General features: G+C 32.2%; 1 long non-coding RNA gene across 1 annotated transcript; it reads right to left on the bottom strand.

Moving 5' to 3' along the window:
• Window positions 1-1,895: 1,895 nt before the first annotated feature.
• LOC143204941 (uncharacterized) lies at window positions 1,896-30,840 on the bottom strand. Its single transcript, XR_013007705.1, has 3 exons — window positions 30,727-30,840; window positions 28,555-28,703; window positions 1,896-2,333 (listed from the first exon to the last, which is right to left on the bottom strand). It is a non-coding gene; the product is annotated as an uncharacterized LOC143204941 (long non-coding RNA).
• Between the last annotated feature and the right edge of the window lie 30,108 nt (window positions 30,841-60,948).

Genomic DNA, 60,948 nt, shown 5'->3' with positions numbered 1-60,948 from the left:
GCATATATTTATCCACAATAAAAATTACACAACACAATCGTTAACGAGAAACTGAGCTTAACGTCACATAACCAAGATGGCGCGCAATCAAAAGTAGCCGGAGTTTTGCCCCACTTGTTATAACATCATTAAAGTCACAGAGAATGTTTTCAGGTATAATAACGATGGGGGAAACGTAACTTCAGTTCTTCCTAATAATATTTTTCCATAAGGGTACACTATGGAACTAAATATCGATTAATAATCAGTTCTGGGCAATTTACAGAAGACTTAAAACCAAACGAAACTTGATATTTGACGTTCCAATGAATTAAAAGTAAAAAATTCAATAGACCCAGTTTTCATTTGTAAATTGTTGCAAAAATGTAACGAAATAAATTAATTCTGTGAAGTTCTGCACACTGTAGTAACATCTTCGAACCTCTCCTGAATCTACTCTATACTGCTATATATCAACAACAAAATAAACAGTACTTGAAACATTTACCAATGACAGAGTCATTGTGGCAAAAACCTATATCTGCCTAGATCTATAGAAAACGTAATACTAAAGCAAATATTGGAAAATACAGCAATATCGCAATAGATTAAAGTATATCAATGTCCTAATGATAAGTAAAATCAGCAAAATATTTCGATATTTATCTCAATCCAGATCAGATCAAAATCAAAGAACTGAACTAGTTAATCGGAAGATACTCAAAACTTCACCTAAAACCAAAGAGATTCATTTAGCAGTTAATTATAATGCATATTTGGACTTATGAGGAAAATATAGAGCTGCTAGTCATTCCCTTAACTAACAATGCTAATCGGTACATAACCAACGAAGAACTGCACGGTGACCAAAGGGTTTACTCTTAACTTCGGCTTAAGTAACCTAATTTAATTTTAATTTGGGAAATACATACTGATGTAAATTGATAAGTATAATAGAAATAGAAGATTGTATTAAGGATGTTCAAGGTAAGAAAAAAATTCTTGACGTAAACGATTACATTCCATAAAAAACTGAGGTTAAATCTCAAATAAACTTCCTAATGTAATGCTTGGGAAAATAAAAAGGAAAAGCGAATCAGCAAAAATTGAGATAAATCCTACTGCCTTGTAATCTAGTGATGAAATTATGGTTTACCACCTTAATTTTCCAAATATATAGCAAGACCACGAAAATCACATTTCATCGCATGAAACATATTTATATTTACATGTCAGCAAAAACTCAAGTAATATTTTTTCTGATCTTGGATCATTTGGAATGGGAATATCATCATCGCCAAGAAGAATTAAAATAACTAAGGCAACCAGTATACCTTGAAATTTGTAAATGAAGTTTCTGTCTATGCATAATAAAAAGCCTTTAACTTTATATTTATATTTAGGATGAATAATATAATAACGCAAAAGTTTGTATATTTTGTATACAAACGTATGTTTGTATCAACTTTGAATTATAGAAAAATATCCATGTTAAGAGCAATACCCACTTCTTTAATGACTCGTCAAAAATTGCATCTTACAGACCAGTCATAGTACCCTCCGACTGTCGCTTCTTCCTTATATCTACAGAATACTCTCGACAGAATTAAGTTTCCTCCGAAAACAAAACGAAACACCAATTAAATCAGTCAAAGACAACAAAAATTCTTCACAAAAGAAACTCATAATAGAATATATTTGAAATTAATATAATTATAATTTTTCACGTACTATAAGACACTCAATTGATTTTTATTTTAACAAAAGGCTACGAAATAGTTTAGACTTTTGTATTGATGGTAAAAATGTTTATAATTAAAAAAAACTTAATATAAACTATTACTGTGTATTTACTGTTCACATGTGTATTTATCACTCATTAATTTTACTCAGTCAATTTCAACTTAATAGCTAATTAAACATAAAAAATACAATAAAAATTAAAATCATTATTAATTAATAAAAATATATAATTAGGAGCAATTAAGGATTTATTTGTTTTTCGTATGTTGTGATAACTGGTTTATATTATGTTTGTAAAACAGTTAAAATTATTCCAGTTGACACTCACATAATGGATGGTATTCCTATTTCTTTTTCCCCAACCTTATGTTTAAACTCTTAGCTTTTATTTCTACTAGGTATTCTTTAATTTAAAAGCTAAAATATAAAATCCAAACTAAATATGCTTAATAGTCACACAATTTTAGCGTATATAATTAAAGTATATTAATTAAATAAACCTAATTCCTCAGTACGTTAATTCGTTCCATATTGTTTCTATTTTTTTATTATTCTTCATATGTATCCGATGGAATTCTGTCCTCGCCTTCCGTTAGTGTTGTTGCTGTGTACTGAAAATTAAAAATAATAATTACTATATATTATAAACTATAACTGAAAAGTAAATTAAGAATAAATACATGATATAGTATATATAGTATATGACATTTATCCTAACTCTAATTATTAGACAATATCAGGACTAAAATCTAATTAACAAGCACTTTAAAAGAGCAAGAAATTGGGAGTTGGAAATGATTGCTTTTATTTTCTTTTACCTACATTTTTTGGTAATCAAATCATGAGATCAAAAATTATAATAACAAAAGGAACAATTGTTATATATTACGGTATAACGTGACAATCGTTAAGACAGCATGTTATTGAAATATAAAATATCAGATTGCTAGCGTGCACAAAATATGCATATAGTTTATTCAAGCCTATCAAAGTCGTCCAATTCTCAAACGTATGCAAAATTCTTGAAAGTATAGTGATAGTGATAAGAGACTGAAACTCTAACCTATAAACTACTGTGGCTCTATAATTAACTGTAGTTTTTAGGTGTACTATAATGTTAAAATAAATGATATTTGATAACATTTTTGTTCAATTATTTTATTCAGATTAGAATTTTGTTTTATGTCAAATCCAAACTGAACTGAGTTGATGCGGCAACATTGTCGATGTCGTCACAAATTTCGATGGCGCATATTCAAATAAACTTATAGACTATTAACGAATAGACTATAAATAGTTCAATTATACATTACTTGTTATTTATTATTATTATACATTATATTATTATTATACATTATATAATAATTATTATTATACATTATTATAATATATAGTTATAATATATAATAAATAGTTATTAATTATTATTATACATTATATAATAAAAGACTCAGCCAGTGAAATATAATTATTTATCAATTATTTAAATATATGTAGTTAGTTGAATTGTAAATATATGTGGAGAGAAACAGTGGAAGTATATGTGCAATTTAATTGATGATCAACGTCTTCAATGGTGATGATCACTGGTAAAATCATAGTTTAAAAAACAACTCAACCTCAACCAACAAACCACCTTTCCAATCTAAGCAAACACCTTCTTTATAGAACTTTTCCTCACCTGTATCTTTTCACTTTTGAGTGTTGATTCACGTAAACCCCAAATATAAAACGTTTCTAGATATTCAGTATTATATAAAAGCATCAAAACTAATTTATGGTTGATGGAGGTCCCACGAGATGAAATATGTTGCTCTATCTCAAAATTTTTATCGACTTTTTAACGTTTGACATGCCAAGTTGAAAGAAATCAAAATATATCGAAAATTACCTTTTGGAATCTTCATTTTCAGAGCTCAAAAAATGGTTCCATTTAATAATTATTACCTAAGCTAACCTTATATTATTAGAGTAAAATTTCTAGATGCCAGAACCCTAATTCACATTGTCCCAAAACCTACAATGGTAATAAAAATTAATAATTAATTAAAATACTGCTAATTTACAATTAGTTCTAAAAAATAAAATTGAAATACGAAATATCTAAATGGATATGTCCACATTACCGAGTGTGGTACTGGTACAGGTCTTACACGAAGGAATCTTAATTACTATTTTATTTATTTACGGCGAATAGGTTTCGCCATATTTTATTACCAAATTGCGACGATTTAGCGACGATTAAAATCGATTTGAATTGTTTCTGTGGTCGGAAATTGAGACGAGGTTATTTTTATGGCTCGGAATTACCCCTATTTTTTAAAGACCGTCCCATCAAAATTCTGAATGTTCGCAGGAACAGCGACAGCGCGCCATTAACGCCGCCAATGTCGTGTCGCGCTCGATCTTTCGCAAGAAATCAGTTCCATTATTATATTCGAACTTATACAATAGAACTGCATTTATTTAATGGCGGTTAGCGTTGTTGGATTTATTGCTGTGAGGTATTTTGAGTAAATTATATTTGATAACATTTTTGTTCAATTATTTCATTTAGATTAGAATTTCATTGCATAACAAAACCAAACTGAACTAAAACTTAAAGTTGATGCGGCAACATTGCAACGTTTTGACGTAACAAATTTCGATGACGCATATACAAATAAACTTTGAATGGACTAAATAGTTCAATTATACATTAATTATATAATAATACACTATCAGCCAGTGAGAAATAATTATTTATCAATTACTTTAACTGGGTTGAACTGTAAATATATGTGAAGAGCAACAGTGGAAGTATATGTGCAATTTCATCGATGATCAATGTCTTCACTGGTTATGATTACTGGTAAATCCATAGTTTCAAAATATCTCACCTCCTTTCCAATCCACACAGGCACCTTCTTTATCGAACTTTTCATCACCTATCTGTACGCTTCGAGTGTTGATTCACGTAAACTCCCAATATAAATCTTCTATAGATATTCAATGTTATATAAAAGCATCAAAAATTATTTGTGGTTGATAGAGATCCCACGAGATGAATTATGTTGATCTATCTCAAAATTCGTATCTACTTGTTACCGAAAATGTTATCAAATATAATTTATTTTAATTTCCTCTATTCGAATATAACAGATTTTTTAGGATAGAGATCAACAAAATATTTTTCAAGATCAGACTCACACATTTTCAATAAAGTACTATTTTTGAAGAACCTGTTACCACTCAAATAGCGAAACTTTATACGCACATGATATCAAAATAATGCGTATGTGAATAGTACTGCAATTACTCCAACGTTTATTATAAACGATTTCTTTATTGTGTCACATTCTAAAAGCAATACGAACCGTGTTCTTAATAAAAACCAAGCAAAACCATAATCGTTATACTTAATTTTTATTATACATGTCGGTATTCCATCTAGGAGCTTTACATAAATATAAATAGCTGACATAAACCACTAATAAACTATTGTAATGGTTTCATTGATTCAGAGAAAAAAAACACGAAATCAAAGCAGGGTGTTTCCAGTTTCTTTCGTCGTATCTCGCGTTTTCATACATATTCATGTAAACTAAGTTTACGTCTTTCACTAGAAGTAAGTTTCGAATAGGCGTTGCCGTGAAATATCGTTTTTATTATTAAAATGTATTGCATCATTAATATAGTTTTAAAACTTCCTGTTACTATAGTCTATTCATTGTTATTTTGTACACACATCATCTAAATTTGTGACATCAAAACGTCGCAGTGTTGCCGCATCAACTATGAGTTTCAGTTCAGTGTAGCTTTGCGTTTGCAATATAATGTTCATCAAATATAATTTATTTTAACACTGTAGTACATATAAACATTACAGTTAATTATGCAGCCACAATAGTTTATAGGTTAGAGTTATAACCTCTTACAACTATTGTTTTCAAGAATTTTGCATACGTCTGACAACAGAACGACTTTGACAGGCTCACTCGTTTACGTGTTCAAACTACTCAGATAACACTGTGACTCTTTTTAACTAGAATACAATTTATTATACATGTCGGTATTCCATCTAGGAGCTTTATTTAAATATAAATAGCTGACATAAACCACTAATAAACTATTGTAATGGTTTCATTGATTCAGAGAAAAAATAACACGAAATCAAAGCAGGGTGTTTCCAGTTTCTTTTGTTGTATCTCGCATTTTCATACATATTCATGTAAACTAAGTTTACGTCTTTCACTAGAAGTAAGTTTCGAATAGGCGTTGCCATGAAATATCGTTTTTATTATTAAAATGTATTGCATCATTAATATAGTTTTAAAACTTCCTGGTACTATAGTCTATTCAATGTTATTTTGTACACACATCATCTAAATTTGTGACATCAAAACGTAGCAGTGTTGCCGCATCAACTATGAGTTTCAGTTCAGTGTGGCTTTGCGTTTGCAATATAATGTTCATCAAATATAATTTATTTTAACACTGTAGTACATCTAAATACTACAGTTAATTATGCAGCCACAATAGCTTATAGAGTTATAACCTTTTATAACTATTGTTTTCAAGAATTTTGCTTACGTCTGACAACAGGACGACTTTGACAGGCTCATTCGTTTACGTGATCGAACTAATCAGACAAAGCTGTGACTCTTTTTAACTAGAATACAATGAGAACACAATATACAATATAACAAAGGAAAATATTGTCTTATTCTAAAACGAATTTACAAAGTCGAGCAGGCAATACATTAAACATCTTGATAACGTATCTACAAAAAAACTTTGAATAGACTATACATGTATTTTATTAAATTACTGTTACATATCTGTTAAATTCGTTTTTTTTTACATTTATTTAACATTATTATTTATTCAATGTATAAAGACACTAAACATGGAACGCTCAAAATTATATTTCCTAGATTAATTATTTTAGTTGTTTGTTTGCTTTAGATACCTAATCTTTCCTAATTGTCGGTTTAATTTTGAACGATTTAAACGCGGTAATATTGATGTTAATGACAAAGGACGTTTAGGCGGGTAAAGAAAGGTCCAATATAATGAATTATAAGACTAATTAATCGATTATTTACAGACAATTATACGCGACGAGAAAGATATAAAAGAAACTACCATAGGGATTTACTGAAAATGCCATTTCCACCCGATTTTACATCGCAGTTTCACCGTAGCATATTGTGACTGGTAATGAAAAATGAATCAACTATTATAATCCTAAGCCCAAGATATCATGGGTAAATCCAAGAGATCCATCTACATCAATACATAACTGTGTAGTGTATTATGAGGTGTTAAAACCGAAAGAAACCGATACATATAGTTGCAAGAAAGACTCACAAGTCTCTTGGAAGACAATACTCGGCCACATGTTCCGCACCCAACGTACGCACTGGACTTAGCGCCTTCTGAACAAGGAATAGTTGAGATTAATATAACATCGCCCGACTAGCACATGGGTTCGAAATTCTCGAATTTTGTAGGGCAATTAGTTCTAGTTGCTTTGAATGATAATAATATTGAATGCTTTTAAGTATGCACAATGAATATAAAGAATTGTTCTCCATATGTAGAAGTTCTGGCTGTACATATTACCGTTAAAACAGAAATAACAATAATTAAAAAAAAACTCACGAAGTCAGGAACTTGGTTGGTTGGTTACTGATGCTTACTGAACAAAAATATTGGCATGAGATGGCCTTTGCCGTATCAGAGAAAACTAGTTAACCCTATAGAAAGTCGCTTAAAAAGAAAAATGTTTAAATATAAAACTATTTCGCACCGCGGGTAAATATTTTAGATGATACCATTCACTTTAAAAGAGCATTTATTGAGAAAAATTGGTACAGTATATATTAGCCTAAATATTTTCCTGTATTTCTGGCAACATGTTTTAAAACATGGAACCATATTTTAAGTTCGTTTAGTGGCGATTCCAATATTAGTCTTCTTTTACACTTCTTCAGCACTTCGAAATCACCGCGAAGATATGCTGCAACGATCGGAACAAGTGGTAAACAGAAGTCGCTATATGTAGGAATAAGCTGAGTAAGCCAGAACTTCCCATTCGAGCTGCAAGTAGCAGTCAACAAGATCTAAAAATGGACTAGAAGCCATGTCCATGTTAAACCTCCAAATCCATGTTATTTCTGCGTTGCGGTGAAATTACAAAAAAAAAATTATGTCACTTGACGGATGCCCGATCCCTCACTCGAAAACATGATGCTAGACAAAAATCAGAATAGATTGGACTCAAGATCAAGCCACTGTACTGGTTAGTCGGAAGATACTCTCAACTTGACCTAAAATCAATGAGATTGGTTTATCAGTCAATCATAAATCCAATTTGGACCTATGGGGTACAAATGTGGGACTGCACTAAAACATCAAATCAACTAGTAATTCAACGCACCCAAAAAAAAGTCCTACGACTAACTACCAATGATTATCACTATGTAACCAATGAAGAGTTGCAAGATGACCTCGAAATCACACGGATACACGAAGTGATCCAAGATTTCGCCTTAAAACATGAAATAAGGTTGCTAAATCACAGCGACGTGGAAGTAATACAACTACACATACATATACACTTAGTAGTAACACGATAGTAACGATATACTGAAAATACCGCCGTATTATATAGGAATACTAGCGACCCGCCCCGGCTTCGCACGGGTGCAATGCTGATACTAAATTAAATACACTACAGAAAAAATATGAACGTTGTATATAAAAACATAGCGGCCCGCTCCGACTTTGCACGGGCATAAAATATATATGCCTATGTCACTCAATGAAAACAGGATTAAAATCGATCCAGTATTTTTGGTTCATTCATTACTGCCCTTGGCCTGCACGCATTAAATTTGGAGTAAAACAATTCCTCTTCCCCTATACTTACTATGAAGATTTCCTGCTATCTTTGGAATATCTAAATTCATACAATTTTTATATACATTACACATTTTTAAACGCAAATTTTAAATTTGTAATATCTCCGAAAATATTTGTTTAATTTACATGCTGTAAGGAACCATATTGATCTATATTAATTGCACACTGTATTTAAGGTACTTAATTCGATAAGGATTAATGCAGTATTGCTTAAAATAGCTTCGTAAATAAGCCATTTTCTCACGTAAAAAGTAAACAATAAAAATGGTTAATGTGGGTTATCCCTAAAAGATAAACATATACCATCGTGGACTTTTTTGTAGACCTTTTTATGGTGTACAATACTGTAGTACATTAATTTGATCTAACTCGTGGGGTTAGGCAGCGTTTTTGCTAATTGCTAAATAAGCCTAAAAAATAGGTTAATTTACGACATCACGTTAGAAACCTCTAAAATTAGCAATGTTGCCTTAGTATATTATGCATGTATTATACTTATAAACCTTCCTCTTGAATCACTCTATCTATTGAAAAAAACCGCATCAAAATCCGTTGCGTAGTTTTAAAGATTTAAGCGCACATAGGGATATAGGGACAGAAAAGGCCACTTTGTTTTATACTATGTAGTGATAATAAATTTCTTATATGTTAACCAATTAATTCACCAAATTGTTTTATTAGTTTGAAAAAAAAATACTATTTATAGACGTTCTTTTATTATGACCAAGGTCAAGAACGCGTCACCATTGATTGAGAAAATGAATAGCAATAATAAGCGGTCTGTTACGTTTCCTATTGTTCGACCAAAGAAAAAACGAAGACTGTTAGTTTTTCCATAAAAGCTCATGTAGTGTTTGGTTCAATGTCGTGAATTAGATTGCCGAGTGACATTTATTGCTACCGTTTTCAGTGAACGCGCAGAACGTTGCCTGAGTTATTTTCAGGCATTAGCTTTCTCTGGGCGTTTTTTACTGTTTTGCATAATAGGTCTCGCAGAGATTTTTTGCTCTCCAGTTTTTTTTCTAAGAATCGTATGTTTCATTAAGTTTAATTAAAAATCGTATATTGATATGTCTATTTTTTAACCGACTTCAAAAAAGGAGGAGGTTTTATGTTCGACTGTATATATTTTATGTACGTTCACCGATTTCTCCGTCAATTGTCGACCGATATTCAAAATTCTTTTTTTTTATTCGAAAGAGTGCAGTTCCGTGGTGGTCCCATTGGAATCAAGTCGAGATCTGATGGTATAATCCGGGGAAATTGAGGGGAACCCTCAAATTTCACAGGCACGTACAATATTTTCACATATGTTTTTATCTAAAATAATCATGTGTTTGTCTATAATGTTATTGCTGAGCTGATGTGAAGGACACAAAAAACTCCTCAATAGTTAGCAGTTAAAGGATATTTCTTTAAATATTATGGTGACGTACAGACAACTAATTGTATATATTGAAGCTATTTAGGCAAGCTCATGATGGAAGCAGGGACCGGACCGTTATAACCTTCAAGGGTTTTTGAGGAGTTTTTAGTAAGGGCTTGCTTACTAAATTCAATCAGTGCAAAAGCCATTCAGTTTGCTGTTTAAGTATTAACCACATCATATGAGAAGCCGTAGAAAAATTGCAAGCAACTGTCTATGATGTCGTTCTTAGGGTGTTTAACTGACACGCAGAGGTCGCCGGTTCGATTCCCGGCGGAGGCAACGACTTTTCTTGTTCTAGTTTGTTTAAAGTATTTATTAAATCACCTAAACTAGATAGCGATCTCCGGGACCTGAAGCGTTCCTTATTTTCAAACTTTGTTACTTTATTCCGACTTTCTTATACGTACTGCACCTTTACTTGGCCTACATATCAAGTAATAAAGTACTTGATAAAATTACAGCATAATCTATTGAGTAAATATATAACATTAAAAAGGGAAATAGAGAATATGAAAAAATTAAATCACTTAATAAATTAATGAGGAACGCACTAAAAATTTAAAAATAATCAAAATTAGAATTTTAACAAAAAAAATTAATATAAAATATATATATAATAATCGTTGCAACAAAATAAATTAGACTTGTTCGTAATTTAGCTTTGTGTATATGACACAACGTTATATTATTATTTTTTATTGTTTGGAATCGGCACTTACTTCTAACTGGTCAGTTAGAAGTAGTTAAAATAATATTGTAAATAGATAAATAGGTTTTATAAATAGATTATTAAGCTAAATTGTGTATATAGTAGAATATAAATTAAGTATATCGACTGAATTGACTATCAACTATTTACTAATAGACTACTTTTTACTATCCACTATTTCAATCGCTATTTTTGGTTCGACTTATTTTACTACTTTTTACCAGTGATTGTTTCAGTCGATTGCTTTCAGTTGCTATTTTCAATCCGACTGATTTTGTACCTATTTACTGTCGACTGTTTCAGTCATACTTTTAGTTTCTATTTTTGGTTCAACTTATTTCATTCGACTGCTTTGTAACGTCCCGACTCTGTCGTCCTAGCCGCGACCTTGACAAAAATATACCCAATTTATGCTTACATAGGTTTATATGTAATATATGTTATGTAGTTTTATGATTTTTTTGGTAGTTTACTTGTAAATAACAATATATTGTATATTAATATTATAGCATTTTCGTACGATATTTTCAGGATTGTTAGTGTAATGGGTAAAAATATTAAAATTGGGAATGATATATAGTAAAATATTTTGACTGTCTTTCTGGCAATAATATATAATATTTGGATAACTCTCTCGATTTTTGTTAAAAAATATTTCTGTTCAATAATAAAACATTTGTATCTTTTCATTCAAATCATTTTTAATGATGTCATGGATTAGGTTCTTTTAATATGATTAGGTATGGATGGTTATTGTACATTTTTAGTTTTTAGGTTTTAGGAAAAATTCCATTTCTTTTTACAGGTCCACAGAACATTCAATTATAAAAGTAATTCTACTTTGTTTAAAATTAAATTATAAATTGCATGTTTTGTATTATTATTATAATAGTATTCAGTAATTATTTTTATCCTTTTCTTTTTTGAAGTTAGTTCGTGGAAGAATTCATATATCTCCGTCTCGCTTATACTACCGTTGGAAAATATAACCACATACGAAATTAACTGCCCCAAGCAATTATATCCGTCCTTTCCTCTCTCATAATTTGTACAGGAAAGAGTTCGTACATCTTCGTCTGACACATTTTCAGTCTCTAGTTTTTTGACTATCGACTGTTTCGACTGTTTTCGGTCAATAGTTCCCAACGCTAATTGACATCAAAATCGGCACTTTTAATTCGTTGATATTTAAACCGATATGGGACTATAAGCATTTTACGAGCTTCAGCAGCAGTTTTATACAAATCAAATAACTAAAGTAATGAATGTAGAAAATCCAGTTTTGGTCATTTCTTGATTAACGTTTAACAATTGTTGAGTGTTCAGCATTAATACTTCGAATGTTCGCCAATAGATATCGCTGATCAAGCAGATACATGCAGGCACCTAATATATATTTTATCGGTAATTATTTTTTTCGTATCACGTGTATTATTACATCATATCGATTATGCTCAACAATCCTATCCCTACCGTCGAGGCTTTCAATGACGGTATCGTAAAAATCAAACTTGACGAATAGATATCTCACGGAAAAAATTCTCCAACAGTCGCTTCGTTAATTAATCGTAGATGGCTCAATTGATTTTATCGGTTTATTTCTTTATATTCAGCTCATCTATCTTACAGTTATTTTTCGGATAATTTATGGTGAGAAACAATACGATATACGGTAAACAATGTTCATAACAGCCCGTCAGTAAAACAGAATCCACAACTTGTAAAAAGTCCACAAGACAAATTAATCACGTCTAACTGGTACCCGGCGAAGCCAGGCTTATGGATCGATGGATAACAGTAACACTTCCGACAATCATTAGCAATTATTTCTGCAAACTAAGTTTTAATTGATACGGAGATGAGAGAGGAAAAAAGACGCTATCGTCACAACGGCTACATTTTGAATTTCAAACGAAAACATCTCGGGACTCCTTAACGTAATTTACGATATATATATTGATCGGCAAGGCGAAATTCTTGTCGATGTTAATTGTCCATAATGAACACTTAACAGCTATGCTTTATAGTTATGTCTGTTTCTTGCTTTTTCCTCTCGGCTTTCCATCCACTGGCCTGACCGTTTGATATTTTTATGTGCATATCTTAAATCTATTTGGTTTTATATGCGTTTGTGTTGGTTTTTCTCCGACTTGAAATATATACGTGTTACTTTCTAGTTTTTTCGCTCGGTGATTTAATATTCCGCTAGGTGAGTCGTTGATGTTGGACTGTTAGAATACGCCGGGTAAAAGATGGAGAAAGAATCCTCATTACCATGTTCACTATTTGTGTTAGTTTTTTAACGAACGTATGACAGTGTGAATTCATCTCTTATCTTTTACATAAGCGAATTTATTAGTAGGTATTGTCCTTCCAGTAAAACAGCCAATGTACGTCATAGATGACGTCGAATATACTTTTTTTTATAACATCTTTATTAGATACGCTTAGTACAATCTTAATTTACAATTAATTTATTACTACTTTTCCTATGTACTTGGATTAATTAACAAGCAAGACAAGTGCGAGAAAATACATCAATATGTATTCCTCAATTATAAAATTATAATTATTTATTAATTATTAACTTCTAGCTATAGTTTACACTAATAGTACACACTAAATGTTCACACAAGTTCGTATGGTTTTGTTCGTTTCAATCTCCTGACATCCTGCGCGCTGTCCAGCAGTTGTATTGCTTCCACGTTAGTATGATTTAGTAAACTTCTTTCGTGTTTCAAGGCGAAATCCTGCACAACTTCGCAAATCCATTTAATTTCCAGGTCATCGTGCAGTTCTTCATTTATTACATAGCGATAGCGCTGTATGACTAACTGATTTGAATTTTTAGTGCAACCCCATATTTGCACCCCATAGGTGCAAATTGGCTTTATACTTGTATTATAAATCAACCTCTTTGATTTTAGATCAAGTTGAGAGTATCTTCCGACTAACCAATATAGTTGTTTTATTTTGGTTCTAATGTGTTTTGCTTTTTGTCTAAAGTTATGCTTCCAATTTAATCTACCGTCAAGATGGATTCCAAGGTATTTTACTGATTCTGCCTTGAGGAATCGGGCATGCATTGAGTGATATAATTAAGTTTTTATTATTTCGCCTTAAGGCAAAATTAACGTGGACAGATTTGGAGCTATTAAGTTGAATTTTCTAATATTTCGTCCATTTGTAGATTTTGTTGACTGCCAATTGCACTTTTTCTATTGCCCTAGGCACAGATATATCTTTTGCCATAATAACTGTGTCGTCAGCAAAGGTTCCAAGAAGTGTTTCTTTTGTTGTTGGAATGTCAGCAGTGTAGAGCAGATACAGGAGAGGTCCTAAGACGCTACCTTGTAGAACTCCAGCCGAGATATTTTTAAATGTCGAGAACGCCATTTCGTGCGATACTCTAAATTTTCTTCCGAACAAATATGACTCCAGCAATTGACAATAGTTACGCGGTAACAATTTGCTCATCTTACAAATTAATCCCAAATGCCAAACTGGATCGAAAGCTTGTAAGACATCCAGGAATATTACAGGGCAGTATTTATTTTCTTCAAACGCTCTTTCAATAGCCGTAGTTACTCTGTGCACTTAATCGATTGTTGAATGGTGATTTCGAAAACCAAACTGGAAATCTGGTATTGTTACCAAATGCTTAACGCGTTTAAATACCAGTTTCTCAAATAGCTTTGATATTGCAGGTAGTAGCGAAGTGTGTTGGTAAGATTAGGCTTTTTTGCTTTTCTTGGGATTGTCGCGCCCAGTGTTAACAATACTGGAGTGTGATCAGATGTTAGATCGCACAAGTTTTCTGTACTAATTTGATTTAATGAGATGCCTTTTGTAATGTAGAAATCCAGCAGGTCTGGGACTTTATTACTGTCTGTGGGCCCGTCGAATATACTGCCAAATGCAATTGTTGTCAAATGTGTAGAAAATTCTTCAAAACATCAGTCTCAATATTATAAATAACCAACAAACGTTGTAGATGAAAAGTCCAATTGATTGATGCTTTAACCTCGCGACCTTTAGGCGCCTTAATCTTTTAATGATATGATATGATGTATAATATACGATTGATTATTTCTGGAAACGCGCGTTTCGATAATCTTAAGATGATTATATTTATTTTTGGTAGTTTCATGGTCGATCATTTTCACATTATCAAAGTTTAATCCTTTAAGAAAATGCCATCAAAGGATTTTACAAAATTTGAATTATTTCCGAAAATATAGTTATTTTAGTGACGTAGGCACTGACACCGCGGCATCTAAAAACGAAATTTTAAGCGCGATTTCCTAGAAACCATTATTTTCAAAAAGGTTGACATCCGGTGTTACGCAGCCTGGTTACTGGCGTGACTTGGATCAGTTTCCTTGACAGATCATATACTCTTACCTTTTGGACAATAACAAACATAAATTTACGACCGTGTCCAGGCAGGGTTCGAACCCCCGGCTATCGCAAGAGCAGGTAGAAAGTCCTGTCGCCTTTACCACTGCGCCAATCAAGCCGGATTTAAGTTATTTAGTAAAGAACGAACGTATATTATTGTTGTACGTTTGATAATATTTTAAATTGATTTTTTCGACTTTCAGTTCCAATTGCCCTAAATTATGAATAATTGTAATTGCATTGTAATTAAATGTATATAATATAGTTAATATAGTTAATGTTATTCATTTTATTTAAGTACAAAATAGCTCGTATATCATAATATAGCATAAGTGCATCTACTTTGTTTTCCTATAGTTTTTTAACTCAAATGTTTGAAAGCAAAATGGAGCACCACAGGAGATAAGAATGTATTACAAAAAGTTTTCAAGTGAGAAAATGAAAATTCAAAAATTCATAATTTATTCAAGTAATCGATAACAATAACTCACCGTTCAACAACAAGGCATTCAAAGATTAATATTAAACAATGCATTAGAGAGTTGGTCACAATCCAAAAGTCTTAATTCGGTATAATGGAATAAGAATCGCCATAAGAATTCTATCCATTTCATAAATTTTCAGAAGCACTCTATACATACACATATTCACCAAATTTTTTTATATTTACCAAATATCATACACAATTACAAAGTTTAATTGATACTATAACTGAAGCCATATAAAGCGAGGACTCTGATGATTACATTAACAATCGAATTTGTAAAGCTAACCCACGAAGAGGTCTAATGGTACTTCCAGACATTGCTTACAAAAGAAAATAATTTTTAAACGCACATAAAGAAATCACGAAATATTTCTCATTTAATTTGTGTATTTCGATGAGACGTAGTTATTTCAAAATGGGACATTGGGTCACTCATGGAAAAATGATAATAAAAATAATATAAAGATAACAAAAGTTGATGGAAAACGATTAACATTGAAATAATAACTGAATAGATTGACTGACTGATTTGTAAGTGTTAACATTTACTAATAATTCATTGCAGATATATTGTTCTTCATGCTGGAAAGTTTAATGATTTTATTCCTGGCTGAGAATTAGTATTTTCTTCCAAGTCCAAGGTGACTATTATGGAGAAATGAACCATAACATAATTCTACAGTGGTTTGAAAATTAGCTCTTAAAAAATTTGGAGGGACCATCAGTTATATGCATACATTATCATTGTTATAGATATTACACCATATCATAGTACACAGTTGGAGAAGATCCCAAAAAGGGAATCGACAGAGGAATAAGCATAATTAAGGAATCGCTGGAAATAATTTAAAAGAAATTTTTAGAAATAAATCTGAGAAAAGATACAGGATAGATCAGATGGCTGAACAATATCGCCACAAAGTGTTATGTCTTCCTCCCTATCATTGCATATTCAATCCAATCCAATGTCATATCAAACGAGTGGCAAGGAATTATTAATATAGATGTGCAGGTCTAGATGGATATACAAGCAAGAACTGTCTGGATATGTGGAAGGAGCATTGTCTACAATAAAACCTTCGGTTTCGATGAACTCGACCAAAACACGCTGTAAAAGAAATTGACAAATGGTGGAATCGTGAACAAATATTAGATAGATTGAAAATAACAAGTTAGTTATTCACTTGAATAGGGATTCCGAAAGTGGCAGTGATTTGACAATTACGATGAGTATATAATTAACAGAGGACTATTGTAGAAAATCGTATTGTAACGTACCGTACCGTAATTGTTAACATGTGGTTAAAATGTATAGAGAAAGAATACTAACTGTTTTGCAAATATATCTGTAGGAACGTTCGTCCGATCGGTCGGTCGGAATGAATGGCTGTCGACTCGATCGGTTGTCCGAACACTCACTACTATTTTTGGAAGGAATTTGCTCGAGAACTAAAAACACTGGTTGAATCAAACTTGTTTATTTTAACTTATAATTTATACATGTGGTCGACGTTAGAATTGACAGGATATTAGGTTAGGTAGAGGAAGTACGGTAGCGTTGTGGAAGTGGTACTGTTACAAGGGGATGCAGAAAAGAAAAGAGGGCGAGACGTCGTCGTGATGGTCTTTTATAGCCTGGAACCGCATGGTATCAATCCACCGGCATTGCCAACCTTTGAACTTGTTGTTGGTGAATGCGTGGTGGCCTAAAGGGTTAGTTTTTTAAAGGAAGATGTATAGAGGTGAACTCTAATTCATAGGTGGTGTGCCAAAGAGTTCAATGTAAATATAATAAAACACAGCCCTAAACTACAAACTATATAATTATTATAATCTTTGAATAATTACCAATACTTATAGTTATGTAATCAATGAAGAATTGTACCATGACCTTTTAAATATTATGGATATAAAGATAACATCAGTTTATATCTATAGTCTATGACCTATTGCTGACCTATGGTTTATGCAATCTTAAATTTGGATACTCTTAAAGCTAACCATTAGTAAATCACAAAAAATAACTTTTCCCCAACATAATATATATAACATTATTACTTATCAATTAATTGTATTTATAACAAAATATTCATAAGCTACATTTGTCATTTTCGAAGACAACTCTACGTACACTTGTTCTCGTCTGTGGTTCCCACGTTTTAGCGAACCAGTTTCTGCCGTCATATCTCGACAGCATATTCATTCATAAAATTTTACGACCATTTTAGATCCTGCATGGTCTGCTAAGTAGCTTGTTTAGAACGTTAAACGTTCGAGAATATTATCTCGCGTTATCTTCGATCTGTTCGGACGTACCTTATGTAAAACCGACTCAAACTCGACGAAAAAAAAAAACGCGAGAACATCAGTAAAGAACAAATAAAAGCGGTAGCCCGGTAGATGTATGGCGTAGATATTATTGTGTGGTTATGTTTTTATTTAATCTTCGTAATTATTTCGAAACCGTTTTGTTTCTGTTGCTAGATAAGTTTATTATAAATTATGTGCTAATGTAACCATGATGTTTTTATTAGCAATTATCGTGATAATCATCTGAATATTGATTTGTTGGTTTTTAAACGTTCGTGCTCACAGAGATCGACAAACGCTTCCGCGTTTTATCGATTGTCATCGGCTTCTGAGAAGTTTCACTGATCATGTCGAGTTATTGTCTTGCAACTTTGTAATCCTACATATTTTATTCAACAATAATAGTTTTGATTTGCTGATTAGCTGCTTCTAATCTCAGATAATGCAACAGGTCAACAATGTTGGCAATATTATTTTATTATACAGTATTTATTATTCAGCATAATGGTTTCATTAAGTTTTAGCAGTTCATAGTATAACACAATAAGCTGATCCCACCAAACACAAAGCATTATCTTGGAACCCATGATATCCGGCTTTGCTGTTGATATTGATGCATAACACATGGGCTGAGGAGGGACTCCACTAGCCACTTTTTCAGTTGGTACTAACCTTCAAAGAAAACTGTTAAAATTTCATGATATTCTACTCATAAGTTTATGAGTAATTGCGCTAAGAGTAACACTACTTTTGTTGTTTTCAAAACAATGGATCAAAAAGAATTTCGTGTTTTAATTTTACACTGGTTCTTGATGGCAAAAAATACCGTTCAAGCAAATTAATGGTTTGAAAAGAGTTATAAAAACTTCGCTCTATCAGAAACAACAATTAAACGTTAGTTTGCTGACTTGAAACTTGTTCGTAGTGGACGTCCAAATGAAGTGGTAACACCAGAAAACATCAAATAAATCCATAAAATCGTTTTGAATGATCGAAAAGTGAAGTTGCGTAAGTTAGCTAACATCGTAAAGATATCAAAAGTACGTGTTGGTTTTATATTGCGTGAGCATTTGATTATGAGAAAGCTCTGTTCAAAGTGGGTGTCGCGTTTGGTTAGTGTTGACCAAAAACAAAAACGTGTTGATGATTCGGAGCAGTGTTTAAAAATGATCAAGCGTAATAATGAGTTTTTGCGTCAATATGTAACAATGGATGAATGGCTCATCATGGCTCCAACATTTCACTCCGAAGTCCAATCGACAGTCATCCTAGTGGACTGCACACGATGAACCCGCTCCAAAGCGTGTGAAAACGCAACAGTCGGCTGGCAAGGTTATGGCGTCTGTATTTTGGGATGAGCATGGGATAATTTTCATTGACTACCTTGAACAAGGAGGGACCATCAACAGCGACTATTACATTACACGACATACATTGGACTGTTTGAAGGATGAAATCTCCGAAAAACGATCGCATTTGAAGAACGAGAAAGTGCTGCTTCACCAAGACAATGCACCTTGTCACAAGTCAGTAAAAACGATGGCAAAAATCAATGAATTGGGCTCCGTATTGCTACCTCATCCACCGTATTCTCCAGATCTGACACCCAGTGTCTATCCTGTTCTCAGATCTCAAAAGAATGCTCGCTAGGAAGAAATTTTCGTCGAATGAAGAGGTGATCGCCGAAATTGAGGTCTATTTTGAAGTAAAGGACAAATCACGCTACAAAAATGGTATCGAGAAGTTGTAGGGTCGCTATAATCAGTGTATCACCCTTGAAGGGAATTATGTTGAATAAAAAAACAAATTTTGCTAAACTAATTTTTGCTAAGCTATCATATTATAGATTAAGGATTTCAAGGAATCTAAAGAGTTTAGGTAGGTTTTCTATGGTGAGCATGAACTAGGGAAGTTAAATTCGGTTTTCAATGTGGTCAAAGAATTACATTCTAATATTATATCCCCCATTTGGAGAACTATAGCGAAGGCATTGTGGAGAGGGTCCCAGCATAAGTAATTTAACGATACCTTGGCAGGCTATGGATTGCGATAGTAGAAGAAATCGTGATTTATTGGCTATAACTTGTGCCTATTATGTCCCAGCTCAGTTAAGACATGTCGTATAATTTTGATTCAATATAAGGGAATATATCTTTATATTATATGATGTTTGTTTCTCTTATCTCCCTTATGGCTGGAAATCCTGGCAATAGGAAGTTTCTTGCATAGTGTCGTAAGCTCTTGGAAGCGTGTTGATAATTAATGAATTATCACATGAGCGTGATTCAAATGCATTCAGAGCACTAGAGAAATATGTGTAAATCAGCCATTTGCCAGGGTCTGCTTTCAGTAGCCATTTAAGTGATTTCGAAATGTCAAACTGTTCTATAGTGGAAACTGTGTTGTGTTTCTGAACACAGAAAGGTGAGAATATCAGTAGGGAAAAGATTTTTCAATGTGTTAAGGGTGTAGTACAAATTGTAAAGTTACTAGATAAAGAGGAAAATAACAGTTCTTGCATCGGTTTTTAACATTATTCAGTAGTACTAAATGGAAAACTATTATTTTATATAGAGAAATGTTAAGATCATCGAATTAGTTCAATAGATAACGAAAGAATGTAGGTTAAAATATATTGTGTTGTATTTTATACGTGGTTTACGTATTCAGCAGAATATCGGGATAGCCCATCATTAATTATCATACCTGCACGATTCTCATTTCAGCAGATCCGTCCTATTCTCATTAATTCAGTCTCTCCCGATAATCCTCTTTTCCATTGCTGGCGAGGCGGACGGCTTTGTTTTCAACGGCGATATTATTAATATCTTCTAAGATGTCTAGCTGGGCCGAAAATCCCGGAAAACCCGCTATGATATACAGCCTTCGTTTCCCATTCAGGGAATACGCACACAACGTCGATGGCGTCCTTCCTGCTCGTCTCGGTCCTGATTTACGACCGCACAGGATTACCGCAGGACCAAGGCTATTGTTTTATTTCGACGCAGTCGACCTCAGTTTCCTTCGAACCGTTTATATACGATTTTTAATTTGGTTATGGTGCTCCGTGGACGTTTCACTCGATAGTCGTTTTCTGCGCTCTTTTATTGATGTCTTACGATTTATTATTTATGATAGATTGTTGCTGGGCAAAACTTAATATATGTTTATTAATGTATTTAACAATTCTCAGGATCCATCCTAATAATTTTCAGATATAACAAGTCAATTGAAAAGTTCTCGGCCTGACACATAGATGGCACTACTAGAATTAAATTCATATGATTTTCATATGAAAACATTTAAAAAATCCACAAAATGATTCTGAATGACCGTAAATTGAAATTGAATGAAATAGCAGACACTCTAAAGATATCAACTGAACATTAATATCATACCATTCACGAATATTTGGGTATGAGAAAGTTGGAGCAGTGTTTGAAGATGATCAAGCGTATTAAACCCGAGTTTTAGGATCGTTATGTGACAACGGATGAATCATAGCTCCATCATTTCAATCCGAAGTCTAATCGACAGTCATCCGAGTGGATTGTACACGATGAACCTGCTCCAAAGCGTGGGAAAACGCAACAGTCGGCTGGCAAGTTTATAGCGTCTATATTTTGGGATGCGCATGGAATAACTTTCATTGACTACCTTGAACAAGGAAGGACCATCAACAGCGACTATTACGTAGCATTATTGAACCGATTGAAGGACAAAATCGCCGAAAAACGACCGCATTTGAAGAAAAAGAATGTACTATTTCACTCAGATCTCAAAAGAATATTCACTTGGAAGAAAGGTTCGTCGAATGAAGAGGTTATCGCCGAAACTGAGGCCTATTTTGAAGCAAAGGACAAATCAAAAAAATGGCATCGGAAAGTTGGAGGGTCGCTATAATCAGTATATCACCCTTAAAGGGAATTATGTTGAATAAAAAAACGAATTTATCCAAAAAATATGTATTACTATGGTAGACCCGCTCTTTTCCACTGACCTGTCATTTAACAATTCTAATGATCCATACTAATAATTTTCTGGTAATACCCGAACTTCTGAGATGTCAGGAAGAACAGAACGAAATGATTTTCAAAAAACTCTTTTGAAGTCAGATATACATCGTCAACATTATTTTCAGCTATATGGTGGTCCCAATATCTATCCAGCTCGAAGGACCAAAAATGTTAATAAACACTAGTTCTCACTTAGTCATCGGAGAACTTCTTCGATAGCTCTCATAGCGAACTCCTATTTGTTTATTGTTGCTAATTCACTTTGAACCCTGGTTGGTCATAGCCGACGAGTTCTTTGAGTTCTTGATGACTTTCTTGCGAATTAATGAAACACTTTTACTTTGCGCTACTTACTGTATTAGTTATAATACCTTATTTTATGTTCAATGATGTAGTAACTTAACCGTATACTAAAACTACTACCTTATAATTTAACCTATACTTTGTTGATTATAGCAACTTAATGGAAATTAGATTTAATTAAATGCAATTTAAAAAAGATTAGTGAGTGTTAGTTCTTGAGATAGTTATTTTAATATATAAACTGTTAATAATCACATTATATTGAAAATACTGTGAAAACAAGCTTTAGAAACATATCATTTTTAGATTATTCCCTTTATACTATTATGAGATAAATATGATTAACTTAACAAATTGTGGTGAAATTTAGATTTGAGAGTGCTCAATAGTAATAATATTATATATATAACAGTTGAATTGAAAAGTCCCCGGCCTACCATAGTAAAACACATTTTTTGGCAATTTTTTTTTATTCAACATAATTCCCTTCAAGGGAGAAACACTGATTATAGCGACCCTCCAACTTGTCGATACCATTTTTGTAGTACGACTTGAACTTTGCTTCAAAATAGGCCTCAGTTTCGGCGATCACCTTTTCATTCACGAAAGTTTCTTCCCAGCAAGCATTCTTTTGAGATCTGAGAACAGGGAATAGTCACTGTGGGCCAGATCTGGAGAATACGGTGGATGAGGAGGCATTTCGAAGCCCAATTCATGGATTTTTGCCATCGTTTTCACTGACTTGTGACACGGTGCATCGTCTTGGTAAAGTAGCACTTTCTTTTTCTTCAAATGCGGCCATTTTTCGGCGATTTCGTCCTTCAAACGGTCCAATATCGTGTAATAGTCGGTGTTGATGATCCTTCCTTTTTCAATGTAGTCAATGAAAATTATTCTATGCGCATCCTAAAATACAGACACCATAACCTTGCCAGCCGACTGTTGTTTTCACTGTTTTCCCATGCTGTGGAGCGGTTTTATCGTGTTCAGTCCACTCGGATGACTACCGATTGGACGTTATAGATATCGATGTTTCATCCATTGTCACATATCGACGCAAAAATTCGGGTTTATTAGGCCAGTTTGCATAGAGCTTTCTCATACCCAAATATCCGTGAATGATATGATATGCACATTCAGTTGATATCTTTAGAGTGTCTGCTTTTCATTCAGTTTCAATTTACGGTCATTCAAAATCATTTTGTAGAATTTTTTCATGTTTTTGTCTTTACCAACCTCTTTTGGGCGTCCACTGTGTTCTCTATCTTCGGTGCTCATTTCACCACGTCTAAACCTAGCATATCAATACTTGATGGTTGATTTTCCTGGGGCAGTGTCCAGAAACTCGGCATCATGCCAAGTTTTTGCTTCAACCGTATTTTTTCCCTTCAAAAAGCAATATTTTATCAACACGCGAAATTCCTTTTTATCCTTTTTTTTCACAATAACAAAAGTTGCTTCACTCAAAATGCTATAATCCGACAGCTGTCAAACTTATACACGGATCTCTTGAGGGTTAGGGCTAACTAAAAAACATATGGATTTAATTCTAGTAGCGCCATCTATGTGTCAGGTCGGGGACTTTTCAATTGACCTGTAATATACATATATTTAAGGCTCTGAAGTTACTTCAGTTCTGAATATTATTTTGTTCGTGATTCTTTTGTTGTAATGTTCAGTGATACAGTAATTTAAAATTATTAATACTTTGTTTATTATTAAAAGTTAATGGAAATTAAATTTAGTTAAATGCCATTTAAAAAGTTTGAGAGTTATTTCTTGAGATTGTTTGCATGTATTTTATTATAGATATTTTTTACTGTAATTGATGTTATATATTAAATATATTTCTGATCTTATATTAAAAATACTGTAAGAGCAAATTTTAGTAATATTAACATATTATTTTTAAACTATACTCAGAAACATGACTAACTTTATAAATTATTGTCGAACTAGCGACCCGCCCCGGCTTCGCACGGGTGCAATGCTGATACTAAATTAAATACACTACAGAAAAAATATGAACGTTGTATATAAAAACATAGCGGCCCGCTCCGACTTTGCACGGGCATAAAATATATATGCCTATGTCACTCAATGAAAACATGATTAAAATCGATCCAGTATTTTTGGTTCATTCATTACTGCCCTTGGCCTGCGCGCATTAAATTTGGAGTAAAACAATTCCTCTTCCCCTATACTTATTATGAAGATTTCCTGCTATCTTTGGAATATCTAAACTCATACAATTTTTATTACATTACACATTTTTAAACGCAAATTTTAAATTTGTAATATCTCCGAAAATATTTGTTTAATTTACATGCTGTAAGGAACCATATTGATCTATATTAATTGCACACTGTATTTAAGGTACATAATTCGATAAGGATTAATGCCGTATTGCTTAAAATAGATTCGTAAATAAGCCATTTTCTCACGTAAAAAGTAAACAATAAATTTTTTTGTAAACAACAGACTTTTTTGTAGACCTTTTTATGGTCTACAATACTGTAGTACATTAATTTGATCTAACTCGTAGGGTTAGGCAGCGTTTTTGTTAATTGCTAAATAAGCCTAAAAAAATAGGTTAATTTACGATATCACGTTAGAAACCTCTAAAATTAGCAATGTTGCCTTAGTATATTATGCATGTATTATACATATAAACCTTCCTCTTGAATCACTCTATCTATTGAAAAAAACCGCATCAAAATCCGTTGCGTAGTTTTAAAGATTTAAGCGCACATAGGGAATAGGGACAGAAAAGGCGACTTTGTTTTATACTATTTAGTGATTTCGACCACAGAGCGCTCACTAATAATAATAATTTTACATACAGCGAGTAATATGGTTAAAAGTAAATCAAGATCTATAAAACGTAATCAATTTATCTAGAGTAGTAGGAAAAGTAACTGTTGTGAATGAAGCTCGATAACATCTCTTGAACAAACGTTATACGAGGTACGAAATGAGTCCTTGGTATATTTTAATTATTACTTGTGAGCCTGTATAGAGTATAAAATCGCTAAAGAAGCCGCCGAGTCACACGAGATGGTCGCGATACGCTAACATTACGTATAATATATTCAAGAAGCGTGGCAACATTGCGGCACGTATTTGGTGTAAAAAAAACCGTGTTTTCTGACAATCTGCTTAGCGATCGGCCGTTTGATGTCGTCCGCCATCTTACGACCCGCTCCAGCAACCGACCCGTATATACATATAATCTGTTTACGAGATATTTTGGCGTATGTGAGACGCATACTGCTAAACCCGCGTAATTTTGTTTGTCGGCTCATTTAAATACGTTTTCGGCTGTTCCTGGTTCCATCTTTGGAAGACGGCGATGATGCTAACGTTCAAACAGTCGAAACCCAACTGACTCATTACAGGGTAATTGTCATAGAGGAAATATTTGCACAAGTATATGTTTTCATCGGAGACATAGACAAAAATGTAGTAAATACGCACACTTGCAGTGATAAAGACATGTATTTCTCCTACAAGTTTCTTAAAAATATGCTTTAAGGTTTTAACATTTAGTGTCTATTTAGTGTAGCAAAGTATTAACGTCACCAAATGTCAAACAATCTAATCTAATTAGCTACATTCAATGGTCCTGAAATCTATGTATAAAATAAAAGATTTAGCAAACATTGACTATTGATAAGTTATTCAGTGAATACTTGGAACACAGAAAATTGCATCTTAGACATTCAGAACTTTTAGTTGATCTAAGGAAATCTACTGCAGAGCACATCAAACACTTTTAGAAATGTATGCAATGGGTATACATCGAAAAAACCAATAATGTTAAATGAAAAACCGTCATTTTATATCGATATAGGTCAAAACTATCGAAACTAACAGGGTTTCTAAACAAACTAAAGTTTGTTTGATTCATGGTTGTTTCCATTAATATCTCGTATTTCGCCAATGCTTTTTTTATTTTGTAGTTTAGCCATGAGTTATCGACCACAACAAATTTAATTCTGACGGAGCAATGTTTCATCAATCGAGCGTCTACGTCCACATATGCTTTCCTATTTGAACATTTGCAAACAAAGTTGCAGAAAAGAACGAATAAAATAATTCTGATACAGAATATTTAGTACTTTATTTTATATTGTTAACAGATATTCCCAATTGCTAATTAACTTCCTTGTTGCAAGCAATATACTTGTATACTTAATAGTTATGACAAATTTTATTCATTTAAGAATATTTTTTGGACGGACTGTAGGCTAATATACTATTCAATAGTAAAAAAATAAACTATTCTTATGATAACTTCTTGTCATAAAAAGCAAACCGTTAGCAGTTAAATATCTAAAATAAATTATGTAATATTAACAAAAAACAAAGCTATTAATATATATATATATATATATATATATATATATATATATATATATATATATATATGTTATATAATAACATAACAATTCATAGCAAATGAAATATTATTAAAACACAATAAAATTATTTGGGATCATTATTCCATTGCTTTTCATACAGTTTTACAAAAACAACAACTTTTTATATTACTTTTCATAAATACTAACAACACTAAAATTTTGGAAATGCATACACCGGTATACACCGAACAACTCAATGAAATACTATCATTTTATGTGGACAAATGTTGAGTCCATCTAAGCTAATAGTTAAATTTGGTTTTTTCATAGTTGTTTATATTAATATCTCGCATTTTCGTCAAATAGACATCGCTCATCATACATGCAAGCATCTAATACTTTAATAGACTTGCATAACTCAGACCGGGCCTTTATTTCTTCAATGTAATTAAAAACTGCGGCATCATGTTCAGTGCCTGGATCGTTATTTTCAAATGAAATCTTAGTTTTATCCTGAAACTACTGTAGAATTTTGGGTGAGACTTTCTAAATCTACGTAGAATGTACAGATATTTTTATTATTTTGAAGCTTAACCATGAGTTAAATGACGGAGACGGAGCAAAATTTGATCAATAGAGCGTCTACGTCTACATATGTCTCTCTATTTAAACATTTACAAAAAAAGATGCAAAGAAGAAGAAAAAATGCAATTGGGATACAGAATTCCATTATTCTATGTTACTAATTTTAAACCCAAAAATTATATTTAATAAGACAATATAAAACAATTTAACATCTCAAATAAGTAAAAATATGAAAATAAATGATATAGCAGCTACTTAAACAATAATAATCAAAATAAATAAAGCAGATTCTAAGGTTGCGAGATCTTGATGTCGAGGTGATCGGGTGACACTTAATGAAAACATAATGAAAACGTATCTGAGCAATCAATATTCAATGACAAATGAGTAATTGAAAACAAACATGAAATATAATAGGGATCGGTGATTATCACGACAGATACATCTAATATAATGCTACTGACAGACTTATCAGCTGTACATATTGTCTATTCAAAGTTTTTTGTACTTACGTCATCAAGATGTTTAATGTATTACCTGCCGCAATTTGTAAATTAGTTTTAGAATCAGACAATATTTTCCTTCTCATTTTATTCTAGTAAAAAAGAGACACAATGCTGCCTAATTAGTTCGAACACGTAAACGAATGAGTCTGTCAAAGTGATCCGGATGTCAGACATATGCAAAATTCTTGAAAGCAATAGTGATAAGAGGTTATAACTCTAACCTATAAAATATTGTGATCGTATAATTAACTGTAGATTTTAGATGTACTGTAATGTTAAAATCAATTATATTTGATAACATTTTTATTCAATTATTTAATTTAAATTAGAAATTTGTTATATATCAAAGCCAAACTGAAGTAAAACTCAGAACTGATGCGGCAACATTGCGACGTTTTGATGTCACAAATTTATATGACGTATCTACAAAATGACTTTGAACACAATATATATTGAAATTACAAGCACCTGAAGGGGAATGAAACTATTACTACAAGAATCTACAGATATCAGTAGTTTTCAATTATAATGTTGCTAAAAAGATATGAAAGAATAATCAATAATAGAAGAAGATGTAAAAAATTATGGTAAATATATACCTATTATCAAGTCAAGGCTTTCCAAATTAACAAAATGATCATAATACGTTCAAGCGCCTTATTAAAGGGTTAATTGAACAATTAATGGTTAGTAAACTAACACAAAACATTAATTCCATTTAAATAGATAATATAAATAACACAAAGAATGATACAAAGGCCTGATAAGTTTTACTGATATTCGTATCGTATACTTCATGTTTCACATATATACCTGTAGCTATAACGAACTCTTAACTTTTCTTTGGATGTTCAACCATCGCAAATATGTGAGGCCGATTCGTCCATTCAGGCCTTCCGGTAAAAACTAGGCTGCTCATCGTCAACTTGTCAACATCGTCAAGCTTTCGACCATTTTGACACCTAAAAAGTAGAAGGTTCACATATATATCGAATAATGGTAAATCAGGCTCAACAAGCAGACCCCTTTTTGTGTTTGACAAAAATTGGTTAAATTTAATATACTGAATGATTAGTTTTAAAATCGTCTAAAGCTTTTTGTATATACTTACATTCAGTGGCGAGGAAAACCAACTAACAAAAAATATACTTTAAAACACCTTGTTAATTCTGAATATATTTATTTTCTTGTTTTCCACAATACTGAAATCAGAATTTTGTAATAGAAAAACCAAGATTAAGTAAAAAATCTTATTAATAATGAGTAACCTTATTAGAAGTCATCTAAAAATTATTGTTAACTTTAGAGATACATGGATAATAAAAGTGAACGAGAGTATATCTAACTTCATATTGAATTCACCAAACTGTTTATGTATCAATAAACATGAATAATACTATTAATTCATACAGTAACAATGACTATACCTTGGGATGAATCTTCTATATAGATCTATTAAACTCAGTTATAAGGATCATCTGCGAGAAGTAACATTAATATAATACAAGTATTTCAGAATAATGTACTGAAAAGTATTGTCGATGTACCCAGATATTGCAGGACCAGTTACTTACATCGAAATCTAATTCCAATTGTTATAGAGTAAATTAAGAGAATCGCAACAGGGTATAGTCAATAAACTAGCGACTGAAAATAGTAATTACTATTTTCAAGCAAATGCACGGTTCGGCTGTTTTTTTTCAATTCGTGACGTCAGAGGAACCCTTTCCTGTATAAATTGTGGGAGAGGAAAGGACGAAGATAATTGCTTGAGGCAGTTAATTTTATATGTGGTTATATTATCCAACGGCAGTATAAGCGAGACGGAGATATACATATTCCTTCCGTACTAACTTTAAAAAAGAAAAAAATGATTACTGAATATATTAATATCCAATTAATAATTTCATTTTAAACGAAGTAGAATTACTTTTATATTTGAATGTTCTGTGGATCACTAAAAAGAAATGGAATTTTTCTATGGAATGGAATAATACCCCACAAATATTTTATCGTATTTCAATATATTAATTGCTATTATTAAATGATATACTATAATAAATATAGACAGTACAATAGAACTTAAAGAAAACCTAAACACTAAAGATGTACAATAACGATAAATACAAAATAAAAATTAAACATATACCTAATCATAGAAAAGGAAAACTAATCATTGACATAATTAAAAATGATGGTGCAATAACTACTAGAGCTTTTTCAAATAAAATAAATGCATTATTATTGAACGGAAATATTTTTTTAGAAAAATGGAGAGAGTACTCGAAATATTACCTATTATTGCCATAAAAACAGTCAAAAGTATTTATCACTCACAATTTTAACTTTCTTACCCTATTACATAAACATTCTTGAAAAATGGTGTTCCAAAATGCTTAAAATATTAATATACCAAGAGACTACCAAAACAATCATAAAACTATATATTACATTACATATAAATTTATGTAAGCCTAAATTGGATACATTTTTGTCAAAATCGCGGCTAGGTCAAGAGAGCCAGAACGGTAAAAATCAGTCGAATGAAACTAGTAGAACCAAAAAAAGCAATTAGAAGTTCACGACAAAAACAGCCGATAGTAAATAGTAACAAAATCAGTCGCACCAAAAATAGCGACTGAAACGTCGATAGTCGATAGTAAAAATACTAAACAGTCGATAGTCGTTTTCAGTCGATAGTTCCCAATGCTAGAACAATCATTGAACGAAGCTACTTTTATGTTTTATTTTAATAGAAGCTAAATTAGTGCAAATTGGAGTGTACTAAATGATAAACTGACTGAATATTGCTACTAACTTTTATTTTAATATAAACTAAGTTAATGCCAATAGTTTTTCCTAGATTAGTACGTAGTATTAAGTTACTGTAATAACAAATCAATTAAAAACAACTTTAATGATGTTATAATGAGCAAAATTCTAACTACTTCAAATATGTTACAAAAGATTACAAAGTATACATACCTAAATAATATATTTTAAAAGCCATTACTACTCCGAGATTAGTATATTATCCTGAACTGATGTAATTGTTTCCAATGAACCATATATGTTAGGAAACTTCAATATTATTGTCATAGTCCTGTAAAACAAAACAAAAAATGAAACCATTAGCTATTAAAAATAAGACGATTATTTTTGAATACTAACGTTTTCTGTCTATAAAAAAAAAACAATCAATTGTATACAGTAGTGTTCCTGAACAGAGAGCCTTAATTTTTTTCCTTGTGCCCGTGGTTCTTTTACGGTTGATCAATTTCTATTATTGGTACTATTAAATGCGTTCTTTCGTCGATACAATGGAAAAATTCTGTTCAGAATGCGATATGCATTGACAGTTGCTTGCGGTTTCGTCAACGTTCGACCAATAGACGATTTAAATAAAATGTTTTGTGGTAAAATCATTTTCCGATACCTACGAATATGACTCGGTATTTTTTTCGGAGAATCTTCAGGAAAAAAAACTATATCGGATATTAAGTTGGTCGTTCTGGTTTTGCTGAATACTTTGAGGTATTTCCTGTTTTCCAAATAAATAAGCAGTGAGGTACACGCATTTATTTAAACTACTTTCGCCCTGTAGCTGAAATTCGACCACATTTTATCAAATTAATAATGTTTATCTCATAATAGTGTAAAGGGACTAATTTAAAAATGAAATATCCCGAAAACTTGTTTTCACAGTATTTTTGATATAAAATCAGAAATATATTTGATATACAGCATTAATTAAAAAAAAATATATCTGTATATTAAAACATATTAAAATAACTATCTGAAGAACTAACACTCACTAACAATTTTAAATTGCATTTAATTAAATCTAATTTCCAATAAGTTTCAATAATACCCAAAGTATTAATATGTGTAAATTACTACATTATAACATTATAACATATAAATATATTTTATTACCTTTGGTGGCTGGTGTCGCAATGGTAAAGGCGACAGGACGGTCGTAAAATTTATGTTTGTGATAGTTTAATATTTGTGATTTTCCTTAGGCAAGAGTTGTTGAATTCGACAAGGAAAATGATCCCAGTCACGCCGGTATCCAGGCTGGGTAAGTCCACCGAATGTCTTCTGGGATGATTTCTAAAGTTGGTCACTCGCCAGTTGGTAAGCTCAACGCCGAGGACCGGGGTTCCAAGTCTACATTAAGCTGTAAGTCCAGTCACTAAAAAATCCAAGAGGTTGATGTGATTAAAATCAATAGAATTTTACGTTTACTTTTTTACAACATTTATTCTAAAAAAGAAGTATGGAATAATGTCTATAAAGTTAATAATCAAAATAATTGATAGAAGGTTCAAAGAATACTAATTTTATATACCAACATATATTACATTAATCTTTAAGATCTTAATATTTATCAGTGTTTTAAAATGTTTAAAAATTTAAATGTTTTCTTAATTGATAATAAATCATAATTTCTTTTATTTGTTCTATGTCTTTCATCTATGCAAATTATATAGTTAGTTTTATTTTAACTGCTGCATATTTTCAATAATTCATTGATATATTCATTTAGAAATTCTTTTTCTTTTATCAATATTTCTTACCAAACATATATATTGTAAAAACAATAAATATATCAGACTGATTAAATGAGTAATAATTTTCGTAAATGTATGTTCGTGATTGTTTAACATTTGTGATCTTCCTTAGGCAAGAGTGCTGAATTCGACAAGGAAAATGATCCCAGTCACGCCAATAACCAGGCTGGGTAAGACCGGATGTCTTCTGAGATGTTTTCCAAGTTGGTCACTTGCCAGTCTGCTTAATGCCGAGGACCATGGTTAGGAGCCCACGTTAAACTGTAAAAAAGTAAGTAAGTAAGTTGTAAAAGCAGACTTTAAAATATACAAAAAATGAACTGCAGCTTCAGAGCATCAAATATAAACATACATATATTTCATTGCTTTTATTTTAAAAACATAAGTATAGAATAATGTCTATAAAGTAAATAATCAAAATAACTAGAAAGTTTAACACCTTAAATAATATAAGTTTTTTCTTAATTGTTAATAATTCATAATTTTTTCCATTTGTTCCATGTCTTTCGTCTATGCAAATAATATAGTTAGTTTCATTTTAACTACTGCCTATTTTCAATAATTCATTCATATGTTCGTATAGCCTTTATCTTTATCAATATTTCTTACCAAAAATATATATTTTAAAAACAATAAATATACCAGACTGATTAAATGAATAATTTCTTTACCTAAATTTTGAAATAAAATTGCATCGTTCATTGCTTATTTATTCCACTCTTCGATCAGCAGGTAGCTTATCTTTAATTTGCCTTCTTTCATTTATCTACTGCCTTCTCCCACGTAGGAACTATGAACTCTACTACCAGCAAATGAAGATTTCAAATTCCATGAAGCTATTAATTGTTAATATTCTTTGAACATTCATTTTAGCTCTTGCATTGCTGCATAAATTACCTTACTTATTACCTGCAATTCTGTTGAGAATATCAACATAAATTTTATATTTATATTTTAAAAGTTAGTTTTTGATCATCGGTATAGATTGGAACATCTAATTATAATACAAAATAATGCATAAATAAGACCCATACAATATATGTATATATATATATATATATATATATATATATATATATATATATATATATATATATATATATATATATATATATATGTATGAATCGTATGAATTACAGTACAGTACGACAGCAGACAGGTCTTCAGAAACAGAGTCTCCAGAAACATCAATTCGGTGCCATGGTTCCCAGTTACACATTTCTGCACGCAGTTTAAGGCGAATATTGAAAACTGATTTCAAAATGTTCCTGTGCAAAATTCTATTAGTCCAAATATTGCTACCGAGGGAGTCTGATCAACGAGTTGAGCACAGTAATGCAGTCCTAACGCTGTCTGGCTAAATTGAATTTTCTTTTACCTAGATTGAGCGAATTTATAAAATATTTATATATTTTTCTCAGTGGCCACGTCAACAAACAGAACAGTCGGTTGGGGGGAATACATAATCCGCAATTAATTCATGAAACATCATTGCATCCACCAAAAACAACTGTGATGTGGTATTCATGCTGGAAACATCATTGGTCCCTATTTTTTTGAAAATGAACAAGATGTTGCTGTTGACTGTTACTGCTAAACGATACCAAGACCTGATTCGAAATGGAAGAGCAAGGACTAGAGGGCATGTGGTTTGAGCAAGATGGGGCCACAGCACACAGTTCGTTCAGCAATTCGACTATTGAATGATTTTTTTTTACGAGGACTTATTTCCCGAAGTGACGATTCAGCATAGCCAGCTAGATCTCCGGATTTAACAACAGCAGATTTTTTCTAATGGGTTTTTTAAAATCAAATGTTTATGCGAAAAATCCCTAAACTATTTAACATCTTAAAGGCAATATTCGTCACGAAATTGAAGAAATTCAGCCACAGATATTGCTGGATGTCATGAACTATATATATATGGTTACTAGCGTGACTGGAATGGTTATTCCTTGTCGGATTTTCCACAATTACAATCACAAACATAAAGTACGTACATCCATGCCCCAACAGGATTCGAACCCGCGCCTGTCGCAACAGTAGGAGGTCGCCTTTAGCACTGCGCCAACGAAGCCGGCTAAACTATTTTTGGTCCTTCCTTGGCAATTATTTTTCTTTGATATGAATGAGTTTCAACAGCAGATTTCTTTCAGACATCAGACAAAATAATGTCGAAAATACAATTTCGAATCTCACAATTAGGTTATGTTGTTTATACACAAAACATAAATATGACCAATATTAATTAAATTATCCTTTTTACTTTATACAATTAATATTTTATGTGAATATTTTTAATTCTACGGATACAATTAGGATGATACATAAGAAATAGGCTAATAATATTTTGATAGGTCGACGACAAATTACGCTTCAAATTTCCAGAAATATCATTTTAACGTCCCTCCCAAACGGACCCATAAAAGATACGCATTCACGAAGAACCGAACAGGATATTTACTGCTTAATAAAGCCGAGATATAAATAAAAACGTACGAAAAATCGACAAATGAAGCGAAAATAAAAATAAAAATATTGCAACATTGTACCGGTTTTATGCAAACGTAAAAGAAGAAGAATGAGATTTAGTCATTAGGCAACTTTGCTTATGGCCATTGTTTTATGGCATCGTAAATATTCATACGGGGCCCCGAACCACCAACCTATTCGTTAACACTGTGTGTATTAAGATATTCGTCCGCTTTTTAGACATAAATTTTGTTTTATCGGCTTCAACGAGGAATATCTTTTAGTTTGCATGCTTATACATATAACAACATTTAATACGTCATTAATTAAATTAATTAATAAATTATTAATGTAGAATAAATTATCCATAAATATACTTTGCCTTTGTCCTCATATTTCTTTTATTCACTATGCTCCAAAAAAGTTTGATTTTGTTTTACTTTTGTACAGTATGTTCTATGTATGCGTAGTTGTAATTACTTCGATTTTTTTAAATAATACAGTAATTTTTTTTTGTATATGCTTTTTTTTATTATTACATTGTTACTAGTCGCTTCCAACTAACCTGAAATTTATCTTTATGACAACTTAAATCTAGTTAAATAACTAGGAGGACTATCTCAGTTTCTGGTGAAATAATGTTTATACATGTCACTGCTGAATTTTTTATTATATGCAGCTCACTACACAAGATCAAATGGTTTGATTCTTTTGAGTCTGTGTCCTGCTCTGGTGGTATCCAAAAGTTGCAATACTTCAATATTCTCATGAGAATGGAGTATTTCCTCATGCCCCCTTGCAATTCTCTTGATTTCTTGACTGACTGTGGATATCTGAAGGTCTCGATATAGGTAGTCAGTCCTGTAGTATTTGACTGCGCCCACAAAACTTCTCAGGACTTTGTTCTGAAAAATGTGTATTTTGTTTATGTGACTCTTTGCAGAACATCCCTATAATTGAAATCCGTATGTCCATATAGGTTTCAGTATTTTCTTATATAATAGCAATTTATCATGTACTGATAATTGCGAATTTCTTCCAATTAGCCAATACATTTTACTATATTTCAATTCCAGTTCTTTTCTTTTCTTCTTTATATGTTCCTTCCAGCGAAGTTTTGCATCGAGATTCATTCCGAGATATTTAGCGTTGTTGCTATATGGAATGATAGTATTATTTAATGTTATTCGTGCTTGTACGGTCTGATTGTAGGTGAACTGCACACACACAGATTTACTTTCGTTAATTTTTATTTTCCAAGCTTGTGTCCAATTATTTATATTGTCATTTTCCTGTTGTAATTTGCCTGTGGTAAGTCTATAATATGATTATTTATTTTTATTTATTTCCAACTGGGGTTAAATGAAGAAACGGAAAATAAAATTGGCGAGAAAAGTTAATTATATATAAAAAAACGTAAGGCCAAAAATGTGAAACTCATCCAATATTCTGACCTTACTTTATGTTCATATCCAATCTCACATAGCCCACCTAAATCTCCTAAAAATTGTAATAATATTAACTATACCTAGTATATAAATATCCAAAAACTGAAAATGAAGGGATTTGTACTATCACTGGAAGCACCAAAACCCAAGTTGCTTACTTCAGTACACAAAGAACACACAGTTCACAAAAAAAAAGGAATTAAAAATAGGCAATACTATGCGTACTTGTATAAAATAAGATACTTAGCATAAAATAAGATATCTAGCATTCGCTCTAGGTATTAGATTCTTCACTAAAAAATTCAATTCATATTAAAATATTTCTAATTGAAATTATGGATTATATTTTTACTTTTGGCAATGTTGGTGCAGTTATGAAAGTGATTAACTTGAGTAGTGTTTCTGAAAATGACAGTGATTGAAAAAAATGTATGAATGTTGGTTTATGATTCAATGCTGACTATTACCAAGGCAGGGTGATGAAAGAGGAAACAACTAAAGGTCAGTATACAATAATATACTTTAATAGTAGGAAATTGTATTGTAGAGTATGAAAACTTTGCGAGCATGTGTGTTATTGTTCAGAATATACATGAACATTGGGGTAAAATGTATGAGGTGAGAAATAATGCTAACTGTTCTGCAGATTTGGCAAATACATTAAGGAATATGCATGAATTTTAATGTAGTTTTATCAAAAAACATATATACAGGTAGTAACAGGACAAACTAAGGAGAAATATACAATATAACAAGAACTAAGTGTAAAACATAAATATGCCCTCTAATGAAAATAAAATACATTACTCAAGTATACAATAGTTAATTAGGTGGATTAGGCCTTCGGGGGATACCACTACCTCTACCTAAACTAGTGTGGAAAAAAGCTCAATGTATATATATATATAATAAAACAACTCTAACCTATAAATTATTGTGGCTGACCATTTATAGTAGCTAAGGGCTTTTAACGGATGTAGTTATTTACTTTTAAAGTTTGTAAAAACAAAAATATTTATTTATTATAAATTATCCATATTTTTTAAACCAATTTATCGTTATTTTCCACTTTTTTGGAAAAATGTCCTTACTTTAAAGAATATCGATATTTTTTCTTCTCCGATATATCGAAATATCAACCAATGAACAACCAATTGTATAGTTTATAATTATTTGAAAGTTTCATTATACATAAGAAATGTGTTAATAACTGTAAAAACACTGCTTTGTCCATCCATATTCCATCATAAATTTCAATGATATTCAATTTATACCGCACAAATCTACAGTTAACAAAAACCATCAGCTTTTCTCCAAAATCGTACAAAAAAAAATAACTCGACTGAACCGTATTCGATGAGGCCCACAAAAAACTATTTCCTATTTAGTCGCGCTGAAGCAATTCCTTGCGGTTTTGACGTTTTATTCGGAGGCCGATCGTTCATCCTTTGTTAAATATTCACACATTCAAAATCGCCGATTGTTCTGCTTAAGTAGTCCAGGAATCCGCGTCCGATTACCCGTAATTTTTATGTATTTTTTCGTTATTGTTTGATATCGAGCGGGTACGTGATCGGCCGCAAAAACTACCAATATAAAATGGAAGCTAACGAGATAGTTAAAAGTTATTCGGACCCGTCATATTGTTAAATAAACGGTAGTTGTTGAAGAACGGAAACTATTTATTAATAGTTCTTCGACTCTTAAACGATTTATTGACCGCTTTTTTTTTGTTATAATTTAGAATATAATTTTTAACAACCAGAGTTTATCTGGACTAACCTGGGATCTGAACCACGGTCATCGGCATTAAGCCTACCGACTGGTGGAGTGACCAACTTAGAAGTGATCCCAGAAAACATCTGGTCTTACCCAGTCTGATTACTGGCGTGATTGGGATTATTTTCCTTGTAGGATTTTGTACTATTGCCTTTTCGACTTTTTTCTAATTAGTTCTTACACTCGATATGCTTAGTACAATCATAATTTACAAATTAATTTATTGAACTATTCTTCTTTTTTTATCTAGTAGTCAATTCATGTAGTAGTCAGTGTGTCACTTTTAATCATCCACCAACCTATAGTATAAAACTAAATAGCATATAGACATAAAGGATGTAGATAGTTTTTCCTACACAATATCCTATTCTCATAATTATTTAAGCCAACTGATCTGATATGCACAAAAATGTATGTTCTTGTTCCTTTGCCAATAAAAATGTACCCGTTATGAACACAACGTTATGGAATCTAGAAATTTTAACCAAGATACTATTCATAACATCATCATTATCATTATTATTAAATTATATATTATGTACTGATGATTGTGATTTCCTTCCATTAAACCAATAAATGTTCCTATATTTTAACTCTAGATCTTTCCTTTTCTTTCTTACATGTTCCTTCCAGCGAAGTTTTGCATCAAGATTCATTCCGATTGTAAGATAAATAGTTAAGCTGCGAATATATTTTTATTGTTTTTCAAAGTACTCGCCACGATGATCGATACACTTTTGCATACGCTTAAACCAATTTTCAAAGCTTTTATTCTATTCCGAATGAGGTATCTTCAAAACATGATTTTTGATCGCTTCAATAGCTTCTTCGGGCGATGAAAATCGTTGACCACGCAGTTTATTTTTCACGGATGGGAACAAAAAGAAGTCATTGGGTGCCAAATCAGGGCTGTACGGCGGATGACCCATCAATTCGATGTTTGAGTGCTCAAATAGTCTCTTGTTTGAGCCGATGAGTGAGGGCTCGCATTATCATGATGAAGAACAATCCGGCGTCTTTTGTTTGTTTTGCTTATTTCACCGAAGACTTCTGGCAAACAATTCTGGTCGTGTACCAATCAGAATTTTCTGTTCTACGATTCTCTAGAGGCGCTGTTGCAATATGACCAGTTTTCCCGAAGAAACAGGCCACCATTTTCTTTGAAGTGCTTCGTGCACGAACAACTTTTGTTGGGTTTGGTTACGATTTTATAAACGTATTTGGAAACACCGAGATTGAATGTCTTAAGCATTTCTTTGCAGCAATCAACACGAGCCTTTTTTGAGCGATTGTCAAATTGTATAGAATCAAACGCGAACATAACTTCGCACAGCTAAGTGTTCATGTAAAATCGCATATATGTTAGTGGTACTAATACTTAAGGATGACTCAATCTCACAATAGGTAACATGACGATCTGGCTTAATCATTTCGCACACAGCATCGATGTTTTCTGGTACATCAGCCGATTTTGGACGACCTTCACGAAACTCCTCGGACAGTGAACTGCGATCACGATTGAATTCACTGAACCAGCGATACACGGTGATTTTTGATCGAGCTTCATCGCCAAAAGTCAAATTAAGTTGATTGGTGCACTCTTGTTATGATAATCCAAGCCGAAAATCGTAAAAAAATCATCGCAGGAAAATGTTCACGATTCAGTTCCATTTTTTGCCGAGACGAAACTTTCAACTAAATCATTACATAGTATAAAACAAAGTCGCCTTTTCTGTCCCTATATCCCTATGTGCGCTTAAATCTTTAAAACTACGCAACGGATTTTGATGCGGTTTTTTTCAATAGATAGAGTGATTCAAGAGGAAGGTTTATATGTATAATACATGCATAATATACTAAGGCAACATTGCTAATTTTAGAGGTTTCTAACGTGATGTCGTAAATTAACCTATTTTTTTAGGCTTATTTAGCAATTAGCAAAAACGCTGCCTAACCCTACGAGTTAGATCAAATTAATGTACTACAGTATTGTACACCATAAAAAGGTCTACAAAAAAGTCCGCGATGGTATATGTTTATCTTTTAGGGATAACCCACATTAACCATTTTTATTGTTTACTTTTTACGTGAGAAAATGGCTTATTTACGAAGCTATTTTAAGCAATATGGCATTAATCCTTATCGAATTAAGTACCGTAAATACAGTGTGCAATTAATATAGATCAATATGGTTCCTTACAGCGTGTAAATTAAACAAATATTTTCGGAGAATTTGCGTTTAAAAATGTGTAATGTAATAAAAATTGTATGAATTTAGATATTCCAAAGATAGCAGGAAATCTTCATAGTAAGTATAGGGAAAGAGGAATTGTTTTACTCCAAATTTAATGCGTGCAGGCCAAGGGCAGTAATGAATGAACCAAAAATACTGGATCGATTTTAATCATGTTTTCATTGAGTGACATAGGCATATATATTTTATGCCCGTGCAAAGTCGGAGCGGGCCGCTATGTTTTTATATACAACGTTCATATTTTTTCTGTAGTGTATTTAATTTAGTATCAGCATTGCACCCGTGCGAAGCCGGGGCGGGTCGCTAGTATAAAATAAACAAATAGCGTCCGTGCGACAAAATGTTCTGAGTACGTATATCGTCAACAATGTCAGACTTTACGATGGAACCGTCAGATGGACTTACATGACAACAGTGTTGCCAATTCCCGAAATATAAATAGTGACCCTCGTATTTACTTATAGGGTCCACATAAATAACCTAGAGATAAAAAATACCTGTTTCTTTATAATGTTTGCATGAATCGAAAGTATCCAAAAGCTAAATATTTAGTTTTATTAAGGGTTGAGATCTATTAGGGAAGTTAGGTGGATTAATTTAGGGCAGAAGCCTCCTAATTAAGTGAGTTGGTTTGACAGAATGTATGAACGAGTGGAGTAGTACGCGGTACGAGCACGGACATCATTAAAATATGACAAGAAAACGAAAATAAACTAACAAGTTTTTTTTTGGGGATGATGTTCGATAAGAGAACACATAACAACGGCGGGAACACTGCCATCGCCTCGGGACGTCGACAGTACATTTACCTCGATCTCGTTAGAACCCGACCGTTTTAAACGTCGATTCAGCCGTCACAAAAGGCACCAAAACCAAATCGAAATCGAATTTAAGATGCACGATTTAACGACTATTATGGATCTGGCTTTTCGTTTCATTCATGCTTTTTCATTCACCCCGAAAGCCGAGGCGGCGCGAGACGTGACGCGGCTTTTTTGTTTTTCATCGCCGCACTCTTTACATGGACAGTTATATTCTTATTTGACCACATCGGCCATTTAATAATCCGATTCGTCATCGGTCTTATTCGATATATATTTTTCTCGCGCCAACGACAATAGTAAAAAGTCGGTTTTACCGATTTGGAGTATCGTTATAATCGCTTACAATCAGTCAAGTTTGGAAAATAATAATTGGATTGGGGTTATTAATGTTGTCAGTCATTTATTTTCAATTTAAACTGTTTAGAAGGCAATATCAACCTTTTATTTTGCATTGAGAAAAAATCTGTTACGTATTTATTAATACTAATCGCATTTAAAGCAAGTAATTGTTTATATTTTTTAGAGATGTTAGCAAAAAGTATGATACAGTTGTTAATACTTAACCCAATTCGCACTAGTGTTGTTGTACAATAATGTATACTATTTAAACACGAACTTGACATAGTATATACTCTAACAGTAGCAGCAGAAATTCATCGAATAAAGAACATAACCAAAGTATCATAATTATTGATTAAAATCGTGCCTTAAAGAAACTAAGAAATGCAAACAAAATAAGAGACTGAATTTTATTTGTATATTTCTACATTATATTTATGTGTAATCCAATTTTTCCCAATTGCTAGTTTACATAATTTCTTCAAATAATCATTGGATTAGGTTTATAAATGTTGTCAGTCATTTATTTTCAATTTAAATTGTTTAGAAGGCAATATCAACCTTTTATTTTGTATTGAGAAGAAATCTGTTACGTATTTATTAATACTAATCGCATTTAAAGCAAGTAATTGTTTATAGTTTTTAGATATGTTAGCAAAAAATATGATACAGTTATCAATACTTAACCCAATTCGCACTAGTGTTTTTGTACAATAATGTATACTATTTAAAAACGAACTTGACAGTATACACTCTAACAGTAGCAGCAGAAATTCATTGAATAAAGAACATAACCAAAGTATCATAATTATTGATTAAAATCGTGCCTTAAAGAAACTAAGAAACGCAAACAAAATAAGACATTGAATTTTATTTGTATATTTCTTCATTATATTTATGTGTAACCCAAATTTTCCCAATTGCTAGTTTACATAATTTCTTCAAATAATCATTGGATTAGGTTTATAAATGTCGTCAGTCATTTATTTTCAATTTAAACTGTTTAGAAGGCAATATCAACCTTTTATTTTGTATTGAGAATAAATCTATTACGTATTTATTAATACTAATCGCATTTAAAGCAAGTAATTGTTTATATTTTTTAGATATGTTAGCAAAAAATATGATACAGTTATCAATACTTAACCCAATTCGCACTAGTGTTTTTGTACAATAATGTATACTATTTAAAAACGAACTTGACAGTATATACTCTAACAGTAGCAGTAGAAATTTATCGAATAAAGAACATAACCAAAGTATCATAATTATTGATTAAAATCGTGCCTTAAAGAAACTAAGAAACGCAAACAAAATAAGACATTGAATTTTATTTGTATATTTCTTCATTATATTTATGTGTAACCCAAATTTTCCCAATTGCTAGTTTACATAATTTCTTCAAATAATCATTGGATTAGGTTTATAAATGTCGTCAGTCATTTATTTTCAATTTAAACTGTTTAGAAGGCAATATCAACCTTTTATTTTGTATTGAGAAGAAATCTGTTACGTATTTTTTAATACTAATCGCATTTAAAGCAAGTAATTGTTTATATTTTTTAGCAAAAATATGATACAGTTATTAATACTTAACCCAATTCGCACTAGTGTTTTTGTACAATAATGTATACTATTTTAAAACGAACTTGACAGTATATACTCTAACAGTAGCAGTAGAAATTTATCGAATAAAGAACATAACCAAAGTATCATAATTATTGATTAAAATCGTGCCTTAAAGAAACTAAGAAACGCAAACAAAATAAGACATTGAATTTTATTTGTATATTTCTTCATTATATTTATGTGTAACCCAAATTTTCCCAATTGCTAGTTTACATAATTTCTTCAAATAATCATTGGATTAGGTTTATAAATGTCGTCAGTCATTTATTTTCAATTTAAACTGTTTAGAAGGCAATATCAACCTTTTATTTTGTATTGAGAAGAAATCTGTTACGTATTTATTAATACTAATCGCATTTAAAGCAAGTAATTGTTTATATTTTTTAGATATGTTAGCAAAAAATATGATACAGTTATCAATACTTAACCCAATTCGCACTAGTGTTTTTGTACAATAATGTATACTATTTAAAAACGAACTTGACAGTATATACTCTAACAGTAGCAGTAGAAATTTATCGAATAAAGAACATAACCAAAGTATCATAATTATTGATTAAAATCGTGCCTTAAAGAAACTAAGAAATGCAAACAAAATAAGAGACTGAATTTTATTTGTATATTTCTACATTATATTTATGCGTAATCCAATTTTTCCCAATTGCTAGTTTACATAATTTCTTCAAATAATCATTGGATTAGGTTTATAAATGTCGTCAGTCATTTATTTTCAATTTAAACTGTTTAGAAGGCAATATCAACCTTTTATTTTGTATTGAGAAGAAATCTGTTACGTATTTATTAATACTAATCGCATTTAAAGCAAGTAATTGTTTATATTTTTTAGCAAAAATATGATACAGTTATTAATACTTAACCCAATTCGCACTAGTGTTTTTGTACAATAATGTATACTATTTTAAAACGAACTTGACAGTATATACTCTAACAGTAGCAGTAGAAATTTATCGAATAAAGAACATAACCAAAGTATCATAATTATTGATTAAAATCGTGCCTTAAAGAAACTAAGAAATGCAAACAAAATAAGAGACTGAATTTTATTTGTATATTTCTACATTATATTTATGCGTAATCCAAATTTTCCCAATTGCTAGTTTACATAATTTCTTCAAATAATCATTGGATTAGGTTTATAAATGTTGTCAGTCATTTATTTTCAATTTAAACTGTTTAGAAGGCAATATCAACCTTTTATTTTGTATTGAGAAGAAATCTGTTACGTATTTATTAATACTAATCGCATTTAAAGCAAGTAATTGTTTATATTTTTTAGATATGTTAGCAAAAAGTATGATACAGTTATTAATACTTAACCCAATTCGCACTAGTGTTTTTGTACAATAATTTATACTATTTAAACACGAACTTGACATAGTATATACTCTAACAGCAGCAGCAGAAATTCATCGAATAAAGAACATAACCAAAGTATCATAATTATTGATTAAAATCGTGCCTTAAAGAAACTAAGAAATGCAAACAAAATAAAAGACTAAATTATATTTATATATTTCTACATTATATTTATGCGTAAACCATTTTTTCCAAATTGCTAGTTTACATCATTTCTTATTTAATTGTTAATATAATATAATTATCTATATTTAATAGAGATAATTTAGAGGAGACATATGTAAGTTTGAATTATTAATTAAATATTATAGTTTAATAACATTAATTGGCAGACAATTATCTAATAAAGAGATATTTATAATCCTTCTAATTAGACCGCCAATGCACGTCATCAATATTTATAATGAAACGTTGAAGCACTAAATTTAAGTTTTTTATGTTCGTTCACCATCTTCGGTGCTCATTTCACCACTTCTAAACTTATCATATCAATCCTTGGTGGTTGATTTTCCTGGGGCAGTATCCGGAAACTCGACTAAAAATGCGTAAGAAAAAGCAACAGTCGGCTGGCAAGGTTATGGCGACTGAAATTTTGAAATAATTTTCCTTGACTGCCTTGAAAAATGAAGGACCATCAACAGCGACTATTACATAACGTTATTGGACCATTTGAAGGACGAAATCGCCGAAAAACGGCCGCATTTGAAGAAAAAGAAAGTGCTGCTTCAACCAGATGTTAATACACCGTGTCACAAGTCAGTGAAAACGATGGCAAAAATCCATGAATTGGGCTTCGAATTGCTTCCTCATCAACCGTATTCTCTAGACCTGGCCCCAGCGACTATTTCCTGTATTCAGATCTCAAAAGAATGCTCGCTGGGAAGATATTTTCGGCGAATAAGGAAGTGATCGCCGATACTGAGGCCTCTTTTGAAACAAAATCCTACTACAAAAATGATGGAGATCGAAAAGTTGGAGGATCGTTCTAATCAGTGTATCACCCTTGGAGGGAGTTATGTTGAATAAAAAGAACTAATTTTGTCAAAAAAATATGTTTTACTATGGTAGGCCGGGAACTTTTCAATTGACCTGTTATGTTGATTACAGAATCAATATTTGGAAACGTTTAGCCCATCTAAAACATAAAAAACACACATACATACACACATTTTACATCCACGGACCTAACGTCAACATGACGAGAGAGAGAGAGAGAGAGGGAAGGAGCGAGGCAAGGCTTTCAGTTGAATTGAAATTCGACCCAGCCAGCCCGATACCTAATGTAAATATATTTTTCAGGTCTTCCTGATTGTGATGCGAACGCAGGGCGACTACGCCCCGATCGGGACCCCCCTCCGCCTCCCACCTAATGAATTGAATGTGTATTCTGCAATGTCAACATCGGGCACAATTCAGGAGTTGATTGGCTCGTGGCCGTAGACTCCGGACCGTGAAGAAGACGACGGCAGCGACGACGACCGAGACGGGAGACCTCCTCCGTAAGTTTATCTTTCGACCCCCCATCCCTCCGCCACCGGTCGGACGTAAACTTTAAAAAGGTTCGCTTAATTCTGTTTCGTTTTTGTTGTAAATTATCTCGACTATGGCGGACTGGAACATGGAGGGGTGTGGGGAGTCAGTTGAACAACGACTGGTAAGATACACGTTGGGGGCGTATAACAGGTCGCTTAATTGTTGGGCGAAACTTGATGGAGAACTCATTAAACAACTTAAACAGATACTGGTTAATTTTTCATACCAAACACTCAACAAAAGAACGATTCGATTTTATTTAATCGACAAAGTCATCGTTTGTGTTTTTTCTATATGTTGGCGTGTCCCCTCTTGTTGGGACTTTTTTTGATATAAGAGGACAATTGAAAAGCCCCTAGCCTACCATAGTAAAACACATTTTTTTGGCGGACCGATTGTTTTTGGATGATTATACAGACCCTCCAACTTTTCGAAACCATTTTTGTAGTACGATTTGTCCTTTGCTTCAAAATAGGCCTCAGTTTTGTCGATCACCTCTTCATTCGACGAAAATTTCTTCCCAGCAAGGATTCTTTTGGGATCTGAGAATGTAATAGTCGCTGTTGACGGTCCTTAAAGTAGTCAATAGCAATTATTCCATTCACATCCCAAAATACAGACGCCACAACGTTGCCAGCCGACTGTTGCATTTTCCCACGCTTTGGAGCGGGTTCAACGTGTGCTGTCCACCCGGATGACTGTCGATTGGACCTCGGAGAAAAATGATGGAGCTATGTTTCATCTATTGTCACATATAGATGCAAAAACTCGGGTTTGTTATGCTTGATCATCTTCAAACACTGTTACGAATCTACTCGTCGTTGTGTTTGATGAAAAATGAGCTCGCGCGGCACCCACTTTGTACAGAGCTTTCTCATACCCAAATATTCGTGAATGATATTCAGTTTCAATTTACGATCATTCAAAATCATTTTGTGGATTTTTTTAAATGTTTTCATCGATAACAACCTCTTTTGGCCGTCACCATCTTCGGTACTCATTTCACCACGTCTAAACTTAGCAAACCAATCCTTGATGGCTGATTTTCCTCGGGCAGTGCCGGAAACTCGACATCAAGCCAAATGTATGCTTCAACTGTATTTTTTCCGCTCAAAAAGTAATATTTTGTCAACACAGTTGTTTCACTCAAAAAGCTATAATTCACAAACTAATGATTCGAGAGCTGTCAAGTTTATAAACGCACCTTTTGAGGGTTAGGGCTAACTTAAAAACATATGAATTTAATTCTATTAGCGTCATCTATGTCGGCCGGGACATTTCAATTGACCTGTTATTTTAGAGTATACGTTTCTCCAATTAGGATTTATCTGGATTGGGGCTACTATCTAACGTGGGCTCCAAACCACGGCTCTGTGCATCAAGCCTACCGACTGGTCAGTGACCAATTTAGTCCCAAAAGACATCCGGTTTTACCCAGTCTGGTTACTGGTGTGGTCACAAACATAGCAGCAGGAGGACACTCCTGTCTCCTTTACCACAGCACCAATCAAGCCGGCCCTTATTGAAAATTGTTAACCAATATCCCTCTATATAGTTAATTTAAAACAGTACGACAGACACGTACGATTGACACGTGTGACAATATTGTCTGATTAGTTCGTTGTCAGACGTATGCAAAATTCTTGAAAGCAATAGTGATAAGAGGTTGATAAGAGGTGATAACTATTGTGGCTGTATAATTAGCTGTAGTATTCAGATGTACTATAATGTTAAAATAAATTATATTTGATAACATTTTTGTTCAATTATTTCATTTAGATTAGAATTTTTTTGTATGCCAAAGCCAAACTGAACTAAAACTCAAAATTGATGCGGCAAAATTTAAATGACGTATGTACAAAATAACTTTGAACAGACAATATGTATGTATATAGGACAAAAATAAGCAAGACCTGAAGATGACAAATGAGATTTGGACGAAACGTCGTTAAAATATTAAAGGTTCTTTTCAGAACCAAAGCGAATAGAAGCCCGGATCACTACTCCCACATAAGTATCAAAAATAAAAATTAATTTAATAGTTTTGTGTTCTAAACCCTTTTCCTTTTTATAACTTAATACCAATCTTAATGACATTAGTATACAATATGAATTATATCTTAGAGACATTAAAAGTCGTTTCTCGTATTAGCTACTATTATGCATGTATGCTCTGTAAAACTGCTATGTATGTCTGTTTTCTAATAAATAAAAACCCTCAGTGCAGATTTGCACCGCCGTTCAACAACTCATCTCTATTTTGGTCAATGGGACATAGTCTGGATAAACAACAGTTTGTTTTGAATGTAATAGTTGATCGAAAATATTGGATAGTCTTTAAAGAAAACGAATTTTATCGTTGGTGAATCTTCATGTTTCCCCAAAGACAGGTTAACAAGGAAAAACAAAGGAAACAAGGGGTTAACAAAGGAAAATGTGGATTGTAGCGGGCAACATCTGCTCGAATGGGACTCGAATAAATCTGGGACAGTTTTTGTGAAATGAAGCTATAAAATTTAAAAAAATAACAATTTCTATTCTTAGTATAATATTTCAATGTAAACTTAATTAGCTTAAAACAAGCATGAAAAAGAACCCAATAAGAACGGATTTTTAAGCATTTTTCAATATTCTCAAAAAAAATTTCAAATATCATTTATAATAATTTTAAAAATATATTTACACGACATTGTTGAAAACCCATCGAAGAATGTAAATCAATTTACAGGAGCGATTCATTAAAATTGTATAATCTACCATTAAAATGTTTTACTGTTCTCACGGGTCTCCGATACATTTTTTGTAGCAAATAGATTTTAAAACGTCGGGTTTCGGATTTAATACTTTATTTTTATCAAGCCGTCGATGATGGTGTCGCATATTTAATACACCATAAAGGAATTGATTATTTTTCAGTTTTTACCATTATGTTAACAGTGAAATAGTTCAGTGCCTCACTATTTGAATATTTTTATATTAATGGTCTTAAAAAGCAAGAAGGAAACCCATAAAATTATTTTATGAAAAATATAATATAGTTTGTTTGGTTCTATAATTAGTTGTAATTGGTATAATTTGGTCTCATAAAATAATCTTACTAAACTTGGTTTGAACCCCGTCAATTGAATCGAAAAGAAGAGAACTTATTAGACGAAAAACCAGCTCAAACTGTTATTGATGAATCAAAAGTTTGCATGCAGTGGGATGTATCTAAAATCAGGGTAAATGGCTATCGTTTCAACATCAAAGTTTTATAAATTACCAGGTAAAAAAGAGAAAAAACTGGCACGTTGTGACTAGCGATTGAATAGTGGACCTTCTAAAAAGTTATGGGTTAACACAGAAGGATCCTTTACATCGATATCAAAGCGAAATACTCATGGTCATAAAATTTTGCTTTATACTCGTATGTGGTGGGATTAATAAGATGTAGTGCATTATGAGCCACTAAAACCGAATGACACTCTTACTGCAGATGTCCACAGATGACAATTGAAAAAATATAACAACGTGTGGTTGCAAGAATAAGTTCTTCTCGACGCTTATCCAGACGTTGCAAGTGTCGTGAAGAATACACCTATCGCAGCTACTCAACAGGCAAAGCGTCTTCTGATTATCACTTATTTAGCATGGTTTGGTTGACACTCGAAATGCTGAAGTGCGAATACAGATAGATATTTGCATCGTTACCTATCCGACATCTTTCCGATGATATTGCTGCTAAATGTTTATAGAAAGTAATAGAAAATATGGTGGATAATATTTTCTGGCCGAAAATATTTTTAAAATAAGAAGTCCCCGCTCTGACACATAGATCCATATGTTCTCTAGTTAGTCCTAACCCTCAAAAGATGCGTGTATAAATTTTACACCTGTTGGATCATTAGTTTGTGAATTAACATTCTGAGTGAAGAAACTTTTGTTATTGTGAAAAAAATGGATAAAATAGAGTTTCACGTGTTGATAAAATATTGCTTTTTGAAGGGAAAAAATACAATTTTAGCAAAAACTTGACTTGATGCCGAGTTTCCGGACACTGCCCCAGAAAAATCAACAATCAACGCTTGATATGCTAAGTTTAGATGTGGTAAAATGAGCACCGAAAACTGTGAACGTGGTGGGCGCCAAAAAGAAGTTGTTACCGACGAAAACATTTAAAAAATCCACAAAATGATTTTGAAGGACCGTAAATTGAAATTGAATGGAACAGCAGACACTCTAAAGATATCAACTGAACGTGTACATCATATCATTCACGAATATTTGGATATGAGAAAGCTCCGTGCAAATGGATGACGCGCGAGCTCACTTTTGACCAAAAACGACGATGATGATTCGGAGCAGTGTTTGAAGATGATCAATCCCAACAAACCCGAGTTTTTGTGTCGATATGTGACAATGGATGAAACATGGCTCCATTCTTTCAGTCCGAAGTCCAACCGACAGTCATCCGAGTGGACTGAAAATGCAACAGTCTGCTGGCAAGGTTATGGCGTCTGTATTTTGGGATGCGCATGGAATAATTTTCATTGACTACCTTGAAAAAGGAAGGACAACAGCAACTATTAGAAAGAAAAAATTGCTGCTTCACCAAGACAATTCACCGTGTCACAAGTCAGTGAAAACGATGGCAAAAATCCATGAATTGGACATCGAATTGCTCCCTCATCAACCCTGTTCTCCACATCTGGCCCCCAGCGACTATTTCCTGTCCTCAGATCTCAAAAGAATGCTCGCTGGGAAGAAATTTTCGTGGAATGAAGAGATGATAGCCAAAACTGACGCCTATTTTGAAGCAAAGGGCAAATTGTACTACAAAAATGATATCAAAAAGTTGGAGGGTCGCTATAATCAATATTTTACCCTTGAAGGGAATTATGTTCAATAAAAAAACTAATTTCGCCAAAAAATGTGTTTTACTATGGTAGGCCGTGGAATTTTCAATTTACCTGTTATATATAAATATATATAAAGGCTTACAGCAATATATACGACGTCTTTGTCGATTTACATATTGATTTTGTTTTATTTATTTCATTAATGTTTTGAGTAATTCTATACAGAACAAGTTTGTTCGAGTTGTATAGAATTGCTGGATTTTCAAAGACTAATTTTCAATCATCTTAAGTTTATTTCACTAATTAGTCTAAAATAATTTTGAAAATATTAATAACCACCTTCAGAAAGACAACTGAAATCATTACGTAAGCAATGACATGAACTAAATTATCTAAAATTCTTTATACCATCGTTTCAGCTATCAACCAATCCACGTTTATCTTTTAGTGTTGAAATGTAACAATGTATGAAAATATTATTAAACATAATTTTAAGCTAAAGACAAAATCTGTACAAATCAATTAATATAATATATTGTTATAGTACACTATTGGATATATGAGTTATATTGGAATATAGTGATACAACTAGCCATTATTAAAACAAGTTGTAACGAAAAAAATCGTGAAATTTACTTTATAATCGAGATATTTTCAATTTGTCAACTCGTGAAACAATAACTCTTCGAATAATTCACGCCATCAACAGAGCCGGATCATCGAAAATAGATAATCACGTTTCATTATAAAAAATTAATTCCACTTGTAATGCGCGATAATTTAGCATGTCTAATTTGAATCTCGGCTTTTCTTTGCACTCATGAATCATTCGGGCTGACGTCGAAGCAGATTACCGACGAAATTACCTTGATAGATGGCTCGCATTAATGTTTGTATTAATTTGGCTTGATGATTGTTGAATTTCATATAGGTGGTCCCGGTTGGTTATGCGTTATTTCCTTTAATTGCGTCCAACAATTCGTGTATCCTTTGTAAAATTCGTATCCTCTGTAAAGCAAGATTATTGACTGGTGACTGACTAACTGGTGTAGTAACAAACAACAGGAAAATTCGATCGAGACAGATCGTAATTGGTTTAAAGTGAGCTTGCATATTTCGTTGATATACCCTTTAAAATTCTAATATATAGTATTTTTTATCACACCTATAAGTTAATTTTAAAGGATTTCCAAAAGATAGTGTTATTGTGTATTACTCGTATTCAGTCATTAAATCCAACTATGGAAGGCGAGAAAAACTTATGATTCTGCATTGAGTGCAAATATAATAGGAAAAGAACAAGATCCAACATTAACAAACAAGAGAACAGTCTAGGATGGATTTTCTCAAGAAGTGAACAATCGAAATCAACTCAATGTACTCCTTAAGACAGTCGAACAATCAAATTTTAGAGCACAAAATTTCGTTGTAGATATCCAACAAGCAGCTTGAAATAATATTACTGAAATTAAGAGTAGAATTAAAAGAATTAATTATCCGAAAGTAATCAAAAAAATGGTAGTCGAAAAGCTACGAAAAAAGGCAATAAGATAAAAACGCCAGAATTAGAGAAGATTACCCTTCAGCTACCTAATAAAAGATAATATAAACGCAAATTTGACCTAAGACTAATAATATAAACTTAACACATGTTTATATTATTTTCGGAGAAACACTGTTAAAGAGAGATAATAAATAAGAAAGAGATAAATAATAAGAGAAGTATATATTCTATAAGTTGTAATAACGTGACAGTAGATTGAAATGTCAATTTGAAACGAATTTTAGGGCATGCATACTTTTGACCAATCACAATCCGCATGGGTCGAATTCTTGTGTCATCTTAGAGTAACACTTTTAGTTAATGTTAGATACAAACCTGTCCATCGTGTTTCTTTCTTATGCTTCTTATGCTTTCTCCTGAAGAAACATTTTGTTTTCAAGTTATCTTCAAAACGTCCGTCCATATTTTTGTTTCCTCCATCTTTAATGAATAGTTCCATTATTTCATACTTAAAAATGTATATGACGTAAACTTAAGGTAACCTAAAACTGAATTCCCAATAATTAAATGGATACATCGAATTGTTAAATATTTACTAAAAACAAAGTTTTTCATTAGCAATACTTGGACTTAAATTATACAAGATGCCGATTTATATCCGTCACTAGGGACACTTACAGCGACTTAATATTTTTAAAAAATGGGGATAATAGGAAAATAGGAAAAAATTGGATAAAACAAATAAAAAATCACATGAAATTTGTGATATCCTCGAAGGTGATCGTCTGCCTTCAGCTCAAAGATCAGTGGAAGTTTGCATCAGGGGCAACTATTATTTATAGCTTAAATTTACAACAGAATACTAACTTAATATAGAACCTGTAGTTTTGATGATAATGTCAAGTGGTTCAACAGTGCAACAGTCAATAATGTAAAATCTAATGCAGCATTATCATCCCATTATTAAAGATTAGTAGTTAATGCCAGTTGATAAGCTTACAAAAGGTGTCATTCCAAAGTAATTGAGGTCCATTACACTCACTAAAAATATTTAATTTTTAACATAAATATTTAGTATTAGTGACTGCCCCGTGGTCGATATTCGACCACATTTGATTAAGATAATCATGTATTTCTCATATCAGAGTAAAGGGAATAAATTAAAAATTATATGCTGCTTAAACTTGTTTTCATAGCATTTTCAATATAATATCAGAAATGTATTTGATATATAACATTAATTGAAAAACTTATGTATGTATATTAAAACATATTATATAATAAATGTATACATATAAACATTTTAAAGGGCAATTTATCACTCAATGGATGCCCGATTCCTCAAGCAGAATCAGCAAAATACCTTGGAATCCATCTTGACGATAGATAAAATTGGAAGCATCACGTTAGACAAAATGCAAAACACATTAGAACCAAAATAAAACAACTATACTGGTTAGTCGAAAGATAATTTTAATCTTGATCTAAAATCAAAGAGGTTGATCTATAATACAATTATAAAGCCAATTTGGACCTATGGGGTACAAATATGGGGTTGCACTAAAAATTCAAATCAGTTAGTCATACAGCGCTGTCAAAACAAGGTTCTTCGATTGATTACCAATGCCTATCGCTATGTAACCAATGAAGAACTGCACGATGACCTGGAAATCAAATGGATTTGCGAAGTTGTGCAGGATTTCGCCTTGAAACACGAAAGAAGATTACCAAATCATACTAACGTGGAAGCAATACAACTGCTGGACAGCGCGCAGGATGTCAGGAGATTGAAACGAACAAAACCATAACTTGTGTGAACATTTAGTGTGTATTATTAGTGTAAACTATAGCTATAAGTTAATAATTAATAAATAGTTATAAGTTTATAATTGAGGAATACATACTGATGTATTTTCTCGCACTCGTCTTGCTTGTTAATTAATCCAAGTTCATAAGAAAAGTAGTAATAAATTAACTATAAATTAAGATTGTACTAAGCGTATCTAATAAAGATGTTATAAAAAAATTTAAACATTTTAGAGGGCAATTAATTTAATCTAATTCATAGAGTGTTTTGTTGTAATTTTTTTCTTCCTGATCTAGTTTTCATTAAATTTCAATAATCAACAAAATAATGAAAGGTTTAAATTACTACGCCACTGAATATTATAACATAGAATCATAAGTAAGATTATTTTTAGAACTGCAACAAGTTCAGAGTTTCAAATAAAAATATGCATCATATTTCTTTATTGTTATATTATAATAATAATATAAAACATATTTATATATTATAACAGTTTATATATAAACAATACACTTTTGAAGTTGATATTTCCGTTTAGCATGTGTATTAAAACAGTAACGAACAATTTGAAAAGGCAGATGCGTAAGGAATGTATTTAGTGATTATTTAAATTTTAGGTTTTTCAAGCAAATACTCAATTAATGCTTATTAATGCTTTAACATATTTTGTTTTGTTTACAAGTTTACTATTAATAGTTCATATTTTTTTCTATTTGTTCTGTGTGCCCCTTCAATGCTAATTAGGTAGTTCGATTCATTTTAACTGCTGTATATTTTCAATGTGTATGTATTCATATAGTCTTTATCTTTTATCCATATTTCTCATCTAAACTATATATGGCAAAAACAGGAAACACTCCAGGCTGATTAAACGAACAATTTCTTTATCTGTATTTTGAAATAAAATTGCATCGTTCATTGCTTATTTAATCTACATCTTTAAATTGCCTTCTGCTTTGTCTTTGTTTGTCTAACAAATTAGGATTTAAAATTCTATAACCCTATTTTATAATTGTTAATATTCGTTAACATTCATTTTAACTCATGACGCACAAATATAAAAATTTATTACTTGAAATATTTGGTTAGTACTCTGTTAAGAAATGCAATATATTAAAAAAGGAATCAGAGGTTTAAATCGGTAAAATTTGCAGAAAAATCTTAACAACCTTTAGATGTACCTCTAATAAAATGATATACTATGTCTCCAGAACCATATCTATTCTTAAACAAGAACAATTTTGCTTGGTTGTTTTCCATTCACCAGAGAATATTAAATTAAAAGCTGATTTCAAAATTCTAAATAACTTTTAAACAAAGAAGACATACGATTCGTGTTATTCTTGCATTTTGTTAATCTATGTTTGGGGGATGTTCACATTTTCGCATATATCGAGATTTTTTGTCACAGCAATACGGAAATAACACGAAATTGTTGCAATGGTAAAACGTTGGCAGATATTGATTTTACAAATTACCTCCGTATATTTTAGAAAATCCTTACGTAATTGAGTCCGTACTTGACTTACGTACAACAGAAGCGACGATGGTACAAGAATTGGAGCTGGCAACGTACCCGACAGAATCTAAATTATTTTATGACACCGATCTGACGGATATTCCTGGTTGCTTGATTTAGGCGTATTTCGTTTTATTTTCGAATGTATTTATTTGTACTCACAAGAAACCGCCAACTTCATCTTAACCAAGTCAAATTGTGATTGAAAACGTGGCGTATCAAAGCAAATGAGACAAAATCTACCCGTGTGACATTCACCCTTTGTAGAAGAACATATCTCTCGGTAAAATTGTATAATCATGAACTTTCGCAAGCAGACAAGGTTAAATATCTGGGAATGCATTTTGATAGACGTTTGCCGTGGAATAAACATATAGTGACAAAATGCTAACAGCTTGGGCTTAAACTAAACCAACTGTATTGGCTGATATGGCGTAAATCTAAATTATCATTAGATAACAAGGTTTTGCTGTATGAGTCAATACTTAGGCTCATTTTGACCTGTGGTATCGAATTGTGGGGTACTACTAGCAAATCTAACACAGATATCCTCCAGAGGTTCGAGAATAATGTGTTGCGAGTGATCGTCGATGCCCCATATTATATCTCCAACAAACTGATTCAGCGCGATATCGAAGTACTCTGAAAGACTATTAATGCATCCGAATGCACTCGCCAAACAGTTAAATGTGCTCGATGAGAGTGTAGTGCCTAGGTTCAAATGCAAACTACCATAGCAACTGATAAATAGACACATAGAGTAAGATTTAATAATCTCTAGAATAAGTTAGAATAGTCTTTAGAACAAGCGGATATGCTTTAGAATAAGTTAGAATAGTATTTAGAGTAAGTTTTAGAGTATAAGTCGTATAAACAGAACTGAAGCAATCTTCTACTTGTCAGGATAGTTATATATATATATATATATATATATATATATATATATATATATATATATATATATATATATATATATATATATAACGCAAATCATATAATAATACTTATGCACACGGGCAGATTGTTGAAGTCCTAAGTGATTAAAAATAATAAAAAATGTATTTATAGCGAATATTGCACAAACATTTTAGGCCTCAATATAAGTTTTAACCGTACCAAATTTCACGCCTCCAGGTGCCCCCGTTTGCATCAAAAAGGGAGGTAATATTCGCTAAGCCGATTAGTTTTTTTTAATTAACCGAATACCGATTATCTTTACTAATAATAATACTATTCTGATCAAATGGCGAAATGTTAAACAGAAAGAGGAATAACTGGACGTGAATCGTGCCTTAATTTATTAATCCGGCATTATAATGGATATACTGCTGGCTTGGTCAGTTAGCGTTAAGCGAAATGCAAACTAAAACGCAGCCAACAACGAAAATACATTTAATTGTGAATATTCACGCGGGTTTCTGTTATGTTCAGCATCAGATCAGCCATTGTTCCACTACGATAATAGATACCATTAAATTTAAAAGACCGTGAAATGTTTTCATAAGCGATGTTCGCCCGATTCGCGTTTAAATTGGGTTGCGTACATATCATTTTCATATGATACTTTTATACCCATTCTGTTAGAACAAAATCAATAGTCGTATGATATTTTGTATTTGGGATTATAAAATAAAATAGTTTTAACAAAAAGATTGAACCGACTTCAAGAAATAAATAAGAAACTCACTAAAAACTAAAAAATAATCAAACTTAGAACTTTAACAGAAGCAAAACATTTTAAAATAGTATATGTACATAATAATTGTTTTAATAACTAAATAAAAATAATCAAAAACTTTATCTGTCCTATCCATTACACGTATTTTATATTCTACTGTATACACACAATTTAGCTTAATACATATTTAAACTTATTTATCTATTTACAATATTATTTTAACTACTTACCAACTTTGAAGTCAGTGCCAAGCAACAAATTAGATTAATTTTTTTCGTAATTTGATTTTGTGTATATGTCAGAAAATTAACAGGTAAATTGAAAAGTCCCCTGTCTGACAAATAGATGGCGCTACTAGAATTAAATTAATATGTTTTTCAGTTAACCCTAACCCTCAAAAGTTGCGTGTACAAATTTGGCAGCTGTCGGATCATTACTTACGCCCAAAAGAGGCTCTTACCGACGAAAACATATAAAAATCCACAGAATTATTTTCAATGACCGTAAATTGAAATTGAATGAAATAACAGACACTCTAAAGCTATCAACTGAGCGTGTACATCATATCATTCACGAATATTTGGGTATGAGTGTAAAGTGGATGCCGCGCGACCTCACTTTTGACCAAAAACAACGACCAGTTGATGATTCGGAGCAGTGTTCGAAGATGATGGAGCATAATGGACCCGAGTTTTTGCGTCAATATGTGACAATAGATGAAACATGGCTCCATCATTTCACTCCGAATTCCAATCGACAGTCATCCAAGTGGACTGCACACGACGAACTCAAAACGTGAGAAAACGCAACAGTCATGCGCATGGATTTTCATTAACTACCTTGAAAATGGAAGGACCTTCAACAGCGACTATTACATAGCATTGTATGAAAAAGAAAGTGCTACTTCACCAAGACAATGCACCGAGTCCCGAGTCACAAGTCGGTGAAAACCATGGCAAAAATTCATGAATTGGGCTTCGAATTGCTCCTTTATCCACCGTATTCTCCAGATATGGCCCCCAGCGACTACTTCCTGTTCTCAGATCTCAAAATGATTCTCGCTGGGAAGAAATTTTCGTGGAATGAAAAGGTGATCGCCGAAACTGAGGCCAATTTTGAAGCAAAGAATAAATCGTACTACAAAAATGGTATCGAAAAGTGGGAGGGTCGCTATAATCAGTATTTCACGCTTGAAGGGAATTATGTTGAATAAAAAAAACTAATTTTGCCAAAAAATGTGTATTACTATAGTTGGACGGGGACTTTTCAATTGACCTGTTATATATACAGCTGAACATAGAACCTCCTCCTTTTTCGAAGTCGGTTAATAACTATTGTTTGTAAACTGAATCATTTTTAACAAAGGATATTTCAATCGAATGGTAACTCGTTTTCTGTCAAACCATTCAATATTTGACATATTTTTCGAATTATCAATAAGTAGTGAAAGGTATTATGGTTTAATTATTTGTTAGGATTCATAAAGGGTTATAAAATTTTGTTTAGTTATTAAGAACTTTTTTTAGAAATAAGAATTCGTTTGGTATTTAAGAATAGTTATTGCTTAAAACTTTACAGTCTTTGCTCTGTATGAAGTATAATTATTACATTTTTTTTTACTTTTCGTTGGCGACTAACCTACAATTTGTCCTTAGAATAACTTAAATCCAGATATACGAGTATACCTAGGAGGACCCATCAACCCTATCTTAATATCTGGAGTAATAAGGTTTGTATATTAACACTACTGTTTTTTCTAATTCAGTTTTTTTCTTATTTTTACATGTTCTTTGCACCGAAAATAAATAATACTCTATGTTCTAAAAATATATAGCAAATGCATTAGGGAAAATGCAGTGGTTAAATCTAATTGTATCAAGAAAATTGTACATTGGTAGTAACAGAAGAAACTAATGAAATATACAGTGATATCAAAACGACTTGACAAGTAAACTAAATAACAAAGAAAACAAGAATTAAACGTAATTTTTGATATACAATTGTTAATTTAGTGGATAGGCCTCCAGGGGTTACCACAAAAAAAACGCTCCTAGAACTCAACGAACTAATAGGCGACGTGGAGAAAAGTTCAATGTGAATATAAGAAATCAACCCTAACCTGTCAAATATTGTGGCTGTATAAATAGCTGTAGTTTTAGTCTTTAGACATATAGATGTACCATAACTTGATAATATTTTTGTTTAATTATTTTATCAACATTAGTACTTTGTTACGTCAGACTCAAAATAAACCAAAAGCCAAATTTGATGCAGCAACATTGGGACGTGCTGGCATCATAAATCTTCATAATATCCATTAGTTATTTTATTGAAAGGATTATACATAATATTTTCGTCCCAATCCCCAATTTATTGATAAAAATAACAAAAATTCAAAATCAAATATGTCATTAAATGCGACTTTTCTTTATTTTTTTATAACATCTTTATTAGATACGCTTAGTACAATCTTAATTTACAATTAATTTATTACTACTTCTCCTATGTACTTGGACTAATTAACAAGCAAGACGAGTGCGAGAAAATACATCAGTATTCCTCAATTATAAAATTATAATTATTTATTAATTATTAACTTATAGCTATAGTTTACACTAATATCACACACTAAATGTTCACACAAGTTCGTATGGTTTTGTTCGTTTCAATCCCCTGACATCCTGCGCGCTGTCTAGCAGTTGTATTGCTTCCACGTTAGTATGATTTAGTAATCTTCTTTCGTGTTTCAAGACGAAATCCTGCACAACTTCGCAAATCCATTTGATTTCCAGGTCATCGTGCAGTTCTTCATTGGTTTCATAGCGATAAGCATTGGTAATCAATCGAAGAACCTTGTTTTGACAGCGCTATATGGCTAACTGATTTGAATTTTTAGTGCAACCCCATATTTGTACATTTTCTTTATTTGACGTAAAAAAATTGAGTGTACAAATAATAATTTTTAATATCCAGTTTAGATATAGCTCTCTACGATATAGATCCGAACTTATTCGAGAATGACTTGAAAATAAACACAATTAACGCGAAAGATCAAAGTTCGAACCTGGCCACGGGCCAATCAACCCCCGCCGAAATAAATTATCGAAAAACCGCACAATCCCCGTCCCTGTCACCGTGGGGAGCGAGAAAGCGAACGTTGTTAAGCTATTTTCCTGCGAGCATTATAACTTTCCTGTCCGAAAATATAAGCCTGTGACTGAAATGTTAAGAAAATTTCTCCCTTGTGAATACGAAAGCAGCTTACACAAAATAAGGGTGGAAGCGTTTCCTTTTGAAAACTGACAATGCATGGATATACACGTTCCTGCGGCCTTCCTGCACATGTGTCCGCCAAGATTTTCCTCGGTCCCGGGGCCGAATTCGGATGCCCGGCACGTCGTTTCCTGGAGGTTGTGGGTGGGGGGAGGGTGGTGGATAGGGAGGAATAGGGTGATGGCGTGTAGGCGACGGGAGGGTGTGCTGCGTCCGCATTGACAATTTTTTATCGGCAACTTGAAATATGGGTACATTATAAAAATTGCCACGGGTCCTTTTTGAACCGGACAGAAACCAATAAAGAGACAATGAATCTTTAAATTAGTTTTTTATGGAGTCGTTTTATTCACTTT

The sequence above is a fragment of the Rhynchophorus ferrugineus genome, unplaced genomic scaffold, assembly GCF_030347505.1.
Source record: "Rhynchophorus ferrugineus isolate W39M unplaced genomic scaffold, kcgeb_rfMv2 rfM11, whole genome shotgun sequence".
Classification (NCBI taxonomy): domain Eukaryota; kingdom Metazoa; phylum Arthropoda; class Insecta; order Coleoptera; family Curculionidae; genus Rhynchophorus; species Rhynchophorus ferrugineus.
The sequence above is the reverse complement of the archived record's forward strand: the minus strand, read 5'-3'. Positions and strand labels throughout refer to the sequence as shown.